The sequence below is a fragment of the Chelonia mydas genome, chromosome 6 (genome assembly GCF_015237465.2).
Source record: "Chelonia mydas isolate rCheMyd1 chromosome 6, rCheMyd1.pri.v2, whole genome shotgun sequence".
In the NCBI taxonomy this organism is placed as follows: domain Eukaryota; kingdom Metazoa; phylum Chordata; order Testudines; family Cheloniidae; genus Chelonia; species Chelonia mydas.
In genome coordinates, this window is record NC_051246.2 from 18,030,354 (window position 1) to 18,100,063 (window position 69,710).

The 69,710-nt window shown below is 49.5% G+C and overlaps 3 protein-coding genes and 1 long non-coding RNA gene across 4 annotated transcripts; all 4 read left to right on the forward strand.

Annotated features, from left to right (window-relative positions):
* Window positions 1-9,713: 9,713 nt before the first annotated feature.
* On the forward strand, window positions 9,714-15,439 carry LOC122466357. The gene is made up of 2 exons (XR_006291785.1): window positions 9,714-9,784; window positions 14,893-15,439. It is a non-coding gene; the product is annotated as an uncharacterized LOC122466357 (long non-coding RNA).
* A 4,016-nt stretch (window positions 15,440-19,455) lies between these two features.
* LOC114021918 lies at window positions 19,456-25,338 on the forward strand. The gene is made up of 2 exons (XM_027832229.3): window positions 19,456-19,584; window positions 24,605-25,338. Exons 1-2 carry the CDS (start codon window positions 19,561-19,563, stop codon window positions 24,956-24,958), a joined length of 378 nt encoding a protein of 125 aa, XP_027688030.2. The 5' UTR covers window positions 19,456-19,560; the 3' UTR covers window positions 24,959-25,338.
* Window positions 25,339-35,091: 9,753 nt separating this feature from the next.
* Window positions 35,092-43,985, forward strand: LOC102930168 (zona pellucida sperm-binding protein 1-like). The gene is made up of 12 exons (XM_043549595.1): window positions 35,092-35,344; window positions 37,245-37,366; window positions 37,652-38,267; window positions 39,050-39,193; window positions 39,847-40,031; window positions 40,117-40,214; window positions 41,120-41,247; window positions 41,338-41,527; window positions 41,616-41,763; window positions 42,595-42,679; window positions 43,192-43,315; window positions 43,808-43,985. Exons 1-11 carry the CDS (start codon window positions 35,152-35,154, stop codon window positions 43,311-43,313), a joined length of 2,031 nt encoding a protein of 676 aa, XP_043405530.1. The 5' UTR covers window positions 35,092-35,151; the 3' UTR covers window positions 43,314-43,315; window positions 43,808-43,985.
* A 6,381-nt stretch (window positions 43,986-50,366) lies between these two features.
* LOC119566327 (zona pellucida sperm-binding protein 1-like) lies at window positions 50,367-59,849 on the forward strand. Its single transcript, XM_043549592.1, has 12 exons — window positions 50,367-50,609; window positions 51,296-51,417; window positions 51,835-52,432; window positions 53,666-53,809; window positions 54,611-54,795; window positions 54,882-54,979; window positions 56,987-57,114; window positions 57,208-57,397; window positions 57,486-57,636; window positions 57,850-57,934; window positions 58,962-59,087; window positions 59,664-59,849. The coding sequence occupies exons 1-12, from the start codon at window positions 50,372-50,374 to the stop codon at window positions 59,801-59,803; spliced, it is 2,205 nt and encodes a 734-aa protein (XP_043405527.1). The 5' UTR covers window positions 50,367-50,371; the 3' UTR covers window positions 59,804-59,849.
* Window positions 59,850-69,710: the final 9,861 nt, after the last annotated feature.

The window sequence follows — 69,710 nt, forward strand, 5'->3', positions numbered from 1 at the left end:
GGCCCCAAATCCTCCGGCTCCTAGAAGCCGTACAACTCCCCTCAGAAGTGGCGGTGGTACACTGTAAAGCCCATCAAAGGAAGAATCAAAATGTGGCCAGAGGTAATGCCCGGGCAGAGAGAGAGGCTAAGCATGCTGCCACCCTGCCATCCCCTCAGACTGAGAACGCCCATATGCATGCCCTTATCCCATCAGTAGGGGAACTTCCAACCCCTCAGTACTCTGGGGAAAAAAGACAGCTAACTGACAAACTCTGTCTCTGGGAAAAGGAGGGATGGCTCCATTCCCCCGAAGGGAAGGTCCTCTTACCAAAGGGCCTAATCCGGCCAGTGCTGCAAAAACTACATCAAACCACTCATGTTGGCAGGGAAGCACTTATCCAACTAATGGGAAAATACTTTATCACTTCCGGACTCCGACCCCTGGCTGCCCAGGTACAAGCGGACTGCTTAGTCTGCCAAAAGAATAACCCCCGACCGGGACATCCTGTGCCACCAGCTGCCCTAGAACCCACTCCGGGCCCCGGACAAGTGTGGCAAATAGACTTTACTGAGTTTCCCCGGACCCAAGGTTCAAATATCTCCTTGTTATAGTGGATCGGTTCAGCGGAGGGCCAGAAGCCTTCCCATGCCGTAACTGCACTGCCAGAACAGTGGCCCTCAAGTTTGTTAAGGAAATCATTCCTCGCTTTGGACTCCCCCTGTGGATGGAATCTGACAACGGGACACACTTCACGTCAAAAATCATCCAAAGCATCTCACATGCCTTACAGATCCCCTGGAAACTCCATACGCCCTGGAGACCGCAAGCCAGTGGTGTAGTGGAGCGTACCAATCAGACCCTTAAACGGCATCTCTCAAAAGTGTGCCAAGAAGCCTCACTGCGATGGCCTGATGCTTTGCCCCTCGTCCTACTCCGTACCACGTTCTCCCAAAGGGTAGATTAGGGCTCAGTCCCTTTAAAATTTGAAAGGGCATGGCCTATGAATGGCACCCCGGTTCTGTCAGGGGAATGGGAGTTGGGTAATGGTTTTTTGTCACAGTATATGTGTTCCCTGTCTGCTGTTCTCTTGTCTCTTCACAGGTATACCAAGGATTCCCAGCCTCTCCCCTTGGACACTCCCGTCCACTCCTTACAGCCTGGTGACTCTGTGCTTGTTCGCACCTGGAAAGACGAGCCTCTCCAGGAAAAGTGGAAAGGACCCTATACCATCCTGCTGATCTCCCATACAGCGGCAAAGATCGAGGGACACAAGAACTGGATCCATCACTCTCGTCTGAAGGCAGTACCCGCCCCCTCGTCAGCAGAACAGTGGACCGTCCAACCTGCTGACTCCTCATCTAGTGACGATCTCGGGCTGAAGCTACTGTTTAAAAGACACAAATAGCGGGCACCTTAATGCTAAAATGGGCCCACCCAGGTACTGGAGACCCTGGGTTAAAAAAACTCTGATAATAATTAATTGGGTAACATTGTTATTCTCTGTATTGGTATTTCCAAACTGTGCATATCGGGAGCATAACTCCTTTGTTTTGCTTGCGCACCATGTTGCTACTTTAACAAACCAGACTGATTGCTGGGTATGTGCTCCAACTCCACGGTCCCCCAAAACGGGAATGCCCCTTGACATGCTGCCCTTGACCCTAGCAGAATTAGCCACCACCAAAGAGCAGAAAAGAACGGACTCGCCGTTCTGGAATAAGACCTCTTTACAGCAAGCCACCTATCAGGACCAGGAGTATTCAGTTGCAGTACTCACTGAGGGAGTGTTATGTTTTACCCGAAACCAATCTGATCACTATGGGCGTCCTGTGGGAAAAAGCTCCTGTGTTATTACACAGTGGGCTAATGGGTATTGAATAAAGACCACCAGGGGAGGCCAACAGTGTGGGTGTAATGGTTCCTCCCCTTTTAAAAAAACTCTTACAAATAATTTTACCACAAAAAAGGGGTTTGGAAATGTAACTTGCCGTCCAGTTAACATCTCCAATGTAGCAAGCCAATGGTGGGTTTGTAGTGGTCCCTATGGCGAGTGTAATTTAAACGGCACAATTAGAAATGCCCCCACTTGTACCCAATCAGGAAAATAAAATGCCCCCCTAGGGGCATATGAATTGTTTAAAAAAGCAGCCTTAAATATCCCAGGAATCCCCTTAAAAAACAGTCCTTACTGGGCCCTACAGGGTCACTATTTTGTATGTGGCCGAAAGGCTTACAAGGTGCTGCCAGCCAACTGCACAGGTAGCTGTTATATAGCTCATGGAGTTCCTCATCTTTCCATAACTGCCACACTGCCCAAAGGAAAGATTAGAAATGCCCGAGACACCTCTGTTGAGTCACGAGAAAAGACCCTGCGGCGACTGACTACGGCATTGGAGGGCAATATGAAGAATCCCCTCACAACCGAGAAGCTTGTAGGGTGCTCTGTACTGGGAATAGCGCCACTGGTTTCCGGGCCAGCCATGGCATGCATAGGCCGCTATACTATAAGGCTGCAGATGGTACTTGAGAAGGTGGCCTCAGAGGTAGAGGACTCGGTTAGTGATTTAGGGTCAGCAATAAAAGCATTAAATAAAGAGGTACAGCAGCTCAGGACGTTTTCCCTCCAAAACAGGCTGGCTTTGGACTATCTCTTGGCATCCCAAGGAGGGATTTGTGCCCTCGTCGGGCCCCGATGTTGTATATATGTAAATAATAGCAGTTATAAAATCTATAAAAAGGTGGTACAGGCTAAGGCCCATGCCCGAGCCGGAGAACAGGTTACCTATACTGCCCCAGAGAACGATTGGTTGCAAACCTTGTTTTCAGGCTGGGGTTTGTCGTCTTGGCTCGGTGGTTTATTTAGCCTGCTATTGAAAATTCTCTTTCCTGTATTACTTATATTACTGGTATTATGCTGTGCAGTATCATGTGTTAGGGCCCTTTTGCAAAAATTAATAAGTCATTCTCTTCAGGGCTATCACAAAGTGCTTATGCAAAGTCCTATTATAAAAAAATAAGTAGCCCAAGTAAAAAAACTCAGAGCCAAGGCTGTTGAGTGTTCTCAAAGGGGGGAGTTGTTGGGGACACTGGGGCATGGCCACTAGGTAACTCGAGGGGATGGAAGACCACGAGTGTCGATGAAGCCCCCTCGCACTAGGCCCAGGTGTCCTTGGCCCCCCCTCCCGACTGGAGGCACTCGCAGCAGCTCTGCGTACTAGGCCCAAGTGTCCTTGGCCCCCCCACCTGGAGGCACACACAGCAGTTATTCTGAGGATCTGCAACAATATGTTGCTGAGTCAGATTGCCTGAAACTAAGCAAGGCCAAACAAGGCAGATATGGAAGAACAATGCTGAATAAAGCTGCTTTATGTATAGTTTAACAAATGATACATAGAATCAGGGAACTAGCTGGGAACTGGATTGGCTGGCTGTATGGATGCTTGGGGCAGCTTGCTATTGGATAAGTATGCTGGAAAAAAGGATGTATAAAAGCCTGTGTAACTTCCTGCTCTGGGTGCAGGATTTGAGATTTTATTCTCCCTGTACCTTTTTGCAGCTGCAAATAAACTTTTCTGCTTCTCCACCCCGTTGTAATTATTGGGTGTAGCACACCGGGTAACGAACCAACTCAAGCTGTTGTTCAGCCTCTCGGCACTGGGTGCTGGCAACAAGAAGGCCCGTAAACAGACAGAATGTGATCTTGATTCTTTCTTTTGTATCTGTATAACTAGCTAAGTGATAAGAATACACCTACATTCTTAAAGTATAGGCCTTTGCAGATAGGCCTGAATATCTATATCCTAACAACCAGCAATGTGACCTGAGCGCAGCACAAGGAGTCACAACTCCTGGCGTTCTAATCTCAGGTCTGACGCTAACCATTTCTGGGTTTGTCCAGTCCTGGGCCCCACATGGTTCTGTTGACTGACCTCTACCCACCCCTGCTGCTATTACAGTCTTACGCCCCTACATAATTCTGCCATTGGACCTCAGTCCTGATCTGCCACCCCCCTCACTGTTATCACCCTGGGCCCACTGCGCCACTGAATTTCTATTTTAAATTATACATAAGCACTTATATTTAGGAAAGAAACAAAGTGGAGCAAAAGGTTGGTCTGTGATGATGCAGAATTCTCACCATTTCTTGCCAAGAATGACGCTGCTGGTGAAAGGGTCATATTTATTGTATACCGAATAGAACTGCATTAAAGGAACAGTAAGGGTGTCAGATTGGGCACTCCCAAATTGGGAAGTGCCAGAATTTAATTCTGCCCCCCTCTGCGTATGATACAGACTTTGATTACATGATCACATATTTTTTCCTATGGGACCCCTGCCTCATTCAGTGCACCAGATGGACAACACTCACTGAATGAAGCAGCTGATTGAGATTTCTGTTTATCTTGCCCCGTTTAGCATGTGGCCTCATGTCTACCAGCCAAACCCTGCGCTAAATGCAGAATTCTGAATTTCCTCCAAGGCTAACGGCTGAGTGCTCCACCAGCATTAATGGGTTTCTCTTCACAACACCTATGCAAGGCAGGGAGGTATAGTTTAGAGCCGGTCGGGAACCCACCAACAAAACATTTTTCCATGGATAAATGCTGATTGGTCGAAATGGAAACTTTGTGGGAAAACATTTTGTGCTTTTGAAAAAACATTGGACATTTTTTTTTAAAAAAAGCCCTGAAATAGTGGAAATGTCCTGTTGTGACATTTTTGCAACAAAAAGTTCCAATTCTGGGGGATTGAAATGTCTTTCATTTCAAAATTTGTCTTTTTTTTTATTTTAAATGGTTGACATGGAAAAAAATGTTGTTGAAATGATCAAAACAAAACACTTTGATTGACCCAATTTGGGATTTTCAGTTCACAAACATTTTCAAGACGTCGACTTTTCATCCCAGTTCGGGATGGGACCATTTTTTCGAAATCTTGAAAATGTTCCCAGGATGCGAAAACCATTTCCCACCCGGATGTAAAATTCCTAACCCTGCTGGCTTTCTAGGTCTTAGTGCAGAGCCTTAACCGTAAAACCATCCTTTCATTTTGTGTGCACCTCCACCTCATTCACCAGGCACCTTCCACCTTCAGCTGGAAATGAGGCAAGGGGCCTACGGAGAACGCCCTCATCCCTACACAGCCCTGCTTCTTTCACCTTCCATCCTGTGCACTGAGTGAGACAGGGGCCTGTTGAGAAAATAGCACATGATCATGTAACAAAGGACTGGATCACAACGCACATGCACAAGAGGGCAGAGTTTAGTGCTGTGGCTTATTACTCACCCCAATCTGGGTTGGTTTTTTTTCAGAGGGACAACAAAACGTACCTGCTTGACCCCAGGGCTAACCGGCTGCCAAATTTCTAGCTCCTGCTCAAAACCCCTAAGGTGCTAGAGCAGTGATTCTCAAACTTTTGTACTGGTGACCCCCTTCACACAGCAAACCTCTGAGTGTGACCCCCGCCCCCTTATAAATTAAAAACACTTTTTTATATATTTAACACTATTATAAATGCTGGAGGCAAAGCAGGGTTTGGGGTGGAGGCTGACAGCTCGTAACCCCCTCCCCCCCATGTAATTACCTCATGACCCTGTGAGAGGTCCCAACCCCCAGTTTGATTACCCCTGTGCTAGAGCTTGTAAAAAACAATTGGAAAACTGGATTACAAGCAACAAAGCCACTTATTGTCTCAGCTCATGTTCTCCAAAATGGCTGGTAAATGTTTCCAAACCAGTTTAGCCTGAGGTAGCAGAGACGACCAATGCCTGCCGATAGTGGGGGGCTGGCGGGGGGGGGGGGCAGACGGCAGCAAGCTTCAGCAGTGTTATAGAGCATGCTCACTACAAGCCAAGCAGCAAAATGGGGGGGGGGGCATGTGACCCTGCATACCCCCCTACCACCATGCAGCCCCTCTGTGAGGCCAGGAACAAGCATGGAATATTTTATCCCAAAGGGTTAAAATTGGGCAAAGTTATAAGCCACAGAAAACAAATGTGCTAGGCAACCTATAGGGCCGCACGCTAGATTAGACTTTCAGCCCATTTACGGGAAACCCGCGGCTTAGAGTAATGCTCTTGGCAATTACCTGTGATCAAAAGTGACAATTTGAATCATCTGAAATGCTCAGAGCTCCACTATCTCTTGTGACGCCTGCAGCTGGCCACAGAGCAGCTGAGAGGGAAACAATACAAGCAGTCAAGGCAGTGACAAGTTAGCTTTGGCTTTCAAATGAGAGCTCAGGTCTCTGGGGTTCTTTCGCTTGATCAGTACCATACTCTGCATGGCAGCACTTGTGTGTCAAATGCAGCCCTGGTGTAATGTCACTGATGGAGCTGGGTGGTAACAAGGCTAGATTTGGCCCTGTGTCTTCACTGCACTTTACAAACATTAGCCAATGAGCCCTGGATTGGCTGAGCACTGAGAGGTGGGTTTGTGGACAATGAAAAGCTCCAGGCCAGATATGGACCAATGCTCCGAAATGGGCTCCAAAACACTGGGCTGGACTCCCAACCAGATTTTGAACCCCCCAGGCCCAGTTCTCAGGCAGTGGGATCTGAGCAGCTTCACTTGCAGTAGCCTGAAGTAGGAGAATGCAACCTCCCTGCGGTTTGCTCCAGCTCATTATGAAGATGGGGGCCATTGATGAAATTCAGCTCCAGACCTGGGTTCAGATCTCAATCACCCTCCACATTCAGGGGTACTGAGATCTGGGTCTTTGGCTTGGGCCCACTAGCTAGGTTTTAGCTTGGCCAGGGTAGAGGGCTCAATCTACCTCACTCTGCTGCCTTTCCTGTCCCCTTCTCGCCCTAGTCTTTCAGCTGGGAATGCTGCCAGGTGTTTTTGGACATGACAGCTGTACAGTGCCGTGACCTTGTGGCCTTCAGTGTATCTTTTGCTTTCAGTTTAGAGGGAGAGTATAAAGAACCCCAGATAACAGCCTAGGGGCTTGTCAAGGTTTCTTCCCCACTCTGAACTCTAGGGTACAGATGTGGGGACCTGCATGAAAAAACCCCTAAACTTATTTTTACCAGCTTAGGTTAAAACTTCCCCAAGGTACAAACTATTTTACCTTTTGTCCCTGGACTTTATTGCTGCCACCACCAAGTGTCTAACAAATATAACAGGGAAAGAGCCCACTTGGAAACATCTTTTCCCCCCAAATCCCTCCAAGCCCTACACCCACTTTCCTGGGGAAGGCTTGATAAAAATCCTCACCAATTTGCATAGGTGAACACAGATCCAAACCCTTGGATCTTAAGAACAAGGAAAAAGCAATCAGGTTCTTAAAAGAAGAATTTTAATTAAAGAAAAAGTAAAAGAATCACCTCTGTAAAATCAGGATGGTAAATACCTTACAGGGTAATCAGATTCAAAACATAGAGAATCCCTCTAGGCTAAACCTTAAGTTACAAAAAACACAAAAACAGGAATATACATTCCATTCAGCACAACTTATTTTATCAGCCATTTAAACAAAACAGAATCTAATGCATAGAATCATAGAATATCAGGGTTGGAAGGGACCCCAGAAGGTCATCTAGTCCAACCCCCTGCTCAAAGCAGGACCAAGTCCCAGTTAAATCATCCCAGCCAGGGCTTTGTCAAGCCTGACCTTAAAAACCTCTAAGGAAGGAGATTCTACCACCTCCCTAGGTAACGCATTCCAGTGTTTCACCACCCTCTTAGTGAAAAAGTTTTTCCTAATATCCAATCTAAACCTCCCCCATTGCAACTTGAGACCATTACTCCTCGTTCTGTCATCTGCTACCATTGAGAACAGTCTAGAGCCATCCTCTTTGGAACCCCCTTTCAGGTAGTTGAAAGCAGCTATCAAATCCCCCCTCATTCTTCTCTTCTGCAGACTAAACAATCCCAGCTCCCTCAGCCTCTCCTCATAAGTCATGTGCTCTAGACCCCTAATCATTTCTGTTGCCCTTCGCTGGACTCTTTCCAATTTATCCACATCCTTCTTGTAGTGTGGGGCCCAAAACTGGACACAGTATTCCAGATGAGGCCTCACCAGTGTCGAATAGAGGGGAACGATCACGTCCCTCGATCTGCTCGCTATGCCCCTACTTATACATCCCAAAATGCCATTGGCCTTCTTGGCAACAAGGGCACACTGCTGACTCATATCCAGCTTCTCGTCCACTGTCACCCCTAGGTCCTTTTCCGCAGAACTGCTGCCTAGCCATTCGGTCCCTAGTCTGTAGCGGTGCATTGGATTCTTCCATCCTAAGTGCAGGACCCTGCACTTATCCTTATTGAACCTCATCAGATTTCTTTTGGCCCAATCCTCCAATTTGTCTAGGTCCTTCTGTATCCTATCCCTCCCCTCCAGCGTATCTACCACTCCTCCCAGTTTAGTATCATCCGCAAATTTGCTGAGAGTGCAATCCACACCATCCTCCAGATCATTTATGAAGATATTGAACAAAACGGGCCCCAGGACCGACCCCTGGGGCACTCCACTTGACACCGGCTGCCAACTAGACATGGAGCCATTGATCACTACCCGTTGAGCCCAACAATCTAGCCAGCTTTCTACCCACCTTATAGTGCATTCATCCAGCCCATACTTCCTTAACTTGCTGACAAGAATGCTGTGGGAGACCGTGTCAAAAGCTTTGCTAAAGTCAAGAAACAATACATCCACTGCTTTCCCTTCATCCACAGAACCAGTAATCTCATCATAAAAGGCGATTAGATTAGTCAGGCATGACCTTCCCTTGGTGAATCCATGCTGACTGTTCCTGATCACTTTCCTCTCCTCTAAGTGCTTCAGGATTGATTCTTTGAGGACCTGCTCCATGATTTTTCCAGGGACTGAGGTGAGGCTGACTGGCCTGTAGTTCCCAGGATCCTCCTTCTTCCCTTTTTTAAAGATGGGCACTACATTAGCCTTTTTCCAGTCATCCGGGACTTCCCCCGTTCGCCACGAGTTTTCAAAGATAATGGCCAAGGGCTCTGCAATCACAGCCGCCAATTCCTTCAGCACTCTCGGATGCAATTCGTCCGGCCCCATGGACTTGTGCACGTCCAGCTTTTCTAAATAGTCCCTAACCACCTCTATCTCTACAGAGGGCTGGCCATCTCTTCCCCATTTTGTGATGCCCAGCACAGCAGTCTGGGAGCTGACCTTGTTAGTGAAAACAGAGGCAAAAAAAAGCATTGAGTACATTAGCTTTTTCCACATCCTCTGTCACTAGGTTGCCTCCCTCATTCAGTAAGGGGCCCACACTTTCCTTGGCTTTCTTCTTGTTGCCAACATACCTGAAGAAACCCTTCTTGTTACTCTTGACATCTCTTGCTAGCTGCAGCTCCAGGTGCGATTTGGCCCTCCTGATATCTTTCCTACATGCCCGAGCAATATTTTTATACTCTTCCCTGGTCATATGTCCAACCTTCCACTCCTTGTAATCTAACTAGATTGCTTATTAACATATTATTATTGCATATCTAACTAGATTGCTTATTAACGCTTTACAGGAGTTCTGACCTGCATTCCTGCTCTGGTCCCGGCAAAAGACAACACAGACAGAGAGACCCTTTGTTCCCCCCCGCCCTCCAGCTTTGCAAGTATCTTGTCTCCTCATTGGTCATTTTGGTCAGGTGCCGGCGAGGTTGTCTTAGCTTCTTAACCCTTTACAGGTGAAAGGGTTTTTCCTCTGGCCAGGAGGGATTTAAAGGTGTTTACCCTTCCCTTTATATTTATGACAGGGCTAAGAAGAGACAGATTGGAGCCTCCCGGACAGGCTGCAAAGCTGGGATAACCAAGGAAGTGCAAAGCCTACCCTAGGTAAGCAGGTGAGGGGTGGGATCTGCCAGCTAACCAGGACAGACAGCGAAAATATGTTATTTTAATTTTCTCTCTTGCAAACCTGCCACCACCACAACCCACCTCCCACCCATCTTTCTTTCTCTTCATTGTTCCTCTCTCACTCTCCCAGCCTCTCCCCTCCACTTCTCCCATTTCTTTCTTGGCCTCCCTCTCTATTTCTCTCCCTCGCTTCATTCTCTCTCTCTGAAGATAATCTCTGGTGCCAGCATCCTGTGCAACCAAATAGTGGGGAAAGACTAACTTGTTTCCACATCAGGTCTGAAATGCTCCCCTTGACAATGCTGACAACTTCAGAAGGGACCACGGATTGGCTGATTTAGAGGTATCAAATGCCCCCTTTCCACACCAATGGACTCACATTGCCAATGTAAATGGACCCATGAATTTGCATCACTCTCCTGTGGACTAACTGTGAACTCAGACTTGGGCTTACATTAATCTTTTTTCAGAGTAACAGCCGTGTTAGTCTGTATTCGTAAAAAGAAAAGGAGTACTTGTGGCACCTTAGAGACTAACCAGTTTATCTGCGTCTAGCATCTTGGGGTCCTGATCCTGACTGTTGTTTGTAAGCACTACAACAGTGCAAATAACAAATGGTAACTAAGGGCTGCCAGCCCCTGCCCTGCTGGTCTGAAGCCAGAACTCTTTCTTTCTGTTCCGATGAGCCCACGTCCAACATTTCTCAGTGTGGCTCTGAGCAATTGTCCTGGGGTTTACAGACCCCATACTGAGCATAGACAGAGAGGAGAGTCTTTCCTATTTACAAGCAGGCACCTTGATCACACCTCCAGAACTGCCAGTCATGGAGACAAGCTCCCACCGCTGCAATTAATAGAGGAAACCAGGCCTGCTATAAAGGGGAGAGCACAGAGAAGGAAAAGGAGGCAGAAAGGCCTGGGTTAGCAAGAAAACAGCCAGGAGACTGAAAACCCTAAAAAGGAAGGGCTGATAGACTCATTTGGAGGTGAGGGTCCGAGACGCAGCTGACTGAGAACAAATGGGAAATGCAACCTAGATGGAGCTACTATGGGGTGGGTGCAAAACTGGTTGGAAAACCGTTCCCAGAGAGTAGTTATTGGTTCACAGTCATGCATAATGAGGGCATAATGAGTGGGGTCTCGCAGGGATAAGTTCTAGGTCCAGTTCTGTTCAATACATTCATCACTGATTTAGATAATGGCATAGAGAGTACACTTGTAAAGTTTGCGGATGATACCAAGCTGGGAGGGGTTGCAAGTGCTTTGGAGGATAGGATTAAAATTCAAAATGATCTGGACAAACTGGAGAAATGGTCTGAGGTAAATAGGATGAAATTCAATAAGGACAAATGCAAAGTACTCCACTTGGGAAGGAACAATCAGTTGCACACATACAAAATGGGAAATGACTGCCTAGGAAGGAGTACTGCGCAAAGGGATCTGGGGGTCATAGTAGATCGTAAGCTAAATGAGTCAACAGTTTAATGCTGTTGCAAAAAAAGCAAACATCATTCTGGGATGTATTAGCAGGAGCAAGACACGAGAAGTAATTCACGAGAAGTAACTACTAGGCGCTGATTAGGCCTCAACTGGAGTACTGTATCCAGTTCTAGGTGTCATATTTCAGGAAGGATGTGGACAATTGGAGAGAGTCCAGAGAAGATCAACAAAAATGATTAGAGGTCTAGAACAGAGGTTCTCAAACTGTGGTCTGTGGACCACCAGGGTTTGCGAGCTCCATTCAGGAGGTCCGTGGATAGGTCCCTCTAAGCCTAAGAGTACTCCCATTGAGTCTTAAGTAGCAAGCAGCATTAGGTTCAGTGCGGGTGCTGCTAGGTGTTTTGTAGGATAAATACCTTTTACTCTCCTTTCCAGTATCAGAAAATATTGTGTTAATATTTGCAATGACTCATAGATTTGTTTAGCATCTTAAAGCTGAGCTATGTGTGCAGATAATATGCACGCAAGAGGGATCGTTTATTATTAAGTTTTTTTTAATATGGTGCTTTTATCCAAAGTGTTTTACAATAGTTAGCTAATGGTACAAACAACATTTGGGAAGATCATTGCATGGTCCACCAAGACCCTCGCAATTTTCAAGTGGTCCGTGGGAAAAAAGTTTGCGTACCACTGGTCTAGAAAACATAATCTATGAGGGAAGATTGAAAAAATTGGGTTTGTTTAGTCTGGAAAAGAGAAGACTGAGGGGGGACATAACAGTTTTCAAGTATGTTACAAGGAAGAGGAAGAAAAGTTTTTCTTAACCTCTGAGGATAGGACAAGAAGCAATGGGCTTAAATTGCAGCAAGGGAGATTTAGGTTGAACATTAGGAAAAACTTCCTAACAGTCAGGGTAGTTAAGCACTGGAATAAATTGCCTAGGGAGGTTGTGGAATCTCCATCATTGGAAATTTTTAAGAGCAGGTTAGACAAACACCTGTCAGGGATGGTTTAGATGGTGCTGGTCCTGCCATGAGTGCAGGGGAGTGGACTAGATGACCTCTCAAGGTCCCTTCCAGTCCTATGATTCTGTGATACTCAGGAAGGTCAGTAAAGAGAAGGTGAGACCTCCACAGACCGTGCCAAGAAGCAGCAACCGCAGCAATAGTCTCCCTCAGGCCTGTTGCATCCAGAGGCAATGTGGAGCTTGTGAATCTGGGATGCAGAAGTAAGGCCAAACCCTCTGCTGGTGTTAAACCCCCTCATTTAAATCCCAGTTTCCAGGAGATGTCAACTCTAATGTTTTTTGCAATAGAGATTGGATGCGGGGAGATACCAAAAAGAAGCTTAAAAAGGAACAATTTCATTTGTAATGAAAAAAATCTTTTGCCAGTGTGTGACCACAGCACAGTAGCCTTAATATAAATAAGAATCAAGCTCAGATGTTTCTCTACATTCCAGTGAGTCAGCTATTGACATTATTGACACTGTGGTGGACAGGGGATAGTTGGCATTCCCTTGAGTAAGGTTTTTTAGTTGAGAAATGGGTTTTTGTAAAAATTAAATTTGTTCATTTTTCTACTACTAATTGAAATGACAAATTGGGGGGGGGGGGTTGAAGTTTCCAAATTCCCACTCTATTTTTTTTTAAATATTCTCCTCCTTTTTCACCATGGGGGGAGGGGGAATGGGTAACTATGTTAAGAGAAAATGAAAGAAAACACACTGTTTTCTCTCACTTAATAGAGAAGTGAGAGAAAGTGTGAGAAAATGTTTTTTCTCCGTCTGACCTTCCACTAGAAACTTGTGAAGAGAGAAAGCTGTTTCCCTCACTGTTTTCACACTTTTAAAAGAGTTCACACATTTCCAGTGGAAGAAAATAAGCCATAGCAGAGAAAGGCAGGAGCAAAAACCAAATATTCTACATGAAAATTTTCAAAACAAAATGAAAATTCTCAGTGTGAATTATTTTTTTGTTAGAAAAACAGGGGGAAAGTGCAAGGTTCTGAATGAACTGAAAATAGTTGAGGATGTACATTTTTTGCAAAAAATTGCCAACCAAATCTCAACCTGCTGTAATCAAATCTTGCCTCCCCATCTCCTCCCTGAGGAGGTATGGATCTTGATACAGAAATAATTGCCCTTTAGTGGACTGGGAGGAACAAGCCTTTGAGACTGTATGTACAGTGGCATCATATTGCAGGGCTGAAGCCTACACTGCAGTAAAAAACCTGCACCACCAAGTCTCAGAGCCAGGGCCAGTTGACTCAGGCTTGCAGAGCTTGGGATGTAGGGTTAAAAATTGCTGTATAGGCATTCAGGCTCAGTCTGGAGCCTGGGCTCTGAGGCCCTCCCCACTCACAGCCATCTAGGGCTCGGGTCCTATGTGCTTCCCACGTCAGATTGATTTGTATGTGGATGGAAGGGAGGCTCGGGCTCAAACTGAGTTAGTGTCCAGGGTAGACAGACCCTCAGGGGTTTAGGCCTTTCGTTCCAAGGCAGCACTGGCGAATACAATGTTGAATACAGAGTTCGGTTCTGGACCTCTTCCCTCAGGCAGGGGCTGACAACCTGAAGAGGATTCAGGGAGAACTAAACAAATGAATGGAAGGGATGGATTAGAGGGGACAGAGCAAGAGACCTCAATGGGCCTTGGGGAGGAAGCCAATTCTGCGAAGCTCCTCACACAAAGGGAGTGTCCAGGACCTGAGTGAAGGTCAGAGGCGAAGGCTGGGGGAGGTCAACAGGGCCAATTCTAACATGATGCAGTTCCTGTCCATAGGGACCAGAATCAGGCCAGGCAGATACTCGATGAGGCACAATCTTGATGGCTCTATTAAATCCCCCCCGCCTTTTTTTTCGTACCAGCTAGGCTAGAAATGGGACTTTGAGGGGGGGATTAGAACTAGCAGATGGAGGTGCCTGGGGACATGAGGCATGGGGATGCCTGTCAGAGGAGAAGAGGGACAGGGTGCTAAGGCTGATACAGCAGCAAGGGTGGGGGACATGAGAGAGGAGACCAAGTTCAAAGCATAGGCAAGAGCTGTATGAAACACGTCCTGAAAGGCAGACACCAGGAGTCTGAACTCAGTGGATGGCAGAACTGAGAGCCAGTGACATGACCCAGCTGGCACGGGGTGCGGTTTTTGAAGCAATGAACAGGAGAGCTGATCTGGCTAACGGCAGCAGCAGAGCCGGGCTGGAGTTAGGTGTGGTTTTTATGGTGAAGTCCAAAGGAAAACAGAGTAGGGAAAGACACCGAGAGTTGGAACGGGGGCAAATCCCCAGTGTGGACAAAGGAGCTCAGTGGGGCGGGATCTGTGCCTTTTCCTATTTTCAGGGAAGTCCACAGCACACTTATGGGTGCTAAATAAAATGAGACTGGCTGGTTTCGGTAGAGAGGGTGGGTACAGGAGCTGACATGTGTGGACATGAAGGTTAGGGTAGGTCGGCACAATAACCTAATAGGCCTCTTCTGTCTGTAATGTTTCTGATTGATGAAGTCAGCTGTAGGTCACGAAAGCTTATGCTCAAATAAATTTGTTAGTCTCTAAGGTACCACAAGTACTCCTTTTCTTTTTGCGGATACAGACTAACACGGCTGCTACTCTGAAATCTGATTCTTCTGTTCCTCACCTGTCATGTTAGGTCAATCAGAAGCCTGGCTGATCAGCAGTGCTGCAGGATCCTCCCACCAGTGTCTGGAAGGCTCCCAGGGAGAAGGCCACCCACCTTCAAACCCTCATCATCGGCCCAGAAACTGACACCAACGTGACCCTGAACGTCAGTGGCCAGAAATCCCTGTGCCTAGAAGTCAATCCCTGTAACACGGTCAATCAGATCAAGGAGCAGATCATGCAGGAGAGGAAGTTTGGTGGCTCAGGATCCATCAGGCTGCTGTATGGGAACCAGGAACTGCAGGGCCTAAAGACCCTGGGCCAGCATGGAGTGAAGAGCTCAGCTACCCTGTTCAACATCCACAAAATGCCCTGGGGGATAAGCCACCACAGCGTGTTAAAGGCAACATGGGAGAGAGCAGTTGATGAAATTAAAGCAAATTGCTTAAATTAATCTTAAATGCTTAAATTAATCTGTGTTCTGATCTTAGCACCAGTGATTGTGCTTAGTTTTAGAAGTTGAGCAGCTGTGTGAGCATTAAAAGACACAGACAATGAATAAAGGATTTTTAAAGGGGCTGGATTTCTTTTCTTCCATTCATGTTCTGGTTTTCAATTCCTTAATCTTTTCTGGGCTTGTCCTGTCCTGGGCCCCACATGGTTCTGTTGGGTGACCTCTACCCACCCCAGCTGCTATTACAGTCTAACGCCCTTATATATCTCAGTCCTGACCTACCACCCCCTCACTGTTATCACCTGGGCCCACTGTACCACTGCATTTCTATTTTAAATTATACACAAGAAATAATATTTAGGGAAGAAACAAAATGGAGCAAAATGTTGGTCTGTGATGATGCAGGATTTTTGCCTTGTCAAGAATTATGCTGCTGGTGAAAGGATGATATTTACTGTATACCGAATATAACTGCATTACAGGAAGACTAAGGGTGTCAGATTGGGCACTCCCAAATTGGGAAGTGCCAGAATTAATTCTGCCCCCCCTCTGCATATGATACAGTCTTCGATTACATGATCACATCTTTTTTCTTATGGGACCCCTGCCCCCTTCAGTGCACCAGATGGACAACTTTCACTAAATGAAGCAGCTGGTCAAGATTTCTGTTTATCTTTCTCTATTTAACATGTGGCCTCATGTCTACCAGCCAAACCCTGCACTAAATGCAGAATTTGAATTTTCTCCAGGGCTGCTGAGTGCTCTACCAGCATTAGCAGGTTTCTCTTCACAACATCTATGCAAGGCATGAAGGTATTGCTTCGAGCTAGTTGGGGACTCACCAACAAAACACTTTTCCACGGATAAATGCTGACTGGTCGAAATGGAAACTTTTTGTGGGAAAACGTCTTGTGCTTTTGAAAAAACATTGGTCAAAAAAAAAAATTAAAAAGCCTTGAAATAGTGGAAATGTCCCAGTGTGACATTTTTGCACCAAAAAGTTCCAATTCTGGGGGGTTGAAATGACTTTTTATTTTAAATTTAAAGTGTTGAAATGGAAAAAATGGTTTTGAAATTATCAAAACAAAATATTTTCATAGATTCATAGATATTTAGGTCAGAAGGGACCATTATGATCATCTAGTCCGACCTCCTGCACAACGCAGGCCACAGAATTTCACCCACCACTCCTACAAAAAAACCTCACACCTATATCTGTGCTATTGAAGTCCTCAAATCGTAGTTTAAAGACTTCAAGGAGCAGAGAATCCTCCAGCAAGTGACCCGTGCCCCATGCTACAGAGGAAGGCGAAAAACCTCCAGGGCCTCTTCCAATCTGCCCTGGAGGAAAATTCCTTCCTGACCCCAAATATGGCGATCAGCTAAACCCTGAGCATATGGGCAAGATTCATCAGCCAGATACGACAGAAAATTCTTTCCTGGGTAACTCGGATCTCACCCCATCTAATAGCCCATCACAGGCCATTGGGCCTATTTACCATGAATATTTAATTACCAAAACCATGTTATCCCATCATACCATCTCCTCCATAAACTTATCGAGTTTAATCTTAAAGCCAGATAGATCTTTTGCCCCCATTGCTTCCCTTGGAAGGCTATTCCAAAACTTCACTCCTCTGATGGTTAAAAACCTTCGTCTAATTTCTAGTCTAAATTTCCTAGTGGCCAGTTTATATCCATTTGTTCTTGTGTCCACATTGATACTGAGCTTAAATAATTCCTCTCCCTCTCTGGTATTTATCCCTCTGATATATTTATAGAGAGCAATCATATCTCCCCTCAACCTTCTTTTAGTTAGGCTAAACAAGCCAAGCTCCCTGAGTCTCCTTTCATAAGACAAAAAGAAAAGGAGTACTTGTGGCACCTTAGAGACTAACCAATTTATTTGAGCATAAGCTTTTGTGAGCTACAGCTCACTTCATGCATCCGATGAAGTGAGCTGTAGCTCACAAAAGCTTATGCTCAAATAAATTGGTTAGTCTCTAAGGTGCCACAAGTACTCCTTTTCTTTTTGCGAATACAGACTAACACGGCTGTTACTCTGAAACCTTTCATAAGACCAGTTTTCCATTCCTCGGATCATCCTAGTAGCCCTTCTCTGTACCTGTTCCAGTTTGAATTCATCCTTCTTAAACATGGGTTTCATTGACCCAAATTTTCATTGACCCAAACCACTTTTTTGGATTTTCAGTTCACAAACATTTTCAAGACGTCGACTTTTCGTTCCAGTTTGGGATGGGATGATTTTTTTGAAATCTTGAAAATGTTCCCAGGATGCGAAAACCATTTCGCTCCCGGATGTAAAATTCCTAACCTTGCTGGCTTTCTAGGTCTTAGTGCAGAGCCTTAACCGTAAAACCATCCTTTCATTTTGTGTGCACCTCCACCTCATTCACCAGGCACCTTCCACCTTCAGCTGGAAATGAGGCAAGGGGCCTACGGAGAACGCCCTCATTCCTACACAGCCCTGCTTCTTTCACCTTCCATCCTGTGCACTGAGTGAGACAGGGGCCTGTTGAGAAAATAGCGCATGATCATGTAACAAAGGACTGGATCACAACGCACATGCACAAGGGGGCAGAGTTTAGTGCTGTGGCTTATTACCCACCCCAATCTGGGTTGTTTTTTTTTCAGAGGGACAACAAAAGGTACCTGCTTGACCCCAGGGCTAACCGGCTACCAAATTTCTAGTTCCTGCTCCAAACCCCTAAGGTGCTAGAGAGCTTAAAAACAAAAACAATTGGAAAACTGGATTACAAGCGACAAAGCCACTTATTGTCTCAGCTCATGTTCTCCAAAATGGCTGGTAACTGTTTCCAAACCAGTGTAAACCAAGGCTGCAGAGACAACCTGTGCCTGCCGATCGGGGTGGGGGGGTGGTGTAGAGGGCCACCAAACTTCCCCTCCAGCATGATCCACTTCTTGATCTGATCGACTGTGTTGTGGAGATCGGCTTCCAGGCACAGTGATTTCTGGCTACTGAAGATGTTCAGGGTCACTTTGGTATCAGTTTCTGTGCCTGCCAATTGGGGGTGGGGAGCAGAGTGAGGGCAGGCAGCTTCAGCAGTGTTATAGATCATGCTCAGTACAAGCAAGCAATAAATTGGGGGGGGCATGTGACCCTGCATGAACCCCGTGCGCCCCCTCTGCGAGGCCGGGAACAAGCATGGAATATTTTATTGCAAAGGGTTAAAATTTGGCAGTTATAAGCCACTGAAAACAAATGAATTTCTTGGCAACCGATAGGGCCGCACACTGGATTCGACGTTCAGCCCATTTACAGGAAACCCGCGGCTTAGAGTAATGCTGTTGGCAAGTAGCTGTGATCAAAGGTGACAATTTGAGTCATCTGAAATCCCCAGAGCTCCAATGTCTCTTGTGATGCCTGCAGCTGGCCACAGAGCAGCTGAGAGGGAAACAATACAAGCAAAATCAAGGCAGTGACAAATTAGCCTTCATTTTTGAATAAGAGCTCGAGTCTCTGGGGTTCTTTCTCTTGATCAGTCCCATACTCAGCATTTCAGTACTTGTGTGACAAATGCATCCCTGGTGTAACGTCACTGATGGAGCTGGGTGGTAACAAGGCTAGATTTGGCCCTGTGTCTTCACTGCACTTTACAAACACTAGCCAATGAGCCCTGGATTGGCTGAGCGCTGAGGGGTGGGTTCGTGGACAGTGAAAAGCTCCAGGCCAGATACGGAGCAATGCTCCGAAATGGGCTCCAAAACACTGGGCTGGACTCCCAACCAGATTTTGAAACCCCCCAGGCCCGGTTCTCAAGCAGTGGGATCCGAGCAGCTTCACTTGCAGTTACTGGTATCCTGAAGTAGGAGAATGCAACCTCCCTGCGGTTTGCTCCAGCTCGTTATGAAGCTGGGGGCCATTGATGAAATTCAGCTCCAGACCTGGGTTCAGATCTCAATCACCCTCCACGTTCAGGGGTACTGAGATCTGCGTCTTTGGCTCGGCCCACTAGCTAGGTTTTAGCTTGGCCAGGGTAGAGGGCTCAATCTAACTCACCCCACTGCCCTTCCTGTCCCCTTCTCGCCCTAGTCTTTCAGGTGGGAGCGTTGCCAGGTGCTTTTGCATGTAACAGCTGTACAGTGCCGTGGCCTTCAGTGTATGTTTTACTTTCAGTTTTGAGGGAGAGTATAAGAACCCCAGATAACAGCCTAGGGGCTAAGAAGAGACAGATCGGAGCCTCCAGACCAGACAGCAGAGCCATGGATGTGCAAAGTCTATCCCAGGTAAGTGGGTGAGGGGCGGGTCATGCCAGCTAACCAGGACAGACAGGGAAAATATGTTATTTTAATTTTCACTGTTGCAAACCTGCCACCACCACAAACCCCCCCGCCCCCATCTTTCTTTCTCTCAGTTGTTCCTCTCTAGCTCTCCCAGCCTCTCCCCTCCACTCCCTGCATTTCTTTCTCGGCCTCCCTTTCTATTTCTCTCCCTTGCTTCATTCTCTCTCTCTCTGGAGACAATCTCTGTGGTGCCAGTGCCCTGTGCACCCAAATCGGGAGAAAAAACTCACTTGCTTCCACATCAGGTCTGAAACGCTCCCCTTGATAATGCTGATGGCTTCAGAAGGGACCATGGATCAGCTGATTTAGCGGCATCAAATACCCCCTTTCCATACGGATGGACTTACATTACCAATGTGAACAGACCCATGAATCTGCGTTGCTCTCCTGTGGACTAATTGTGAACTCAGACTTGGGCTTATGTTAATCTTTTTGTTCTGTGTCTAGTGTAAGGGGACTGTTGCACCCTTACTAACAGTCAGTGGGAGTGTTTTGGTTGGCTAGCTCCCAGTACTAAAAGGGGAAGGGTCTATGGGAAATCAGGACCCTAAGACTGATAGTCCCCAGGAACAATGGGGAGAGGCGAATGCTCCAGGTCAGCCCGAATGACAGGGCGGGCAGGCTAATCAGGGAATCAGGAGGCCAAGGGGGTCTCGTCCTCCGTGTGAGCTGGAATTGCCTGGGTCAGACAGAGTGGGGCTGAGCTAAGGAGAAAGCAGGGGCCCGAGCTGAGCTGGGGAGCAGAGCTGGGACAAATCCAGAGAGAGCAGACCCTGTGCTGGGAGCAGAGCTGCAGCCCCAAAGCCAGAGGCACAGCCCAGAGAGAGCAGACTTGCCCTGGGAGCAGAGCTGCAGCAACCAGAGCCAGAGGGGCCAGAAAAGCAGCCCAGGAAGCAGATCAGTGCTGGGAGCAGAATCACAGAAGCAGCCCGCAGAGCAGACCTGTCCTGGGAGCAGAGCTGCAGCAACCAGAGGCAGAGGGCCAAAGAAACAGCCCAGGGAGCTGGAGGCAGAGCAGTAGCAGTGCTGAGACAGAGTGCTGGGGCTGGGGCTGGAGCAGTCTGGAGCTGGGTGCGGTGAGCAGCTGGGGAAAGCGAGGGAGACCCTGGGCAGTGGGCCCAGCAAAGGGGGATTCCTCAGCCAAGAGGCTCTGCAGGCCAGACTTGGATCGTAACCCCGACAGGGCGGGGGCGACACTGGGCAGACGGGTCCTACTACTTAGAGCTGAGAGCGTGTGGCCACCACCAGAGCAAGTGTCCAACCCACAGCATCCCTGCAGCACAGCCAGGGCCTGAGAAGGCGGCCTGGGACTTACAAGGAACAGACTGAACTGCCCGGACATTCCAGAGACACTGTTTGTGATGTTCCCTGCCACAGAGCGGGGTGATGTGTTTCCTTTAACCTTCTCATTTTTCCTTATTCCTTTTAAAATTAATTGTTGATGAAATAACTTGCATTTGCTTTAACTTGTATGTAATGGTCAGTAGGTCAGAGAAGTGCCCAGTGCAGAGAGAGTACCCCAGAGTCGGGACACCCTAGCCCCTGTCCTAGGTGACCACAGAAGGAGCCCCCCAGGAATCCTGGGCCCAGACTTGTTGGGGTTACAAGGACTCTGCCAGACAGGAGAGTGGAAGGGGAGTCCTCAAGGGCAGGGAGGCCTCTGGGTAAAGAAAGTGGGAGCGAGGACTCAGATACTTTCGCTAGCCCACTTCACCGGGGTAGTGCAGAAGCCAGGAAAGTTCCCCACAAATAGCGGGACTATTCCCCCGCTTACACTAGCAATTCTCCTGGGGTTTACAGACCCCATCCTGAGCACAGACAGAGAGGAGTCATTCCTGTTTACAAGCAAGCACCTTGGTCACACCCCGAGAACGGCCAGTCATGGAGGCAAGCGCCCACAGCTGCAATCAGGAGAGGAAACCAGGCCTGTTATAAAGGGGAGAAGGGAAAGGAGGCAGAAAGGCTGGGGATAGTAAGATGGTGACAGCCCCGCCCCAGGCTGCCTCTAGGAAACAGCCAGGCGACTGCAAGCCCTAAAACGGAAGGGCTGATAGACTCACTTGGAGGTGAGGATCCAAGCACTGATCTGATTGAGAACAAACTCAGGAGGGTCAGTTAGGAGAAGGTGAAACACCCTCCCCTGCTAGACAGACCGTGCCAAGAAGTGGCAACAGTAATACAGTCTCCCTCAGCCCTGTCTCATCCAGAGGCAATGTGGAGTTTGTGGATCTGGGATGCAGATATAAGGCCACCAACATAAGGCTGGTGTTAAACCCACTCATTTAAAACCCAGTTTCCAGTAAATGTAAACTCTTTGATTTGTTTTGTGATGGGGGGGGGGGGAGAATACCAAAGAGAAGCTTAGAAAGCAACAATTTCATTTTTCATGAAAAATGAAACATTTTGCCAAGGCGTGACCCCAGCGCCCCTTAATGCCAATTGGCAAGGGAGTGCTAGGGGGTTATGGGAAGCTCCTGATTCTGGGATGTACATTCTGATTCACCAAAGAATGTCACATGAGGTCTTAAATGACTCCCTGGTCATCAATATCATTGTGAAATGTACCTACAGGTACTTTGCAAGGAGCTGTGTGTCTGTACCAGAAACTTACGTTCTTAGGCATGTCTGTTAAAAGTGAGTCACCAAAAGGTGACATGCCCTAGACCAGTTCCTCGAGACAGGAGTTAGGAAACATTTATCTTCAGTCGGGATGTAAATTAAGCATTGTGAGATAACACAATGGATGTCCATATATATTCAAATCAAATGTTAATGAAGAGATGTGAAATCAACAGGAAAAAACAAGCCCCGGGAGCAGGGGGAGGGTGTTATCCTGTCTATGAGTAAAGACAATGTACTTTGGGGGTATCTCTAGCGGTTAAAAAAGACACCCTGTATCTTCACAAAGGAAATAAAGAGACAGGGGTTTTGCTTCATGAGAAAGGGGTCTCAGCCAGGCTTGCTTGAAAGGGCTGCAGAGAAGGTTGGGTGAGAGAAAACTGCAGGTTTAGTCTCTAGAAAGCATGTTATGACTTTGTTTTATATGTATCCATTTGTTTCCAATATTCTTACTCCTGTTACTTGAATCTCTGATGACAAACATTCCTGCTTTCACTGTAAATATCTCTGAGTGCTGTGGAGTTCAGCAAAGGCCTGGTCCTGAGCTGAAATTTACAAGCTGGTGTGCTCTGTTCCTTTGGGAAGAGCGGGATTGGTGGTTCTGTCAGTGCTCGGGGCATAAGGGGCTGGACGCTGCTGGGAATACTTAGAGGACTCAGCGCTTGGTGTGCGCCTATTGCTACCTATATAGAGTGAGTGAGGCAGAGGCGGATTTGCAGTAAAACACAGGGTGCCCTGGCATGGGGCCCCCAATGACAGGGGGCCCCAGGGCTGGGCAGCTGTGGGGGCAGAAGCTTGATCCTGCCGGCTCCTGCTGCAGGCTCCGCCCCCACTGGCAGCTAAGCTCCCCTCTCCCCCGCCTCCTCCCCTGAGCCTGCCGCGTTCCTGCCCCTCCCCCTCCCTCCCAGCACTTCCCCTGCCGCCGAACAGCTGTTTGCCGGTGCTCCCCCTGCACATACCCGCCCCCAGCCCTCTGCCGTGAGCCGCTCAGGGCAGGGGGCTGAGAGCACCCCCAGGACCCCAGCCCACACCCTCAGCCCCCTGTCCTGACTCACGCGCCCCCCCACACATCCGCACCCCCACCCATCTGCACCAAAAGGGAGCTCCTGCACCTCCCCCACACATTCCCACCTGCACCCTTTGCACCAAATAGGAGCTGCCCCAAGGAAGTGCTCCACACTCCAACCTCCTGCCCCAACTTTGAGCCCCTCCTCCATCCTAACTCCTGGCCAGACTCTGCACCCCAACCTCCAGCCTGCTCCTGCACCCTAACTCCCTCCCAGACCCTGCACCCCAGCCCTGACTCCTGCACCCCCTCACACACAGCCAGCCCCCTGCCCTCCCTGACTCCTGCAACCCCCCACAACCCTGCCTCCCCAGACCCTCACCCACCCTGACTCCTGCACCCCCCTATATCCCCACCTGCACCCCTCGCACCAAACGGGAGCTGCCCCAGGTAAGCGCTCCACACCCCAACCCCCTGTCCCAGCCCTGAGCCCCCTCCCGCACCCTAACTCCTGGCCAGACCCCGAACCCCAACCGCTGGCCTGCTCCTGCACCTTAACTTCCTCCCAGACCCTGCACCCCCAGCCCTGAGCCCCCTCCTGCACGCTAACTCCTGGCCAGACCCCAAACCCCAACACTTTTTTACATTTTTTTTATAAAGCGCTTTTATCCCAAGCGCTTTACAATCGTTAGCTAACGGTACAAACAATATTTGGAAAGATCATTAAGTGTCCACCGAGACCCTCAGCGATTTTCAAGTGTCTGTGGAAAAATAAGTTAGACTACAAGAACAATCAAGGTACCTCCCTTTATTTTCATTTACTTCCTATTACTTATAGGAGGAGGAGGAAGAAAAAAGGAATGAAAAACGGGGGCGGGGAGGAGATAAGCGAGAATGTTCTTTTTCTTGGCGGGGTCCCAAGGAGGGCCCCCCAAAATGAAGCTGAGCACAGGGCCCCACTAACTCTAAATCCCCCACTGGAGTGAGGCCTGCCGAGGCCTGGACAGCAGCGTTTGTATTGCCAGAAGCTGTTGGTCCCAGGAAGCGGATCCACAGCAGGCAGAGACAAGCCTGCTTCATGCTAAGGGCAGGGGGTGCGGAGGTGCCTCACAGCTCGGGATACCCTCAGGGAGCATCACAGGGGGTCAAAGGTGCATTTCGTGGGAATGATGGATGTTGGTTCTGCTTTGAGCAGGGGGTTGGACTAGATGACCTCCTGAGGTCCCTTCCACCTGTGATATTCTGTGATTATGTGGCATATTACATGGGTCGGATAACACAATTGTTCCTTTCTGGTGGCCATGTCTGACTCGTTCACTTCTCTCCTTCGTGTGTTAGTTTCAGCAGAGGAATGGCTGCTCACCAGTCCAGGCAGCTCTTCCCACCAAGGGTTGCAATTGGTCCTTCCAAGAGGTCACCCACCTCCACCCCTTCCCCATCGGACCAGCAACTGACACCAGAGTGTCCCTGACCATCAGCAACGGCTCGAGAACCCTGCAGCTGGAAGCCGATCTCTGTGAGACAGTCGATCAGATCAAGGAGCGGATCATGCAGGAGAGGAAATTTGGTGGCTTGGGGTCCATCAGCCTGTTGTACGAGAGTCGGGAACTGCAGGGCTCGGAGATCCTGGGGCGGCAAAATGTGAAGAACCAGGCCACACTGCTCATTGTCTACAAATGCCATGGGGGATAAATGGGATTAAAGATTCGTGGGGAGAAGCACGCGTTAGACAGAACACGTGCTAATTGCTTGTTGCTACCGGCCAATCTATCTGCTCGCTATGCACAGGCACCAGCTGCCTTGGTAACAAATCCAAATGATCATTTTTGCTTCATAAAGTATCATTTCCATGCTGTAAAAGCCACCTCTTGAGTGGGCTAAAGGATGCTAGAGGGCTAAAGGATGAAAGGCTGGGACTGAATTTTTGTAGCCCACTGGCTGAGCCACTTTCTTTAGTTAGTTTTTCTAACTGAAATCTAAATAAATGTGGAATGCTAGGCTGCCCGGGAACTGCGGCTGTAATTGCACCATTCAGAGAAATGCAAATAAAGATCAGAAAAATTAGCTACCCAGCTGGATTTCTTTTCTCCTTGTTTTTGACTCCTGGTCTCTCTCCCTCACACACTCTCACTGAAGGAGGGGCAGGGCGATCTGATTTGAGCACTGAAGAAGGAGCCAGGACTCCTGGGTTCCAATTCCAAGTCTGACACTGACCCAGTGCTTGGCTACTCCAGTCCTGGGTTTCACATAGTTCTGCTGATTCACCTCTGCTGCTATTCTGCCAATGGGTCTCAATCCTGACCTGCCATCCCTCCCCCGCACTGTCGTAATCCTGGGCCCACTCTGCCACTGCACTCCTACTTTAATTCTGTACAACCACCCACATTTCGTGTGCTGGGCACTCACACTTGCACATGGGCGGTGCGTGAAACTTCCCCTGGGGGAGGCGAGCTCTGAGTCCCGCCCACAGCCCCACCCACACTCCACACCTGCTCCACCCCACCCCCACCGACCGACGACTCGCCATTCACCTCTTCAGCCCCCCTCAAGACCCCTCCTCCGCTCATCTCCTTGCCTGCCTGCTGCTCGCCTCCTCGACCCCCCGCCAGACCCTTTCCCCGCCCCCTACGAGACACCTGCTGTGCAGCTGGCTCGCCGCTCGCCACTCGCCTCCTCGCATAAGAACATAATATAAGAACAGCCCTACTGGGTCAGACCTAAGGTCCATCTAGCCCAGAATCCTGTCTGCTGACAGTGGCCAATGCCGGGAACGAAGAGAACAGGTAATCACCAAGTGATCCATCCCCTGTCGCCCATTCCCAGCTTCTGGCCAACAGAGGCTAGGGACACCATCCCTGCCCTTCCTGGCTAGTAGCCATTGATGGACCTGTCCTCCATGAACTTATCCGGTTATAGTCACTCACCCTGCTGCTGAGCCCCTCATGACACCCTCTCCCCTTTTCACCTTAAAGCACTAATAACATTCCCCAAGGGAACTGAACAGGGAACAGGTATAGCTCAGTGGCCAAATAGATTCTCCTCTGCGTGGCAGGGAGTTCGGTGTTTGCTGTGTAGAGAGAGACGAAAAGCCAGGATATCTGCGCCAACCTGAAGCTTAATCTCTCTTTTTGAAAAAGCACTTGTCATTGACAGCCTGCATTAAGGCAGTATTTCTTACACCAAATTCCCTGCCAGAGTCTCGTTTACTTAAATTGGGTTTGAATAAAAAGACGTATTATGCCTCTGTCATAAAATGTGATTGGTGCATTGAATGAGGGAGTGGAAAAGAGCATGTGATGATTCAATTAAAGACCAGCATAATGCAAATGCACAAGGAGACACAATCATAACTCAGCCAAAGTGGGGGCTGATCTTCACAGGGACAGCAAAATATGCCTCTGTGACCGCAGCGCTAATCCCCTACCAAATTTCAAGTACCTGTACCTTGGGCGGGGGGGGGGAGGGGGGAGAGAAGGAACTACATTTCTTAAAAGAAGACTTGGAAGTGTAGCTGGAATTGGTAGAAGTACTATTTTCCCTATCAGTGTTGTGAGTGATGGCTGAGACGTTTCTGGGGGAAGTTGGCCAAAATATTAAGCCTTAGGCAGGGAGCAACCAAGGAATATTTGATCCTAAACAGTTAAAGTTTGGCAAAGTTGTAAGCCACTGAAAGCAAGTGACGTGCTGGGCAGGTATAGGGCATCACTCCTCACTCCACTTATAATACTTTGGCCCATTTCCAGGAAACTCACATCTTTGAATAGGGATTCAGTAGAACCTCAGAGTTACGAACATCTTGGGAATGGAGGTTGTTCGTAACTCTGAACAAACTGTTATGGTGGTTCTTTCAAAAGTTTACAACTGAACATTGACCTAATACAATTTTGAAACTTTACTATGCAAAAGAAAAATGATGCTTTTTAACCATCTTAATTTAAATGAAACAAGCACAGAAACAGTTTCCTTACCTTGCCAAATTTTTGGTTTTTAAACTTTCCCTTTTTTTTTAGTAGTTTATATTTAACACCGGGCTGTATTTGCTTTTTTCCTTTGGTCTCTGCAGCCGCCTGATTGCATATTTCCGGTTCCAAATGCGGTGTGTGGTTGACTGGTAACTCTGAAGTTCTACTGTATTGACTCAAAGGTGACTGATGGCTTTAATCTTCTCTTGCAAACTCTGCAGCTCCAGTTTGGCTGGTGACAGGTGACGGTTGTCACAGGGACTGTTGCAATTGGCTATCGAGTGAGCGAGAGGGCAACAATGTGAGGAAAATCAACATGGAGGCCAATACATTGGCCTTGGCTTTTGAATGGGTGCTCTAGTGCCCTGGTTTCTTTCTCCTGAGCATTCCCATGGTCTTCATCATATTCGGTGCTTCCATGGCATTTCTGGACCGCTGCCTCCGTGGTATAACTTCTCTCCTGTCAGCAGGGCTGTCTTTAGGATTTATGGGGCCCTATGCAGTATTATTAAACTGGTGCCCCTATGCCAAACGGCAACCTGGGCTCGCATGTGTATTTTAGATAAGGGTGGTCTTTTGAAGGATTTGTTTAAAAAACTAAATGTCTGAAGATCCAAGCATTTAAGGCTAAAAATGAATACTCAGATTGTGCATCTAAAAATCTATGCTAGGATTTTTTTAGAGATGTGATTTTATAATCTTCAGCAACACACTAATGAAATATTTTTAAAGCATATTTTAAACTAAGGTCCTGTAGACTAACATGTTCTGAGTAACTATTACAGTAATGCACAATTGTTTTTGTCAGTAAATTCAGAAACTGACAGTATAGACCGGGTGGTTGGCAAATGCCTGTCAAATGGCTTCATTACCCCTTGAATGGTTTCAGAGTAGCAGCCGTGTTAGTCTGTATCTGCAAAAAGAAAAGGAGGACTTGTGGCACCTTAGAGACTAACAAATTTATTTGAGCATAAGCTTTCGTGAGCTACAGCTCACGTCATCGGATTCATCCTTCTTTTCTTTTTACCCCTTGAATGGCTCTTTAACAATTTCAGTGTTGTGCTAATAGGTCTGGCAGGCTGGAAGGGCTTTTTCACTTTTAAGTACTAGATCTCTTCCAGAGGAAGACTCACCAGGCTGCAGCAGCCAGCTGTGGTAGGAGTCTGCAGGAAGTGTCAGATTAGAACAGGGATAGAAAGAGGCAGGAGGGTGGACACAAAGGCCCAGGCATGCCCCAAATTTTCGGGTGCCCTACGCAGCCAGCAGCCAGGTAGTCTGCGTATGCCTAAAGACGGCCCTGCCTGTCAGCAGGATTACATCAGGGATAGATTTGGCTGTATGTCTCTACAGCGCTTTACATGCACTAGCTAATAAGCTGTAGCCTCATCTTCCTGGCTCTGCAGAGCATTGCAAGGGAGTGTCAGGGAGACTGAGTAGCTCCAGGCAGGATCCAGAGCGATGTTCAGAAATTGGCTCAAGCTGCAAAGTCCCAGTCCAACACCACATCCAGATTTCAGAGCTCTCCGAGGTGGGGGTGCTGCAATCCAAGGACCCAATGCTTTACAGAGGAGCAATAATGCCTTTTGACTTCATTGGGAGTTATTTGTATACTGCAGGGGGGAAACTGGGCCTCCTGGGTTGGTCCAGACTATTATGGAGCCAGGGGCCACTGGTGAAATGCAGATCCAGAGCTGAATTCAGATTTCAGACACCCTCCACGTTTGAATCTGGGTGTCTGGGGCAGGCCTGTCTCTAGTGATGTTTGATCCGGGGCAGCAGAAAGCACTCCAGTCACCTCCCCCATCTCCCCTTCCTGTCCTCCTCCCTCGGTTTTGATCTCAGGGGCTTTCCCAGGCCTGGTTGCAGAGCAAACAGTTTCCTCTTTGGTCTTGCGGGGCTTTTGACCACAGATAAAACTGCTAGGGTGAGCAGACAGGCAGGTCGGAGCAGCCCTGGGTGGGACACTGACAGCTACAGAGAGAAACTTTGTGCCAGTGGGATAGAAAAGGAGGAATATAGAGAGAGGAACTCTCACCACCCTCCTGCATTTCTCTCTCTTGATCTCCCTCTCTACTGTTCCTCTCCCACTCTTCATTCTAGCGCTTGATTTCTATGCTGGTGGCAAGGAGAACGCTTGAAGGAGGCACAAAGTCTGCCGGGGAAGGAAAGGAGGGAGCTGGGAGGTTGGCCTCACTGGCAGGGGAGCAGGGGAGATCAATGGACCCTGCTGAACACGCTAGTGGACACTCTGTGACACAGGGCTTCAAAGGCAAGGACCAGACGCTTGGACTGGCCGTGACGCATGACTAGAAGCCAGAGACTCCAGTGGGGTGTGCGTGAAATTTCTGAAGCAATGAGCCAGGTCACTGATTTTAACAGCAGCATTTTGGATGGGGCGGGAGAGTGAGGGGAAGTATCACCCTAAAAATACGTTAGTAAAACGATGTGCTAAAAACAGCACTAATGAGACAACTCAGCAGCCAAATGACCCACACGCGCACAATACAATACACAATCCAAAGACATACAGGTGTGCTCCCAGCCCCGTCCGTCCGTTACACTAGGAAGAGAGGAAACAAGAGAATCCCCCGACTTGGGGTTCAACCAATGGGATGTGTGCAGCCAGCAGAGGGCGGAGTCTGGCAAAATGCATCATGGACATATAAAGACAGGGGGTGGTCAATGGAACTGCCACCAATGGAGGGCAAAACGCAGCCCAGAGGAGAAACAGGTAAGAAAATATCCCGGCTACCCAGCCCAGCCACTGAAAGGCCTCAGGCCAGGGAATGGGAAGAAGCAACAATAGCAGCAAAGCAGCAATGGGCAGGACAGAACTCGACTCTCAGAAGCATGGCCTGGGATCAATGGGGATAGTGGAGATCTCACTGGTGGGATCCAGTGAAGCCAGGGGTCTGAGCAGACATCTCCATGCAGTATAGAAATCCCTCTAGACCTGCCTGATCTCAGGGTCTTTGTTAACTACCAGTGGTTTCCTTGAGCTCAGAGTAAGGAGGGAAGTAGCATAACAAACCCATGGCCCCTTACGACTCCTGATGCCTGATCTCCTAGGGATCTCACATTGACAGCGAGGATAGAATAGGGGGTCCTCCTGCTCCAGAAGATCAGTCCAATGGGTGGGGACAGGAAGTGAAGACGATAACTTAAGAGGTCCCATCTGGCTGTAATGTCTTGGGTTCTCTTGCTTCTCTACCTGGCACATTAGGTTAATCTGAAGGGTGGCTGCTCACCTAGGCAGCTGTCTTGTACCACCAATGCGTATGATGCTCCATAGCAAGAGGCCACCTAGCTACATCCCCTGGTCATCAGGCTGGACGCTCCGAATGGGACCAGATTGCCTGTGACCATATCCTGTAGCCAAGGAGTCCTGTGCCTGGAAGTCGGCCTCCATGACACGGTCAATCAGAGCAAGAAGCAGATCATGCAGCAGAGGAGTTTGAGGGCTCAGACTCCTGCCATATGGGAGTCAGGCACTGGATCTTTTTCCTTCCTGGCATAACCACAGTGCTTGCTTTTGCCAAACACAAGTTATTGGGCTCGATACGGGGATAACAGGGTGACATGATTCTCTGGTATACAGGAGATCAGATGCAATGAGTGAATGGTCCCTTTTCTGTCCGTAAAATCTACATACGGCAGAGCTATGGTGATTGGATACCTTCCCTTCATTAATTGGTGGGGGCAGAAGTAACTGGTGGATGAGTGGTAGGGACAGTGCTGTACGGAGTGTATGGAATTAGCTGCTCCATGTTTTGTGGGGGGAGGGAGAATATGTTGCTTTGGATGGGGAAGGCTGAGGGGTGGGGAAAGGATGGAAAGATTTAGACTGGAGAAGTGAGAAACTGCCTCTTCCATCCCCCACTCCTTTAATTTCTCCCACCTAAATTCCACTCTCCCATCAAAGCCATTCCCGAGCCAGACTCGCCCCTTTTTTTACCCAGCCTGGTTTTTCTCCTCCATTTTACAGTAGGAAGGGGGAGAAAACCAGGACAAGGGGGACTGGAGAGACAGAGCACCCCCAGCCAGGGCACTCAGCTACCCCCACCCTCCCCCAGGAGGAGCCGAGCTAGAACCAGGACAACCCTTCCATCATCCCAATGGGCAAGGAGCTACCAGGCACTCCCCACCCCTGTAACCCTGTTACTAACCCCACACAAACAGGGAGGCCTAGGTATGAACGCGCACATGCCCAGGCTGGACAAACACAGGGAGTGGCACGAGAGGGTATTGCCCAATCCCCACACACTGCACGGGAGGGGAGCTGGAAGTCCCCACGCCAGCAGCAAATGTTTTCAATTTCAAACACACACTGAGGATTTGGTTAGGACCCATCTCAGTGATGGTTTTTCTTAGCACAGTAAAGGGATCAAGTCCCCTCCCCCCGCATTCCTCTTTGTCACTTGCAGACTTTCCAAAGTTCTGGCTGCTGTACCTTAGACCCTGAGACAACATCTTTTGCTTTCCGTTTCTGCAGGCTGGGGCATTTTAGTCTGAATGCCAGGGGTTTTCCATGGTGATAACCCAAACATCCCCGAGGGAATGCCCCAGGACCAACAGAGCAGCACAGTAGCACCATATTTGAGTATTCAAAAAAGAGGACACTTCACGGGTGGGGGGGGGGGGGAGGATTTGCTCATGCCCCCCCCCCCGCCCCCGGCCCTGCCCCAACTCCACCCCTTCCCCACCCCTTCCCCAAAGTCCGTGCCCCAACTCCGCCCCAACTCCGCCCCCTCCCTGCCCCATTGGACCCCTTCCCCAAATCCCCGCCCCGGCTCTGCCTCCTCCCCTGAGCGCGCTGCATTCTCCCTCCTCCCCCCTCCCTCCCAGCTGCGCAAAACAGCTGTTTCACGGTGCAAGCGCTGGGTACTAGGGGGGAAAAAGCAGGCTCTCTCTCGAGGGATCAACATTCACTTTCCTTCTCGAATGATCAACATTCACTCTCTTTCTTGAATGATAAACTCTTCTTTGGGGAAAAATAATAATGGCAAAATCCCAGACGTTTTTAGATATTTAAAAATTCCTCCCGGATGGCGATTTAAGAACCAAAAAGCTGGACATGTCCAGGAAAATACGGACTTATGGTAACCCTACAGCACAGCAGAACTGCCAGGCTAGAGCCATCGGAATAATAAACTGTGGATATGGGTCAGCTGCTATCTAAGGTAAGTGGGTGAGGCGGTTCTGCTGACTAACAAGGACACCTTGAAAGAAAGGGGTGAAGGAGGAACAAGGACAACAGTGCAAAAGAAAGCATAAAATAAAGTTGAGTTTATTTAATTTTGCAAACTTGCCACCCCAACAATCCAGCTTTTCTCTTTATCAGTCTTTGTTTTTCTCCCCTCTTTCTCCCTTTTCACATTCTCACCATTTCCCCCCCTTTTTCTCTTATCCCTGACCCTGTTTTTTATCAGTCACTGAGATGATCTTTGTGCCTTTGAGACTGAGACCGATCTGGGTGGCCAAAAATTAGGTAAAAGGAGCCACTTGATTCTCAATCAGGTCTAAAATCCTCACCTTGTGAATGTTTAGGTTTCTTTCCCCGCTCCCCACTCCACCCCACCCCACCCCAGTAGGATTTGTTTGAATTGCTTGAATTTGTTTGAAGGCAGTTGTTTCTGTAATGTTATTTCTGGATTCAAATCCTCAGTTGCCTCAGTGATAGAACAAGTGTGGTGAGACTTTGGGTATGTCTGACTTGGGTTTGAGTCCAAGCCCCGCTCCTGTCCACACACAAATCTGTCTGACTCAGGTCAGCAAGCACTCAGGACCCGGGTCCTAGGACCCTGCTAGGGAGGTGGGTCAGAGCGCAAGTCCTACTGCGATTCAGGTCCAAGTCCTATCATTTTGCAGTGTAGACACCGCTCAAGGCACAGGCCCGAGTCAGAAGGTCTGCGTAGTGTGGTATGGATGTATTAGTGTGGCTGAGAGACCTGGGTCTAGCAATTATAAACCCAGGTTTACAGTGCAGTATGGATGCTCAAGTGCAGGCTTGGAAACACGGAGTCCATAAGCCTGGATCCCACAGACGCAGGCTTAGTGTACAGTGTAGACATACCCTACACGGATCCATGCTGAGAAATGCTTCAAGTCCATCAAAAGGAAAGCATGGTAGTGAAAGACGCCAAGGGTTGGAACCAAGAGAAATCCCTAGTGTAGACAAGGGCTAGGATCAGTAGCCTCTTGGGGCAAGGTTTGTGTCTGTATTTGTTTCGGGGAAATGCAAAACACACTTTTGGGCGCTACAAAATAATAAGTAATGATAATGGCTGGGTTGGGGGGGACACTGGGTGTAGCAGGTGGAATGTGTGGGGGTAGCAGGTGAGCATGATGGGTGCAGTAGTTGGGCATAACACCCTAATAGGCATTTTCTGGTGATAATGTCTCCAATTCTTCTGTTCCTCACCTGTCATGTTAGGTTAGTCAGAAGGACGGCTGCTCAGCAGTGCCGCAGGATTATCCCACCCATGTCTGCAAGGCTCCCTTGGAAAAGGCCGCCCACACACAACCCTTCCCCTTCGGCCCAGAACCACCGACCAACACCTGGGTGATCCTGAACATCATCTTCATAGACTAGAGAACACTGTGCATGGAAGCCAATCTCCAGTTAATCAGCTCAAGAAGCAGATCATGCAGAAGATGAAGTTTGGTGACTTGGGGTCCATTGATCTGCTGTATGAGGGCTGGGAACTGAAGGGCCCAGACAACCTGGAGCAGCACGGAGTGAAGAACCAGGCCAACCTGGTTAGCTTATTCAGATGTGCAGGAGGGGGAGAGGAAGGGGAAGAAGGAAAAGGGCGGGGAGAGGGTCCCTTATCATTAGAGCAGGAAATTGTTGGCATTTGAAGGAATCCAAACTGCTTGTATTTCTCCCAGGCACTTCTAGGGCACCAATCAGCATCACATCTAGGCACTGGTTGCTGTGTCCAGCTTTTCACACTACATAGGTTTGAAAAGTGTCATTTAAAAGACGGAATCTCAATGCTTTTTTCAAAATACAACCCTTGGATGGAAAATGGAAATAAACTAAGAAGAATATTAGCAAACCAGCTGAGTTTCTTTTCTCCTGTTTCTTCCGTTCACCTTTTTGTTTTCAATTCTGGTCATGCTCCCCTCAGAGGAAGTTTTCAGACTGTCACGTTGAAAGAGGGGAAGTGTGATCTCCTGGTCTGTGCACGGCACATGGAATCAGGACCCCTGGGGTCTAATCTCAAGCCTGACGCTAATCCCCCTCTGTGACCTTGGGCATGTTGCTGTGCCGCCCTGTGCCTCAGTTTCCCCATCTGTGTAATGGAGATAATGGTACTTATTTCTCTCACCAGAGGTGTAGTGAAACTCAATGAATGTATATCAAGAGCTCTGAGCAGCTTGGAGGGATGAGGATGTGGAGGAGGGAAAGAAAATAAATGTAGACAAGGGAGGAAAATACATGACTGGAAAGGAAATTGTGGGACATAAAGTGCAATCCCCTGCTATCGCAGGCAACCTCATCAAACATACCGCCTCCCCACTGGAGGATCAACCCCCAGTCACTTGCATGGCAGGCACAGATCTGCACCACTACATGAAAGAGGAACACAGAGAAACAGAGGGGAGAAGAATATCATGTGGAGAGGGAAGCTTCAATTCCCATCACGATATCAAAACAAGAACCGGGAGGAAGGCAGGAGGCTGGGGTTGCATTTGAAGATGGGGATAGGAGCTTTGCTGACATTTCCTTTTCCCCCTGAGCTTTGCACTTGTGACCTGGCCCTCAGCAGCAGCAGGGAGCTCCCCAGGTGCAGCCTCTCTGCTCTCATGGTTCACACCCCTCCCCTTCCCACACTGATCCTATAAAGCCCCAGTCCCACAGCTTCCTTGTATGGGAAGTGGCTGCTGGGCAGGGTTTTACTAGCAGCTCCTGACACCATGGGGCTGGGCTATAGGCATTTTGTGGGCTTAGTGCTGCTCTGGTCTCTGGGGACAGCCCTTGGGCAGGGGGACTTCCGCAGGGTCAGTTTCTCTGTCTTGCAGCATGGATATGAGTATGACTGTGGAGACTATGGAATGCAGCTGCTGGTCTTTCCCAGCCAGGGCCGCACTGTCCGCTTCAAAGTTGTGGGTAAGTGGCTGCCTGGAGGGGTCCTCCTATGCCTTTCCATCTGCTCATGGTGTTAACTAGGAGTTTCTCTGACTTAATTACTTCTGTTGGGCAGGCTGGAGAAGAGATGTGACCTCTTCCTTTTGCCATGATCTCAGCTGGTCTGCCTGTTAACCTTAGATCTTGAGCTCCTGGGCTAGTCTGATGGGGCAATTTCCTGCATATCCTTGGGAGGCTTTGTTGAATTAAATATGAGTGTCCATTGCCCTAATGACTGGTCTAGGGCTAACTTGTGCTCCCCTTTATGGGGGAGGGGCTACTGCAGCTCCTCCAGGAACTAAACAGTGGATGGCCATTATGCAATCTGGCTGATTTGCCTTCTCCTCTGGAGAGGCTCCCATACACTAGTTCAAACTGGGCCCTCTGGGGACCAACAGACCAAGAAAGGACTCCTAGATAAAGAGCCTGAGTTTAAACTGACTCAGCAAAGGGACAGACTGTCTCACCAAGGGTTGGGAGGGGTGATGCTTGGGGAAAGGTTGAAGGAGAGACACCTACCAGAGCTTGAGTTAGCAGTTGCAGTGACCTTTGGTCAGCTTCTTTGCATGCATGAAGGGTCTTATTTTTTAACATCTCCTCTGTCTCAAGAATAAATGTGCTTGCTTAGAAGATGCTGAGTGGTAACTTACAGCAGCTGGCAATACACTGGTCATAGCTAGGGCCCTACCAAATTCAGTCCATTTTGGCCACTTTCACAGTCATATTTTTTAAAATTGTAGCAATTTCATGATTTCAGCCATTTAAATCTGAATCTTTGTGGTGTTGAAACTGTAGGGGTCCTGACCCAAAAAGGGGTGCATGGGGGGGGGGGCACAAGTTGATTATGTGGGGGGGGTTGTGGTATTCCTACTCTTACTTCTGTGCTGCTGGTGTGGCGCTGCCTACAAAGCTGGGCACCCTGCCAACAGCTGCTGCTCTCCAGCCTCCCAGCTCTGAAGGCAGCTCAGAACTGAAGGTGGCAATACTGTGACACCCCTAAAATAACCTTGTGACCCCTGCAACTTCCTTTTGGGTCAGGACCCCCAATTTGAGAAATGCTGGTATCACCGTGAAATCTGTATAGTATAGGGTAAAAGCACACAAGACCAGATGTCATGGTTGGTGACTCATTTTTCATGGCCATGAATTTGGTAAGACCCTACCTATTGGAAAGTGCAGGTGCTGGCCATTTAGGCAGTCTGGCTTGCTGGGGATACTGCAGTGTAGGCAGGGAACACAATGGTCAGGAGGCACAGAGGTGCAGGCCTCTGCCCAAGAGAGGTGATGGCTGAGGGCCTAGAGTGGATGTCCTCAGGGGACCACAAGGAAGGAATACAGGTGTAGATACTCTGAACTGACACTCTCCTTTATGCCTCACAGCACTTCCTGTGAATATCCTAGGCTGTATCTGGATGGCCTAAACAGACTGGTGCCAGACCTAACTCTTCCTTCTAGCTTATGTTATTGCACATGCTCCTGCCCCAAAATAAGCCTCTCAGTTGTGAGTCCTGGACAGAAGGCAGAGGACACAAGCCTTCTTGTAACCTCCCAAAGGATTGGCTTTGAGTTCTCAGCTGCTTATGTGGCCTAGGCTTGTCTTGTGGGATAACTTTACACTGGAGTCACTGCAGTGTTCTGAAAGGGCTATGTCCCAAAACCTCACTTGAGAGTCAGCTGATCCCTTATAAATGGGGAATCTCCCCATTTTAGGATCAGGCCTCCCTGAGCTGCACTGAGACTGCACAATGTAGTGGACCACTATCCCTGCTCCAAATAGGAGTACTTATGAGACTTTGGTCTTCTGCACTACTGGGGTGGGTGGAGGGTGCCGAAGGAACTCTCATGTCAAACTTCTCCTGCCACTTCCATGCTATCTCCACAGATGAGTTTGGGACAGCCTTTGAGGTTACCAACTGCTCCATCTGCCTCCACTGGGTCACATCTAACCAGGAAGGGGTGGTGACCTTCTCAGCAGGCTACAATGGCTGTCATGTGCTGAAGAAGGTGAGTTTCTGACCTCCATGGCATCCTCTGTGATCCTGTTACGAAGACCTGTGCCTGCATCCCAGCAAAGCACAGTCCCTGGCTCTGGTCCAGAAAGTGTCACTGAGCTATTGCAGCCATGAAGTGTTCAGTTGGACAGCCCACAGTATCTTACTCTGACCTCTTCCCTAACCCCCTGCAGAGAGGTGCCGCTATTGGCTCCCTACTAGTCCCCCTGCACCTAGTTCTATTAATGCCTCAGGGTTGATTGACACACCTAATACTTCTACTTCCTTTTCTGTACAGGATGGCCGTAACCACCTGCAGGTGCGAGTGGAGGAACTGCTGAGCACCAGGGCTGTTGCTGCCACCCGTGACGTTAACTTGACCTGCCCCAAGCCCACTGAACGTGACTTAACCCCAGAGGAGACCATGCGCTACGTGCCGCAGCCGGGCCTGGTGCGCCCGGTGCCCGTGCCGCAGCCGGGCCTGGTGCGCCCGGTGCCCCAGCCGCAGCCGGGCCTGGTGCGCCCGGTGCCCCAGCCGCAGCCGGGCCTGGTGCGCCCGGTGCCCCAGCCGCAGCCGGGCCTGGTGCGCCCGGTGCCCCAGCCGCAGCCGGGCCTGGTGCGCCCGGTGCCCCAGCCGCAGCCGGGCCTGGTGCGCCCGGTGCCCCAGCCGCAGCCGGGCCTGGTGCGCCCGGTGCCCCAGCCGCAGCCGGGCCTGGTGCGCCCGGTGCCCCAGCCGCAGCCGGGCCTGGTGCGCCCGGTGCCCCAGCCGCAGCCGGGCCTGGTGCGCCCGGTGCCCCAGCCGCAGCCGGGCCTGGTGCGCCCGGTGCCCCAGCCGCAGCCGGGCCTGGTGCGCCCGGTGCCCCAGCCGCAGCCGGGCCTGGTGCGCCCCATCTATCCTCCACTGAGTAATAGAGGTACATTCTCCTGTGTCTCCACCACTGGGATTCAGGGAAGCTGTCTTGGCCCTTCACCCTTGCCCAAGATACTGCAGAACACCTTCAAATTCAGAACTTAGCCCATCCTGACTCTGAGGCCTCTACCAAGAACTATCCTGGCTTGTGTCAGGGCTGGATGATAAAACCAGAACTATGACCTTTCTTGTACTAATGTGCTTGGGGGTGGTGTGGATCTGAGCATGTGGTGTCTGGTCCATGGGTATTGTGTAACCTGTTGTGGTGATTGTGTCTGCAAATTTAATCTAATTGTGAGATTGACTGTAAAATATGTGAAAGTTCATAAAGTCATGAAGTAGTGATGGGGGAGACACAGGGAAGGGATAAAGGAGACAGACTGAATTAGTCTAAATGAAAAGGCCTATTGATACAACTCAAGGACCAAGTTGAAACCATACTCAGTAAAAACAGATGTGGAACCAGAAACAAGTGGCCACTTGTTTACCAATGAGCCCTAATAAGGGTGGGCTAGTCTAAGAACCCATAAAAAAATGGGTAAAGACAATAGTTGTGGGAGAAGACCAAACAAATGAAGCCTACTAGAGCAAGCTTCACCATTATAGCTACCACTCCACTGTCTCCTGGGGCCCTGGTCCTGAGGCATGCCCTAACCAGGCCAGAGAGGGATCCAGATGACCTCTCCACACAATCGGTGGTACCCAAAAGTATCTTGGAGTAGAAAAGTGGCCATGTACTGTGCTCCCAACAATCTTCAATACTCGGTCTCTAACCTGATCTTCCAGGTGCCCACCTAACACAGGAGCAGTGCCAAGTGGTGGCTGGGAAGATCCCCTGTGCAAATGCCCTTGACCAAGCTGCTTGCTTCCAGGCTGGGTGCTGCTATGATGGGACTGACCCAACTACTCCTTGCTACTATGGAAACACAGGTAAGGGACCAGCTGGAGGAGCTCTGGCCCACAGAGCTCAGGGCACGTTAACATGATAACACTCAGTTGGAAGAGGAGCTAGGCCACAAGTCAGTTGTCTCATTCCATTTCCACTGGGCAGGGTGAAGAAGCAGGGGATGGAAAGTGTCCCCAGGTCACTTATTCAGGGCCCAGAGTTGATGTAAACTAAGCACATCCATAGATGTTCATGCCCAGGCTTGTGGTCCTTCCCACTTAAAGCATGGGAGCTCTCCACAACAATTCCCACTACCCCAACTGTAAAGGGTGGAGAGGAAATGGCTCAAGAATACAAGCCTGAAACCTCCTTCAGTCTATGAAGGGCCTACAGTGTGAGCTCTGCTACTGCAAAATAAGTGGAAAGAATCCATCTTATCTCCAGGGGTTCCACTGGGGGAATATCCTGGGCCCAAGCCCTCTTTTCCATAGCCTTCTCTATTCTACTGAAGGAGAAATAAAACAGGGGGTGTACTAGCCTGTGTTCTGAGGCATGGTGAATATTGGCCTCTCCCTCAGCATGCCTGTGCCCAAACCTAACTCTGGCTTGTAATAAAGGGTTGGGAGTTCCTGCCCCCACATGTTCCAGCATCATTGGGTTGCAATTGCTGTGCTTAACCTACTCCTTTGTGTTGCAGTCACTGTTCAGTGCCTTATGGATGGTCACTTCATTCTGGTGGTCTCCAAGGACATGTCTGACCACCCCATCATCCTGGACAGTGTCCGGCTAGCCTATGCCCAGGCAGGGTGTGATCCCATCAGGATGACTGAAGCTTTTGTGCTCTTCCGCTTCCCTCTCACACAATGTGGTACCACAGTCCAGGTGACAATACATTCCCTGACATAGCACAGAACCCTTTCTGCTTCTCAAAGGGACTAAACACCTCCTGTTTCCCATTCCCCTCCAGATGATTGGGGACAAATTGATCTATGAGAATCAGCTGATCTCTGGCATTGACATACAGACTGGGCCAGAGGGCTCTATCACTCGGGACAGCACCTTCATGTAAGTTGGTCTACTTCTGTCCTGGAAGAGTCTTTCAGTGAGACAAATCCATTCTTTCTGAGGAATCTAATAAACCACCTGTCAACTCCCTTTAGTTTCTAGTTCTTTTAGGACCAAAGAATCTCAATGCTAAGTTGGTTGACAGCTGACTTTCCAGTACCACCAAACAACACTATCTTTCAGTTCAGGACTGCTAATGAATACTAGAGCTTGACAACTCTACATTTCAGTGGGAGGGAAAACTGACTCTGGAAACCAGAAATCAAAATTCTGGACTCTAGTCGGTTAGAATTTGTCATCAAAGATTAACTTTGATTAAAATATCCTGTAGAAAATTGACAGTTTTGACCAGCTCTTGGTGTGTGTCCAATTCCAATGAGAAGGAAGAATAAAACAACACTGAAATGTGGCTGAGATGCTAGGGTAATGGCTTCTACTGTGGCAAACCACCATGCAATTAATGGCAAGTAACTAGAGCCTCTTTCTGAATCTCCTAGTAATGACTGCCCACCTCTCCCTATACTAGGTTACTCATTTGGTGCTGACTCTCAAGAACATGTGTCAATGACTGAATTGTCAACTGTCCATTGGAGACTTCACTTGGATATCTTCCATCCAAGTGCTGACTTAAATCAGCCAACAAGGTTCAGTCTGACTAGATCACAATTTGAGGCAGTAAGGCCAAAACCTGAGTGGGCTGGGAATGAGCAATTGTGTAGGATCTTATGCACTCAGTGAGTGGCACTTGGATCTTGCCATGTTGAGCAGTGGTGGCCATTTAAACTGAATGGGTACAAATAGCCACAGGGCAGGGGGAGGGTGAAGATGCACAATGACTCCTAAAACACCTTAGCTTGGCTAACAAACCTCAGCTCCATCTCCTCCCTCTGCTCTCTCCTGTGCAGCCTCCATGCTCGCTGCATCTACAATGCCAGTGACTTTCTGCCAGTCCAGGTCGAGGTCTTCTTGCCCCCCACACCTGCTCCAGTCACCCAGGCAGGACCCCTCCGGCTTGAGTTGCGCATCGCCACAGGTAGGTGACCCCTCACTCCAGCACTGAGATCCCATCCCCTGAAGGACCACAGTGTCTCAGCTCTGCTCTCCTCCTACCCTCTCCCCACAGACCCGAGCTACAGATCCTATCTCACGGAGAGAGACTACCCTGTGGTGAAAGTGCTCAGGGACCCTGTCTACATGGAGGTTCGCATCCTGCACAGAACAGACCCGTCCCTGGTTCTGGTTCTGCACCAGTGCTGGGCCACCCCAAGCGCTAACCCCCTGCAGCAGCCGCAGTGGCCCATCTTGGTGGACGGGTGAGTGGCTGGGGGTGAAGGGAATTACTGGCTCTCAAGGAGTGGTAATCCTGGGAACCTGCTTAAATCTACCCCTCCTTGTTCCTAGGTGCCCATTCCTGGGAGACAACTACAGAACCCAGCTTGTGCCCATGGGCCCTGCATCTGAGCTGCCCTTCCCAACTCACCACCAGCGCTTTGTCCTCTCCACCTTTGCCTTTGTGGACTCTGCTGCCCAGATGGTGCTTGAGGGACTGGTAAGGGGGTGAGGGGCTGAATGCCCATCTTTGGTAGCCATTCCTACTACAGCCAGGGTAGTGACCCCAAACAGCCTCTTCCTCGAAAGAAGAACATTGCCCATCCAACTGGAAAAGCTCTGTTTTGGAGGGTGGTGCAGGCTGCAACCCCTGTAAGGAGTTGTGCTGAATCTTGGTACCTTGTTCACATTGTGGTAGGTGAGCATGTGGGGCCAGCTGGCTCACATGTTCTGCAGCCCCACTTCTCTTCTCTTCAGGAGCAGTGCTCTTCTATCCTAAGAACATTGGTCTTCATCCCTATGACCACTGAACTGCATGGTTCTAGTCACTGCTGACCTGGACAAGACTGACCTTGGGTGGAAGCAGCTCTAGCACAACCTGCATCGGCCTTCTACCAATTGGAAAATAGCATGGAGCTTTAGTTGCTGCAGTAGGGCCTCCTTGGGGTGAACAAATACCACCCCAGTTCTCAATCCAAGAATAGCCTACTCATAGGTTTTGCCTGCCCAATAAATCCACCTGAGGAACTCCTCCAGTGACTTGTACACACGGGCACCTGCTTGGCTGGTGATGTACCAGGGTGCATTGCCCTCTGCTGAATGCCATGACTAGGGACTTCCCCAGTGAAGATGCAAGCCCAGTATTACAGTAACGTGACCCCAAAGGTTAAAGGGGTGGGGGAGGGGGCTGAATGGCTATCTTTGGTAGCCATTCCTACTACAGCCAGGGCCAGTCCTTTTTAGGAGATGCATGTTTGAGGCTGTGCACTTGCTGACTAGAATGACTGGCCAGTGCATTATCTAACTTGGGTTCCTGCCATGTCTGGTTTAGGTGTACATCTTCTGTAGTGCCTCAGCCTGCTCACCATCCCAGCTGGAGCCCTGCCAGACCATATGCCCATCAGGGGTGACTGCAAGTAAGTCTGGCCTCTCTGTGCTAGGCATGGATATGGCATGCTGCTGGTGCCAGACCCACACTGGCTGAAGCTCATCCAGAGCTCTCAATTAGCATGTTCTAAGACTAGAAAGTTGGCAAGGAGCATGAACTTTCGCTCAGACCAGTGGATCAGCAGCTTCTAAGAGCATCACGTAGCTATACTGAGTTACTTCACACCAATGCATCTGACACAGACCACGAAGTCGGATTTCCCCTGGCCATCCTTTTGGCAGCCATGATAGGACAATGGCCTGACTGTCCCCTGTAGCTGTGTAGGAACCAGTAAATGCTCCTTGGACTCCACAGGCCAGATCCTAGTTCTGTCTCCAGGACAGTCCTGAGGCCTAGATGTGTGAGCAGAGATCACTCCTTGTCAGCTCAGCAGCTGGTTCTGAGTGAGCTCTGCTTCAGCTTGCTGACTGCATCCTACTGGCAGTCCTGAAGAGCCTCCAGACTCTCTAATTCTCTCTCCTTCTCCCCCTGCCCCCCCAGGAGGCCGTCGGTTCCTGACTATCCAAAATGGGATAGAGCCTCTCGATGTGGTGAGCTCTCATGGGCCTGTGATTTTTCTAGGACAGCCCAGAGGCATTCAAAGATTCAGTCTATGGGAATGAAGGTAACTCTCCTCTCAAACTCTCACCCCACTCAGTGGTGACTGGCACCATGGCCAGGCACATGGCAGTCCTGTCTTGTTAGGAGGCACTGTCTCTTGCCAACATGTGAAGGGGGGAGGTGGGGACTGAATCAATGACCTGCCTTGTAGGAGGGAGCTGGTTCCAGATGCTTGGCAGTAGCAGCTGAGGATGCATGGACTCCCATCTGGCCTGGCTCTTACTCATGCCCCCCTGTTTGGAGAGTGGGGGACACAGGACTGAGATAAGAGTAACTGAGGATGTCCTATTCAAAAGCATGTAGCTGGGATTTAAGTTGCTGGATAGCAGTGGCCCATAAGGGGCAGGGAGTAATGCAAAGAACAATCTAACTGCGTCCAGTTTAGAATTAGTGAGTAGGGATGGAGTCAAACTACCATCCCTGGTGGGGATGGAAGGATACCTAGATTCACAATCTCCTGGCCACCTATCTAAGCCATAATCTCCTTTTCCCATAGATCCTGTCTCTAGACTAGATTTGTCCCCTGTGCTCCTGGCTGGGCTCTTGCTGCTGGCTGTGATCTCCATTCTCACTGCTGTGATCATGCTCTGGAAGAGAAAAGGCTGGATGACAGGGTTCCAAAACCCTCATGAAGGAACATTGTAGCAAAAACCAATAAAACTGGTTGTATCCTACTGGTCACTTGTGGTCCCCATTCTCTTGGGGTGGGCAAGGGCATGTAGTACTCAGAAATAGCAGTTAGATGGCATCTTTCTGTAAACCAAAGGTGGTATCCTTCCCCACTGCCCCATGAGTAGACTTCTAAGGTTCTAGAGGCCCCACAAGTTCAGACTGCATGCATGCACCAGTCCCTCCAAGCAAATATTAACTGCATCAAGGCTGCCTCACCAGCACAAGTTTCCATAGCTCAACTTGCAAAGACACAAGACTTGTTTCTTGCTATCTGCAACTATGGTAAGTGTCTGTCTGTTCAGCACAGGTTTCTCCCTGTTGCAAGTGTCTCCTTCAAGCATCCATGAGAAGAGGTGCTCCCCTCTATACCACCTAAGGGCCAAAGTAGAGAAGCTCAGCTCTAAAGAGGTCCCTAGGAGAATTCCATTACCACCCTCAGAGGACCTCTACATAATATGCCAGGACTGAGGCACCATGCACTAGATCTACCCACAAGACTTGTCCTCTGAGAGTGAAGGGCAAAGGCAGCTGATGTAGCCAGCTGGCACTAGCATTCAGATCCTCCAAAGCAGAGGTCAAAAGTGCAGGGCAGTAGATTCTAGGTGTACAGCAGCCTAGAGCTGACACTCTAAATTCTTTAGAACTGAGCCCAGGTGTTTCACATTGCTGAGTTGGGAGAGCCTTTAGCAACCATGTGCTACACCACCAATGCATCTTAGTGGTTAAGTATGACTATGGGGAGATTTTGACAGCCCAGCAAAATGTCTAGGCCAGGGCTAGTACTGGAATATCTTATGTTTATTGCCAAAAGCAGCTGGCAGCCTTAGCATAACTAGTCAGTAGGGGGTTGACATGAGATGTGAGCATGGGCCTGCTGCCTTCCATGGTCAGCAATTTCAAAAGAGCTTAAGTCTACTTTTTTTTTTTTTTTTAGGCCAAGCTAATGGACTGTTATGCAGGAATAGTCCTGCACCTGTAACATTAAAAATCCTTAAGTCTTTCTCTCCTGGACATTTTGATGTGATTTCTAGCAGTTCCTAATAGAAAGGAGCTAGACAGGTATGAGGAATCTTGGATGTAACCTTCTGGACATCTCTTGGAATCCCCAGTGATAGGTGGATAGCTGGCCACTTGAGACCTTCCCTCCAGAGCATGGGTAACTCATGCTAAAGGGTTAGAGCACCCCAAACAAATCTAAGTCCTTGACCTCAGTAAAAAACACTTGTTTTGGGGTTTTTTGGGATTAAAAGCAATTTGGGTTTGTGCTAATCTTTAATTAGACAGATGTGTTGTGTCCCTTTGACTTCTTCCTTGCAAAGGGTACAATTACCCTAAGGTTTGGGTTGAGAGATTCCCCAGGTAACATGACTGGCTCAGTGATTTAAGAGATAATATGGTAGGTCTGAACAAACAACCCGCTGGCAGGTACAGCCAATTCTGCTGGTCAGTCCTCTGACCAAAAGGTTGGTGTGCAGAGACAATTTCTTGATACTTTAAATCACCGCTTCTTGGAGTGGCTGGTACAGGAAACCACAAGGGGAGAGGCAATTCCTGATTTTAGTCCTGAGTGGAGCACAGGATCTGGTCCAAGAGGTAACTATAATAGGACTGCTTGGAAATAGTGACCATAATATTTAACATTCCTGTAGTGGGAAGAACACCTCAGCAGCCCAACACTGTAAGGGGAACTATGCAAAAATGAGGAGGAAATTAAAAGGTACAGTGAAATCCCTGCCAGCTGCATGGACACTCTTTCAAAGACACCATAATAGAGGCCCAACTTCAATGTGTACCCCAAACTAAAAAACACCATAAAAGAACTAAAGGGCCACTGTGGCTCAACAACCGTGTAAAAGAAGCAGTGAGATAAAAAGGCATCTTTTAGAAAGTGGAAGTCAAATCCTGGTGAGGTGTAAAAGGGGCATAAACACTTACAAATTAAGTGTAATAAGAAAAGTCAAAAGAGTTCTGAAGAACAGATAAAATATTTAAGTACCTTTTGAGTTTTTGGTTATGACATCAGAAGCAGGAAGCCTCACAACCAGTGAGGCCACCTGGACAATCAAGATGAAAAAGGAGCACTTAAAGATGATAGTCATTGCGGAGAAACTAAATGAATTCTTTGCTTCAGTCTTCATGGCTGAGGATGTAGGAAGATTCCCAAACCTGAGCTGTCCTTTGTAGGTGACAAATCTGAGGAATTGTCACAGACTGAAGTGTCATTAGAGGTGGTTTTGGAATTAATTGATAAACTTAACAGTCACTGGGACCAGATGGCATTCACCCAAGAGTTCCGAAAGAACTCAAATGTGAAACTGCAGAACTATTAACTATGGTTTGTAACCTGTCCTTTAAATCAGCATGTCTACCCAGTGACTGGAAGATACCTAATGTAACATCAACATTTAAAAAGGGCTCTAGAGGTGATCCCAGCAATTACAGACCGGTAAGTCTAACATCAGTACCAGGCAAATTAGTTGAAACAATAGTAAAGAATAAAATTGTCAGACATGTAGAACATAAATGGGTGGGCAAAAGTCAATGTGGTTTCTGTAAAGGGAGATCATGTCTTACTAATCTATTAGTTATTTGAAGGGGTCAACAAACAAGTGGGCAGGGGGGGATCCAGTGGATATAGTGTACTTAGATTTCCAGAAAGCCTTTGACAAGGTCCCTCACCAAAGGCTCTAACATAAATTAAGTTGTCATGGGAAAAGAGGGAAGATCCTTTCATGGATTGAGAACTGGTTAAAAGACAGGGAACAAAGGGTAGGAATAAATCGTAAATTTTCAGAATGGAGCGGGGTAACTAGTGGTGTTCCCCAAGGGTCAGTCCTAAGACCAATCCTATTCAACTTATTCATAAATGATCTGGAGAAAGGGGTAAACAGTGAGGTGGCAAAGTTTGCAGACAATACTAAACTGTTCAAGATAGTTAAGACCAAAGCAGACAGTGAAGAACTTCTAAAAGAGATCTTGGAGTCATTGTGGATAGTTTTCTGAAGACGTCCACACAGTGTGCAACAGCAGTCAAAAAAGCAAATGATGTTAGGAATCATTAAAAAAGGGACAGAGAATAAGACAGAGAATATCTTATTGCCCTTATATAAATCCACGGTACGCCCACATCTTGAATACTGCATACAGATTTGGTCTCATCTCAAAAAAGATACACTGGCATTAGAAAAGGTTCAGAGAAGGGCAACTAAAATGGTTAGGGGTTTGGAACAGGTCCTATATGAGGAGAGATTAAAGAGGCAAGACTTTTCAGCTTGGAAAAGAGGAGATGAGGGGGGATATGATAGAGGTATATGAAATCATGAGTGGTTTGGAGAAAGTAAATAAGGAAAAGTTATTTACTTGTTCCCATAATATAAGAACTAGGGGCCACCAAATGAAATTAATGGGCAGCAGATTTAAAACAAATAAAAGGAAATTCTTCTTCACACAGCGCACAGTCAACCTGTGGAACTCCTTGCCTGAGGAGGTTGTGAAGGCTAGGACTATAACAGGGTTTAAAAGAGAACTAGATAAGTTCATGGAGGTTAAGTCCATTGATGGCTATTAGCCAGGATGGGGAAGGAATGGTGTCCCTAGCCTCTGTTTGTCAGAGGGTGGAGATGGATGGCAGGAGAGAGATCACTTAGACAGGACACTGGGCTGGATGGACCTTTGGTCTGACCCAGTATGGCCATTTGTATGTGCACTAGATCTCTGCTAAAGAGTGCCAATTTTTCTTTATTTTCTTCTTGCTGTTTGCTCACTACAAATTAAAAAAAAAAAAAAAAAGCCCCAAGCTTTTCTGGACACTTCCTCTTCTCCAGCCAGACTACATCTTGTGATGCTATGCCACTGCGATGCTTGCTGGGGTACCCAGGTTTGTAGGAGACCTTGCTACCATCTGCCCTTAGCATGAGCCAGCCTTGTCTGTGCCTGCAGTAGGTTAGCTCCCCAATGTCAACAGCTTCTGACATTTCCAGTCTCTGCAGGTCCCCTTCTCTCTGTACAGATTAACAGGCACACTCCAACCTCTGAGCATCCAGCCCCAACTCCATTGGACGCTCACAGAATTCAGAGCTGGTACTCCCAAAGAAGTACACCCCAGCCTACCAGTTCCACCTCAGCTCACTGCTCTGCTTAACACACAGCACTTGGATAAGTTTGCAGAAAAAAAAAGAAGAAATTTATTTAACAAAGATCAGAAATTCATGATGAAGCGAGTAGAATTAATGGAAACAAATGGTTACAAACAGTGGTGTAGTCCTAATCTGCTGTTCCCCCACCAGCCTGATCCTCTCACCCTACCCCCATGCTGCTTTCACCCTACCCCCTCACTTCCGGGGGAGGGGCCATAGTGGTTTCATGGTAGTGGAGCCTGTGTGCGCCTGACCCCCATACCTTTCGTATAAAACAAAATCATAGCATGCTGTCTAGAGCCTAAACTTAACTGACAAGACATTCCTCTGTCTCATAAAGATTAGTGCAGCCAAAGTTTGTCTCCCAGCATCAAACAGCTGTGATCTTCTGTTCATAACACAAGCCAGCTGGCAGCCTGTCCCCTTGTGAAAGATAACTGGGTGTATCGCTGCACCCCCAGTTATAGTACCAATGAGCCATTATCTTCACTTGCAGACAGGATAGTCTCCTGCTTGTTTATTTCTTCCTGTAAACTCCCTTTCTTGAAGATATCATACTCCCTTCACTAGTATTCGGCTTAGACTGTAGCTGGGCATCCGTTGTGATTTTAATGTACATGTGGTCAGACAGATAGATAAGCATCTCTTGTCTGAAAGAAACTTTTTATCACCTTCTGGTGACCCGCCCCAAGTCACAGACCTGAAGAACATAATTTTCAGTATATATTCATATCTCCTTACACATTGTCCATCCATACATTCTGCAATGATTATGAGGACCAATGGGGTACAGGCTTTCAGGAAAGACCTTCCATAACACCCTTTGATGAACTAGTATGTTGACACGAGACCCAGTGATCTCTGTAACCCTTTACACCCCTTTGCCCTCTGCCAGTTGGCTCCAATAGGTCCCCGGGTCCCAAACTCCCATGGTGCAATGTGGTACCTCAGCAGAGAGAAGACTGTGGTGTATCATGGGAAATGTAGTCCTTCTAGACTGCACAGCCCATAGAGGAGAATGGGAGCATGAGGCACCTGAACTACACCTCCCACAAGACACCATGACAGTATTTCCCTGTCAAAATGTTGTTTTCAGTTGAAAATTAGGGCCCAGAAATGTTTGTTTTTCACCAACATTTTTTCAGTTTTAGTCTGAAAATTTGGGGTTTTTCAATATTTCACCAAATAGTCAAAAGTTTCTACAGGGGAAAAAACCATTTGCAGAGCAGCTCTAACCCTTACTTACACTGAACAGTAACTTGCTCTGGGAACAGTCCCATTTAAATCAACAGGAGGATGGGATGCAGAATCTGGCCCTTTGACCATAATGTCTTTGGGGCAGGAACTGCTTCTTACTAGGCGTTATGTCCGGCACCCAGCACAATGGGGCCTTGATCTCGATTGGAGCCTCTGGGTGCTGCTGTAATACAAATAATAATAACAGTCAAGTGACTTGCCCAAGGGCATGGAGAATCTGTGGCAGAGCCACATTCAAATTCAGACCATAATGGCAAAGCCCTGGCTGGGATGATTTAGTTGGGGTTGGTCCTGCTTTGAGCAGGGGGTTGTACTAGATGACCTCCAGAGGTCTCTTCCAACCCTGATCTTCTATGATTTAGTGATTCTATGACTCACAGCCCTGGATCCACCCAGACCAACCTGCCCCCAAAAGTCACTGTACTGAGCTGGGACTAGTGTGCTGCCCCATTCCTGTATCTACTGCAGAATTGGTCACAAGCCAGGAATGGCTGTTATGGTGACACAAGGGAGGTCACAAGTCAGGATAGATGAGGACTGGAAGTGGTGGGCACTAGGCCAAGATCGGGGCAGGACTCCAATTATTCCCTCTCAATAGCAGTTTCTTCTAGCTCCTCCTCTCCCACTGGGAAGAGAGTGACTCTTGGAAGGAGTTCCCCTTCCCTCCCACTGACACCTTGCAGTGTGAGAGAGCAAAAAGGGGGAGAGTGAAGGTCACAGGGAAGGAGAGGGAGAGAAAGACAGAGCAAGAGAGGGGACATCCCAAAAGCCAGAGTAACACTAGGATTCACTGTGAGGGGTTTTTGTTTATTTGATTTTGGTTGGGGGATTCAAAGGTTATGTTTCCGTTTCATCCTGAGCTTTGCACTTTTTACCCAGCCCCTCAACAGCAGCAGACAGCTCCCCAGGTGCTGCCTCTTTACTCACCTGGTTCACATGCCGGTCCCACCCCTCCGCTCACCCTACAAAGCCCATCACCCACAGCTTCCCTAGCTATGAGAAGTAGCTGTGGGGTTGCTTCTTCCTTAGCACCTTCAGCTATGGGGCTGGGCTGTAGGTATTTTGTGGGCTTAGTATTGCTCTGGTCCCTGGGGACAGCCCTTGGGCAGGGGGACTTCCGCAGAATCAGTTTCTCTGTCTTGCAGCATGGATATGAGTATGACTGTGGAGACTATGGGATGCAGCTGCTGGTCTTTCCCAGCCAGGGCCACACCGTCCGCTTCAAAGTTGTGGGTAAGTCGCTGTGGGGCTTACTTAATAAGTAGCCAAGGACACCCCCATCTATGCTCAGGGTCCTTTTTTTTTGCTGGAGGGTTTCTTAGAGGCTATTGAATGTTCCCCTGTCTCCAGTGGGTAACTCTAGCCTTGAAGGAGGACATCCTTCCTCTATTAATTGTGGATCTAATTATTTTCAGCGTCTACTATAACTCTTTCTCGCTTAGTTGCTGTCCTTAACCCTAGGAGGTGCTTCTGACTGAGGAAGCCAGCAGGTATTATCTGGCTGACTTCAGTGGTGCCTCATCTTACTGTAAGACAAGAGAGCCTGATGAGGGTAATACTCTGAAGGGAGGCCTTCACTCTGGCTTGGCCCCCTGAAATGTCTCCACTCTAGGACTCCCACCTGAATGTGTGATAGAGGCTAGTATTGCTGTTGCCATGCATTGCTGCAAGACAGCCCTTGTACTGCCAGGGTTTGGGGCCCTTCCACTCTCCTTGGTGGATTTAGGAGAAACTTGGCAAATAAAGACTAATTTGGGGGTGGCTGGTAACCCAATTCCAGCTACCCAAAGATACCACTGATGGAGCAAGACATAGTCCCCGCTTCATACGTTACAGCCTTCCTATGTCTCTGAACTAGAGTGCCTTAACTTGCCCTTGCCCCTGGGTGAAGGTTTGTTTGAGTGTGACTCTCTCCACAGATGAGTTTGGGACTCGCTTTGAAGTTACAAACTGCTCCATCTGCCTCCACTGGATCACATCTGGCGAGAAAGGGGAGGTGACCTTCTCAGCTGGCTATAACGGCTGCCATGTGCTCAGGCAGGTGCGTGAGTTGGCACAAGGGGCTTCAGTGTCTCCATCATCCCTGCTGCTACATTGAACACTTGCCTCTAAATCACAATGTATCAATGTGGAGAGGTTCTTGGCCTCATATGTAGGACACTTGACAGCCACGTTCTTGATGAGCTCCAGCTGCTGTACCCAGGCTGCTGCAGTTGTGTAGACTGTTCCCTACCTACTCTCACACAGCCTGTGCTAAGCTTGCCAACCCTCCTGGATTCTCCTAGATCTCCAGGAATTAACACTTAATCTTTAATTAAAGACTGTCATGTGACACAACCTCCAGGGACATGTCCAACCAAAATTGGCAACCCTAACCTGTGCAGAGGGGGCCTGGGCTGAGCAACCAGGGACACTCCATTTCACCACAACCTTACTAATCCTTCTGCTTTCATTGCAGGATGGCCGTAACCACCTGAGGGTCCGAGTGGAGGAACTACTGAGCACCGGGGCCATCGCTGCCACCCGTGACGTTAACATGACCTGCCCCAAGCCCACTGAACGTGACTTAACCCCAGAGGAGACCATGCGCCCGGTGCCCCAGCCGCAGCCGGGCCTGGTGCGCCCGGTGCCCCAGCCGCAGCCGGGCCTGGTGCGCCCGGTGCCCCAGCCGCAGCCGGGCCTGGTGCGCCCGGTGCCCCAGCCGCAGCCGGGCCTGGTGCGCCCGGTGCCCCAGCCGCAGCCGGGCCTGGTGCGCCCGGTGCCCCAGCCGCAGCCGGGCCTGGTGCGCCCGGTGCCCCAGCCGCAGCCGGGCCTGGTGCGCCCGGTGCCCCAGCCGCAGCCGGGCCTGGTGCGCCCGGTGCCCCAGCCGCAGCCGGGCCTGGTGCGCCCGGTGCCCCAGCCGCAGCCGGGCCTGGTGCGCCCGGTGCCCCAGCCGCAGCCGGGCCTGGTGCGCCCGGTGCCCCAGCCGCAGCCGGGCCTGGTGCGCCCGGTGCCCCAGCCGCAGCCGGGCCTGGTGCGCCCGGTGCCCCAAATATATCCTCCACCAAGCAACATAGGTATGTAGGGGTGTCTGTGACGTCTAACTGGTTTGAGTGCATGTGGGTCCCCTCTAATGGAAGGTTTCATGGTCCACTTCTGACTCCTGTGGTGGTCTTCAGAGGAGCTGAACCTTGTCTCTTGCATGTTGCTGCCATGTTAGAGCTGGTGTTGACAGTGTTGTAAGCCATGATCAAAAATGAGATTCGTTTAGAAATCATGCTGTTCCCCCCCCCCCCCCCCCCCCCCCCGCCAGTTTATTTGAAGGGGAAGGGGTGGCTATTTGCCTTCTGGTTTTTTCAAAGCTTTAGGGGAAGGCACTTGCTTCCAAAGTCTGAGCTTCTTTGGTGCAAAATCCAGTCACACGTGCACCAATGTGTCCTTCCCATTGGCTGCTCAGAGGGGTTTCCCCTGTTCCTCCAGTATCCCAGGGTTTGGGATCTGATGTTGTATCCCTTCATATCTCATCCCCACATCTGCTTGCAATCTGTCTCCTTCCCCCCATGTCTCTCGCACAGGCTCTCCACAGCTCTTAGTCCCTCAGCACTCTTAGTGTCCTGTCTAGCCCTCCCCCTAAACCAGAGTGGCAGCCACTTTGCCTCTAGGTACAGCTTCAGTCTCATGAAAGAAATTTGCAGCCATGTTTATGAGGGGCACTTTCCTCTGGTCGGCTATGGGGAAATGGTGGCCATCCTGCTAGCGTCTGCCCCATCATCAGTAAAGGGAGATGGTGACTTTAATAAAGGAAAAATTCATAGAGTAGGCGTCTGCTCACCATTTCATGAGATGGCTAGAAAAACCCACCCTGGAACTGCTAACTGATAAATTGGAGTTGACCACGCTGCTGGCTGTGTTGAGGGGGCTGTAGGGTGTGGGTGGGGGCTCTCCTCTGACACAGCAGCAGATCAGGAGCCTGAATTTCCAAAGTGAAATGTTAAGCCTGGTATCTGGCTTAATGCAAAGAAGGGCAACATGCTACACCTGGAGGACAGGGGTGGGGATCTGAGCACAATGCTGTCTGAGGTGGTATGTGGTTTGAGGTTATGGCTGTGGGGGGCAGGGTGAGCTGGGATGGAGGACCACTGTGGGAGCTCTTGCAGCCCTTTGGGGAAGGGGAGGAGGGTTGGACTGGTGTTGAGGTCAGCCACTTGTCCAGAGGTCACTACGGATCTTAAAAAGTCTCTGGGGAAGGGTCTCTTGTGATCCCTTCAGAGGATCTCTAGCTCTCCTTAATCCACACCCTGCTGTTCTAGGGGCCCATCTCACAGAGGAGCAGTGCCGTGTGGTGGCTGGGAAGATGCCCTGTGCGGATGCCCCAGGCCAAGCTGCTTGCTTCCAGGCTGGCTGCTGTTATGATGAGACTGACCTCACTACTCCCTGCTACTATGGCAACACAGGTAGGAGACCTGCCCTCATGTCAGCTTATGGAGCCTTTTGCCATCTCCGTCCTGGGAAGCTTGGTGACACACCGTACTTCTCAGATGAGTTTGGTCACCACCTACTAGCATGGTGAACTAGACTTGGATGCAATGTCTTTGTAACTCTCACCCTAGGCTGCAGCTGGCATCAGTTGTGTGCAAAGGGATTCCTTCCTACATCACGGTCTCTCCTCAGTTGCCCAGTGCCTGGCAGATCTTGAGAGCCAACACCAAATGTGTGGTGGCAGAGGAAGAACCATCAGACCGTACAGGCTGGTGCTCCATCATCAGATCGAAGGATAACTCTGCCGGCTTGTGTCTCGTTCCTGCACAACCTGAGCTGCAATCATGCTGTGTCAGACAAACCCACTTACCCCCATGGGGCTTCACTTGATAGATTCCAAAGCCAGAAGGGACCAATGTGATCATTAGTCTGATTTCCTGTATCACACAAGCTATAGACTTTCCCTGAAATAATTCCTCAAGCAGATCTCTTAGTAGACATCCAGTCTTGCCTTATCAGTGACCCTGGGCAAACCATTCCAAGGGTTAACTACCCTCGCTCTCAGATCTACACCTTATTTAAATACTTAGATTGGAGAAGAGCCATGAGAAATATTAGAAAACAGGCCTTGTAGTGACCAAGTTCTGCCTCTTTAGACAGAGAGAAGGTTAAGGGGTGACTTGATTCCAGTCTATCATCCAGAGTGTGGCATGGAACTCTTGCCCAATTCCTCTACCAGGAACATCTATACTGAATCCTGCTCCTTTGTGTTGCAGTCACTGTTCAGTGCCTCCTGGATGGTCACTTTGTTCTGGTGGTCTCCAGGGACATGTCTGATCACCCCATCATCCTGGAGAGTGTCCGGCTAGCCTATGCCCAGGCAGGGTGTGACCCCATCAGGATGACTGAGGCTTTTGTGATCTTCCGCTTCCCCCTCATGCAGTGCGGCACCACAGTCCAGGTGAGGGGACACCCACGGGAAGCCAGGGTGAGTGCTCTGCTCAGGGGCTTGGGGGACTAACCTGCCCCATGTCTCCACTCTTCCAGGTGATCCATGACAAACTGATCTATGAGAACCAGCTGATCTCTGGCATCGACATCCGGACTGGGCCAGACGGCTCCATCACCCGGGACAGCACCTTCATGTAAGTTGGCCTGCTCTATTGACTAGCAAGGAAGTGATGGTGAGCAGGCTTCAGCCCTTCCACAGTGGAAGCGTGAGGCCAGATACTTTCCCCTGGCAAAGATCTGATCCATCAATTTTTCAGCAGCCTCTCCTGACCACCGAAGGACTTGGGGGATGTTCTACAGGTATGGATTCCCTGCAGTCACAGACATCCCCTTTTTTGAGTGTGGGGCAATGCACCTGATCCCTAATGGGGCATGGGGCAAAATCTTGCTTTGTGAAGGGAAGGACACGCTGTGCAGCTGACTGTCCAAGAGTCAGGGTTTTACATTGTCTGATCAAATGCCAACATTGGTCAGCCTCACCTCAGTCCCTGGAAAAATCCTGCAGCAGGTCAAATCCGTTCTGAAGCACTTGGCTGGTCCTGATCACCTTCCTCTCCTCCAAGTTGCATTCACCAAGGGCAAGTCATGCCTGACCAACCTGATTGCTTTCTATGACGAGAACTGGCTCTGCGCATATGGGGAAAGTGGTGGACATGATATACCTTGACTCTAACAAAGTTTGACACAGTATCCCACCGTATTCTTGACAGCAAGTTAAAAAAGTATGGACTATAAGGTGGGTCGAAAGCTGGCTAGGTCATCAAGCTCAACCGGTAGTGATCAATAGCTCTGTCTAGTTGGCAGCTGGTATCAAGCAGCGTGCCCCAGGGGTCAGTCCTGGGGCTGGTTTTGTTCATCATCATTAATGATCTGGATGATGGGATGGCTTACACCCTCAGCAAGTTAATGGATGACACTAAATTGGGGGGAGAGGTAGGTAGGGTCCAGAGTGACCTAGAAAAATTGAAAATTGGGCTAAAAGAAATCTGAGGTTCAATAAGGACAAGTGCAGAGTCTGCACTTAGGAGGGAAGAATCCCATTTACTGGTACAGGCTGGGGACCGACTGGCTAAGCAGCAGTTCTACAGACAAGGTCCTGGGGATTAGAGTGAACGAGAAGCTGGCTATGAATCAATAGTGGGCCCTTGTTGCCAAGAAAGCTACTGGTATGTTGGGCTGCATTAGTAGGAGCATTGCCAGCAGATGGAGGGAAGTGATTCCCCTCTATCCAGCACTGGTGAGGCCCATCTGGAATACTGTGTCCAGTTTTGGGCCCCCACCAACAGAAAGGATGTGGAAAAATTGGAGAGCCCAGCAGAGGGCAACAAAAATGAAGAGATGAGTGAGGGGGGATTTGATAGCAGCCTTCAACTACCTGAAGGGGTTCCAAGGAGAATGGAGCTCAGCTGTTCTCAGTGGTGGCAGATGACCGAACAAGGAGCAATGGTCTCAAGCTGCAGTGGGGGAGGTCTAGGTTGGCTATTGGGGATGGGACTATCCCACAGGGAGGGTGGTGAAGCACTGGAATGGGTTACCTAGGGAGGTGGCAGAACCTCTAAGGATGGAGATTCTGCCACCTGGCTTGACCAAGCCCTGGCTGGGATGATTTAGTTGGGGTTGGTCCTGCTTTGAGCAGGGGGTTGGACTAGCTGACCACCTGAGGTCACTTCCAATCCTAATCTTATGATTGTAAATGCCACTTGCTATGTGATCTCCAATGATGACAAGTAGGCACAGCCAGCCTGACCTGAGAAGGCCTCCGTGGGGCCACCCGGAGGGACTGATAACTCACTACAGGGTTGGTAGAAAGAAAGCTTGGATAATAGTTGGTGGCAAACTTGAGAATGCTGCCAAGAGAGATGTGACTACAAGTAAGCAGGTGCTTCTAGCCTGTCTGAGAAGGCCCCCATGTGGCCGTGGTCGGACACTCCTGCTGAGTCCCTGAGTTAGAGGGAAGAACATCTGAGTTGCTAAAAGGGTTGATACACTAGCATCCTTGGATGTCTGCCATCCAAGTACTGATAGGGCCTGACCCTGCTTGTCTCAAGCACTAATAAGGTCACTGCCAGAAACCACATGGCCTCAATCTGAATTCACAGAGCATCAGCCCCTGTCTCCTCCCTCTGCTCTCTCCTGTGCAGCCTCCATGCTCGCTGCATCTACAATGCCAGTGACTTTCTGCCAGTCCAGGTCGAGGTCTTCTTGCCCCCCACACCTGCTCCAGTCACCCAGGCAGGACCCCTCCGGCTTGAGTTGCGCATCGCCACAGGTAGGTGACCCCTCACTCCAGCACGGAGATCCCATCCCCCTGAAGGACCACAGGTGTCTCAGCTCTGCTCTCCTCCTGCCCTCTCCCCCACAGACCTGAGCTACAGATCCTATCTCACAGACAGAGACTACCCTGTGGTGAAGGTGCTCAGGGACCCTCTCTACATGGAGGTTCGCATCCTGCACAGAACAGACCCGTCCCTGGTTCTGGTTCTACACCAGTGCTGGGCCACCCCAAGTGCTAACCCCCTGCAGCAGCCGCAGTGGCCCATCCTGGTGGACGGGTGAGTGGCTGGGATGGAGGGGGAGCATGGCTTGGGGAGGAGGAAGGCGGTTTCCTTGGTCCACCCTTCTCTCATGTCTTGCTCCCAGGTGCCCGTTCCTGGGAGACAACTACAGAACCCAGCTTGTGCCCGTGGGCCCTGCCTCACCTGAGCTGCCCTTCCCGACTCACCACCAGCGCTTCATCCTCTCCACCTTTGCCTTTGTGGACTCCGCCTCCCAGGTGGCGCTTGAGGGAGAGGTGAGAAGGGGCCCACATATAAAGCGGGTGAGGAGGGGGAAGTCGGAGTGCAGGGGCAGGAGCTCCTATTTCAGTCAGGTCCTGACCTTCACATTGTCTCTGCTGAGGCACTGCACATGCAGAACCAAACTGATAGCTGTGGATCTACTTCCTGGCTCCTACCAGCACTGGCCAGTCACTCACTAACTCCATTCTCACTTGTGTGGATTTTAGGTGTACATTTACTGTAGCGCCTCAGCTTGCTACCCCTCCCGGCTGGAGCCCTGCAGGACCATGTGCCCATCAGGAGCTGCTACGAGTAAGTCGGAGTGGCTCCATCTGGGCCCCAGTGGTCTGAAACCCATGTGGGTTTCTACAAGCTGCCATCCCAAATACCAGAGGACTCATAGTGAACAGAGATCTGCCTGTCCTGCTATATTGGAGGAGGGCAAACTACCGCCCACAGGACCATCCTGCCCGGCCCCTGAGTTCCCGGCCGGGGAGGCTAGCCCCCAGCCCCTCCTGTGCCGTCCAGCACTCTACTCCGGCAGGGCTGTGAGCTCCTGCTGCTCTGAGCAGCATCATAAGGGGGTTGGCCTTGGATAAGGGGCAGAGGGTCCCAGGGGGCAGTCGGGACAGGGGCTGGTTGGATTGGGCAGAGGTTCAGGGGGGCAGTCAGGGGGCATTGGATAGTCGTTGGAGTCCAGCGGGGGCTGTCAGGGAGCGGGGGGTTGGATAGGGGTGTGGTCCCAGGGCGCAGTTAGGGGCAGGGGTCCTGGGAGGGGGCAGTCAGGAGACAAGGAGTTGGGGGGGCAGAGGGGGTTTCTGAGGTGGGCAGTCAGGGGGCAGGAAGTGGGAGGGAGCCAGGCTCTTTGGGGAGGCACAGCCTTTCCTACCTGGCCCTCCATATAGTTTTACAGTGCTAATGTGGCCCTCAGGCCAAAAAGTTTGCCCAGCCCTGTGCTATACACTGACTGCAAGGCATTCAGCCCAGCTCGTTATGTACCTGTACCATGTACTGTAGCGCTAGCTGGGGTATGATGGGCTAACACGAAGAGGTAAATGGCCTAATCTCCTACAATTGCCCTATGTAGGAGACAATACTAGAAATTGCCTCTGGAGTGTGGAGTGTCTGCTGCTCCTGATGAAATGGCCTTTCTTCCCAACTTCTCCCACACTTCAAATAAGCAATTCAGGAAGATTTAATACCTGGTACCACAACCTGTCAGGAGGCCTGTAAGGGCTCATGGTTGAGTCCATGGTGATGCTGCATTTCATCATGATGGGCCCTCTGGTTGTGAGTGCGCTGGACAGACAGCTCCCTAACTCTCCATTCCATCTCCCAGGAGGCCGCCGGTTCCTGGATATCAACAATGGGACAGGAGAGCCCCAGGACCTGGTGAGCTCTCCTGGCCCTGTGATCTTCCAGCAGAGCCCTGAGCCGTGGAGAGAGCACATCTATGAGAACAAGGGTGAGTTTTCTGTTAAACCTGAGTAGGACAACTGGCATCTTGCACAGTAACCTGGAATACAGCAAGTCAATGCTGTCCAGGGGATTCTAATATAAATGTTCATGGCGGGGCCGGGGAGGGGGGGCTACATGCAGAAGTCACTCCTTGATGATCCATATGTAAGCTAATGCTGGCTGACACCACACCTGTGAGTGCTTCCTATGAGTGGGCCAATGTTGGGTTATTTCCTTATCCTTTGGACATTCATAGGATGTCTCAAAACCCAGCAAACTTGGGAGGGGGAGGGGGGGGACACTATGGCACCTCAATGGTGACTTGTATGCCCTGAGCCTCTGTGGCACTCAATGCACTGGGGCTAGCATTGCCTCAGCCATTCAATAGAAGGCAATCAATGGGATGGTGGTGCTGGCTCACAGTCTAAAAAGTGAGTTGACAATTCAAGTATCTTTCTGATGAAGGCTGGCCTAAGCGGTAGGGGGAGCACCACTGGGGCAGGGAAGTCTAGGTGTCATCTCCACACTTTAGACCCTACAGAAATCAGGATTGTCTTAACCTCTCCTCCTCTTCCTCCTCCAGACCCTGTCTCCAGACTGGACCTGACCCTGGTGCTTCTGGCCATGCTTTCATTGGTGGCTGTGGTTTCTCTTGTTACTGTGACACTACTCCATAGGAGAAGCAGCTGGATGACAAGGTCCCCAATCTTCCATGGCAGATGACTGTAAAATAAGGGAGGGGGAGCAGAAATAAAATGTCTGGACTGCACTAATGTCTTGTGGTAGCATGTGTCCCTCTGGGGGAGGGAACAGCAGTTGTTGAGGCCAGGCGTCTACTACTGGCCTTGTAGCTCTTCCCCAGTCAGCAGCAGAACAGACCTCTCTGCAGGGATAGACACCAGAATAGGATGTGGCATAGAGGACAGGAAGAAGACTGCAAGCTAGCACTAGACAAGGTAAATCAAATGGCTTTCTCTCATCTCCTGGGGTCCTATCTGGGGGGAGGGGAAGCCACTCAGCCGAACTAGAGACTTTTTGATTAACTTTACTGTGAATAGCTGGATTCTAACTCCACTGGGCACGCAATAAGAACGACTGGCGCTTGCCAGTCTAACATGAAGTCCATGTGAGCAAGCTGGGGGACAAGCCTAAGTCTGGTAATTAGAAACCCTTGTGTCTTCTGTGGGGGCTGTGGCCAGCCCCTAGCTTACAGGAGGTGGTGAAGATTTCCCCATTGTGTTAGTGACTGGGAAACCTGATGCTTCAAGACCTTAAGCATCCTGCCTTACAGCTGGGATCTCCCCCATAACTGCTATCTCCTGCTTCTTGACCCTTAAGCTATATCTATGGGGCACTCCAAAGTGTGGCTGTAGTGCGCACACACAGACCTCAATGAGCTAGCTTTCATCAAGCTAGTTGAAATAACAGTAGTGGAAGCATGGACTATACAAGACTAGCTGGGACTCTGGGTCAGGCTCCAGTGGGTAGCCTGTGCTGCTGTTGCTCTACTGCTTGATCTGGCTAGGCTAAAGCTACCTTGGCTACATCTACACACTCACCTCTGTCTACACAGCAATCTACCCTTCTCCATTTGCATTAGTTTCCTTCTATCTCACCTGGGAAACTACAGCCCTCCAGCTCCTCTCCAAATCCCCTTCCAACAGCTAAAATCTTCTCTCCCACTGCTCCTACCATGTCAACATCCTCCACCTACTGTAGAACCCACAGGGACTGTCACACTAACGTGGTGTGACTGTTCTAGCCCCTCTATGAGCATCTTCTAGGGTAGCCTACTGTGGGACTGGATCCTGAAGACACTTAATGTGCATGTGGTAATGACTTCATGGGGACTTCACGCATGCATGGAGTTAAGCACATGCTGAGGGCTGGCCAAGCAACACAAACTGTTCATTAAATGTCAACGTTCAGTCTGCAGTAGGCAAAACCAATGCCTCAAAACTCTTCATGGAAAAAGCAGAAAGACATGTGTATCCTAGAAATGCATGGGCACTCGCCTGAGATCTAGGAGACATGGGTTTGAGTCCCTGCTCTGCCTGACTGGGTGCACCTGTGTACTCCTGCATCCCAAAATGGAGTGTTGCAAGGTCAGAGTCTTGGACTGTAAGAGGATGGCAGCAGGGATCATGCTTCTGTTACTCTCTGCAAAAAGCATTCTGTGATGGCTTGGCACAATAATGAATGGAAGCCTGGTGGCTTCAAGGCACAAGGCCATGAATTTGTCATTTGCTAAAATTCAAAGTAGTATAAAAATCATGCTGTAGTTGTAAAAGCCTTTGCTTCTGTGCTTAAGTCATGTACTTGAGGACTAACAATGAGAATTATTGCTGAAAGCTGGGCACTTATCTGCTAGAGGCAACAGAGAAGGAGAAAGACTTGGGTGTATTGCTTGATCATAGGATGACTCTGATGCAGCTGGGAACAAGGCTAACCCAGTCATGGGATACTCAGGTGAGGTATTTCCAGTAGAGCCCGGGAAGTGCTAGTACCATTATACAAGGCACTGGTGAGACCTCATCTGGAATACTGTATGCAATTCTGGTCTCCCATGTGTAAGATGAATCCAAACTGGACCAGATATGGAGAAGGGCTACTAGGATGTCCAGAGAAATGGATAACCTCACTTATGAGAGGAGACAGAAATACTTTTATTTAGCCTAACCAAAAGAAGGCTGAGGGGAGAGAGAGAGTTGATTGTTCTCTCTAAATGCATCAGAGGGATAACTATCACAGAGGAATTAACATAAGCACCAACGTGCACACAAGAACAAATGGATATAAACTGGCCATAAACAAGTTTAGGCTTTAGATTAGACAAAAGTTTCTCTCCATCAGAGGAGTGAGGTTCTGGAGCAACCTTTCAAAGGGAGCAGGGTGTTGGGGGGGCAAAAAGCAAAACTGGCTTCAAGACTGAGCTTCATAAGTTTATGGAGGGGATGGTAGGATGAGACTGCCTACAATGGCACACGGCTGATCTGTGACCGCTAGCTGCAAATATCTCCAATGGCTGGTTACAGGACACTAGATGGGGAGGGCTCTGAGTTACCTTGGGGAAAGAATTCTTTCCCCAAGGTATCTAGCTGGTGGGTCTTGCCCACATGTTCAGGGTCTCACTGATCACCATTTTGGGGAATGGGAAGGAATTTCCCCCATGTCAGAGACCCTGTGGCTGGGGGTTTGCCGTCCTCTCCAGCACAGGGCACGGGTCACTTGCAGGTTTAAACTAATGTAAATGTGGGGATTCTGTTTAGTTTTGTCTTTATATCATTATTTGAGGATATCACTAACTCAGACAGAGGTCATGGGTGTATTGCAGGAGTGGGTGGGTGAGGTTCTGTAGCCTGTAATGCGCAGGAGGTCAGACTAGATGACCGTGATGGTCCCTTCCGACCTTAAAGTCTGTGACAGAAGAGAGACGGGGTTCCCTGAAAGCTCAACAATGGCAGCGGACAGCCAACTATAAGCAATAACGCAACACTGGAGATACAAGTTGCATGCAGCTGGATGGGTGCCTGTGACTTTCTTTCTACCAGCTAAATGACTGTCTTTGCTGATTGCATTGTCACATCTTGCACATGAAAGACTTGGTATCATCTTGGCACAGAAGTAAGACATATAATTGCCTTAGGGTACCAGAAACAATCCACAGGGAGTGGTGCAAGCTACAATGTTTGAATCAGGATTGCCAGCACTGATCTGTGCCAGGATAGAACAATAGCAATAAGCTGTTTCCTCCAAGAACCCAATGGTGTATTTAAATGATGCAAAACTGGGGGTCAATAGTGGCTGATGGGCAGTGGTGGGGGTGGGCAGTGTGCTTTCCAGGACTGCAGTGATGGAGAGGGAAGCCTTAGCTAACCGAACTACCCTGGAGCCAAAACAATAGGGTGGCAGCAGAAGAACAAGTTTCAGACACAAGGGAAAGGGAGTAAGTTCTGTATTTCTGCTACTGCTGCCTATTAAAATCTTTAAACGGAAAACCCTGGCCATCCCGAATTCTAAAGGCAGGGTGAAGAAGAAGGGAGGCCTCAGTAGCCTACTGAAAGGCCAATTCTGAATGTGTATAAAATGTCATTGCGTGGGGTTTCTTCCAGACACTGAAGGTGAGGGATGATTTTCCCCTGACAGAAAAGGCCTGCTTCAAAGTCCATGGGAATCCTTCCATTGACTTCAGGGGCAGAGACACTAGACAGGAGAGGATGAAACTTCTCCACTTAGGGGAAAAGTGCTGAGTGAGATAGAAAAGTGGCCAAATGTTTCTCCTGCTGAAGTAGGGAGACTTGGGCCTGGTCTACAGTAAGCGGTTATTTCCGAATTAGGCGAGTTACCTCAAAACAAACCTGGTTCCATCCACACGACCGAACCAGTCTTTTCGATTTAAAGGGCTCTTTACTCCGATTTCTGTACTCCACCTTGGCAAGTGGAGTAGCCACACTAAAACTGAGATCGCAGTTCCGGGTTAGAGGTACTGTGGACGCAATTTGACAATATTAGCCTCTGGGAGCTATCCCAGAATGCTCCCTTGTGACCGCTCCGGACAACTCTCTGAACTCCGATGCACTAGCCAGGTAGGCAGGAAAAGCCCCGGGAACTTTTGAATTTCCTGTTTGGTCACCATCAGCACAGTCCACCATCACAGGAGACCATGCAGAGTCCACCATCTCAAGAGACCACGCAGTCCCGGATTCACAGACGAGCTCCAGCTTGGTCCGAACGGGAGGTACTGGATCTCATTGCATGTTGGGGAGACGAATCTCTTCTGGCTCAACTATGTTCCAAAAAAAGGAACGCAAATACATACATTAAATTCTCCACGGCCATGACGGAAAGAGGCTACTCCAGGGACACAGAACAGTGTCGTACATATAATCAAGGAGCTGCAAGCTGAATTCTGTTGCCCGGCCGCATGTGATGGCTTACTCACACCAAAGTGGCAGGCACTTCAGTATGAGAGGCAAAATGAGACCTTGTACAGAAAGAACACGTGCTGTGTATTATGAATTGCCTGTTTCACTGAGAAACAGCATCCCCTTTGTTCTCTAAACTGTATCTCTTAAAATACTACTCTCCCTTTTTCTTCTCCTGCAGCAGGCGCAAATGTTTCAATGCGGCCCCTATCTACTCTGTCCCAGAGGCTGGTCCAGATTAGAAGGTGGAAAAAATGAACTCGGGACAATAACTGCTGAGCTCTTGCAGTCCTCCTGCATTGATAGGGCCCAGTTGAATGCATGGAGGCAAACAATTGCAGAGTCGCGTAAAGCGTTACATGAATATGAAGAGAGGAAGGACGTGGGCGATGAGAGCAGGCAGGATGCTATGGTCAAGCTCACGGGGGAGCAAACTGATATGCTCCGCTGTATGGTGGATCTAATGTGGGAAAGGCAGCAAGACCACAGACTGCTGCTGCAGCCCCTGGATAACCGCCCTCCCTCCTCCCCAAGTTCGATAGCCTCCTCACCCAGACGCCCAAGAACATGCCGGGGGGGGGGGGAGGCTGCGGGGACCAACACAATCAACCCCAGAGGATTGCACAAGCAGCAGAAAACTGGCATATCCTAAATTTTGATTTGGTTTCTGGACTAGTCCTTCCCTCCTCCTCGTCCACCCCCGTAACCCAATACCCCCTCTAGCTTCTGATTTCTCTCAATGTTTTGTGCAACAACTAATACAGAACGGTTTTTAAACAATTGTGACTTTATTTCCTTTCATATATATAAATATGGGGGGGGGGCAGGTAACTTTAAGAGAAACAACAACAACTCTCACAGCGTACCATGGCCAGTCATGAAACTGGCTTTCAAAGCTTCTCTGATGTGCAGCGCGCCCTGCTGCGCTCTTCTAATCGCCCTGTTGTCTGGCTGTGTGAAACTTGTCACCAGGCAAGTTGCCTCAACCTCCCACCCCGCCATAAATGTCTCCCCCTTACTCTCACAGATATTGTGGAGCACACAACAAGCAGCAATTACAATTGGAATATTGGTTGTGCTGAGATCTAACCAAGTCAGGAAACTGCACCAGCGTGCTTTCAAACGTCCAAATGCACATTCTACCACCTTTCTGCACTTGCTCAGCCTAGAGTTGAACTGCTCCTTACTACTGTCCAGGGTGCCTATGTACGGCTTCATGAGCCATGGCATTTAGGGGTAGTCTGGGTCCCCAAGATAACTATAGGCATTTCAACATCCCCAACAGTAATTTTCTGGTCTGGGAAGTAAGTTCCTTCCTGCAGCTGTTCAAACAGACCAGAGTTCCTGAAGATGCGAGCGTCATGCACCTTTCCAGGTCATCCCACGCTGATGTCGGTGAAACGTCCCTTGTGATCCACCAGTGCTTGCAGCACCATGGAAAAGTACCCCTTGCGGTTTATGTACTGGCTGCCCTGGTGTTCCGGGGCGAAGATGGGGATATGTGTTCCGTCTGTTGCCTGCCGCACTTAGGGAATCCCAGCGCATTAAAGCCATCCACAATGGTCTGCACGTTTCCCAAAGTCACTCCCCTTGATAGCAACTGGTCATTGATTGCATTGGCTACTTGCAGCACAGCAGCCCCCACAGTAGATTTCCCCACTCCAAACTGATTCCCGACTGACCGGTAGCTGTCGGGCATTGCAAGCTTCCACAGGGCTATGGCCACTTGCTTCTCAACTGTGAGGGCTGCTCTCATTTTGGTGTCTTTGCGCTTCAGGGCAGGGGACAGCAAGTCACAAAGTGCCATGAAAGTGGCCTTACGCGTACGAAAGTTTCGCAGCCACTGGGAATCATCCCATACCTGCAACACTATGCGGTCCCACCAGTCTGTGCTTGTTTCCCGAGCCCAGAATCGGCGTTCCACAGCATGAACCTGGCCCAACAGCACCATGATCTCCCAATCGCCACATGCCGTGCTGTCTGTGTCCATGGAGAAGCTCGCAAGCGTGGCAATAGCGGGAGAGCAGAGTTGGTGGCAGAAGCTGTGTTGCTCGGTTCACGATGGCCGAGCAGAGTTGAGTTGGAGAGGTGGTTTCATCGTAGCAGGAGAGCAGTAGTGCACCATCTGCTGAAAGCAGTATGGCGTCTGCATGCCAAAAAGGGGCGAAACGATTGTCTGTCGTAGCTTTCTGATGACACACATCCAGAAACACCCGCCAGAATGTTTTTGCCCCATCATGCTTAACTGGGAGCTTAACAGAGAATTCCAATGGGCGGCAGGGACTGTGGGAACTGTGGGATAGCTACCCACAGTAGGGGCACGGCTCTGACATTTGATGCTAGCCTTGGTACTGTGGACGCAATCTGCCAAATTCACCCGCTTTAGTGGGGACACAGAAGACCGAACGTATAAAATAGCTTCCGAAAATTCGAATAGAATAATTTTGAAATAATTTTGTACTATAAACTTACTGAGGGTTAGCAGTGCCATGAGAAAAAGACAGACAGAGCCTAGGAAAACCACCAGCCAAGAGAAGCTCAAGAGGCCTAAGCCCACTGAGGTGTCCTTACATCCCATCCTCAGGTTTCACATAGCTCAGGCTGAGGCCTGCCTCGTTCTGTGGAGCTCCATACTTGGCCAGGTTAGGCTTCTTCAAGGCCTGGTATGAGGCCTCCCTGCTTTTTCACTAGTTTCACCCCTAACTTGGACTCTACACAGGCCACCAGGGCTAACCCCCTTAATCTTATTTTAAAAGAGCTATAAAATCATTAACAATCATGGGCCTCAGTTCCACACCTCATCAGAACAATGGCACCTCCATCAGCCCCTGGCACCACGCCAGAGCCCTGTTCCAACACTGACTCAGACAGAACGCAGTGACTCCTAGTGAATTAACACCACTGTTTTCTGGACCTCCTGGGTTTTGCCCACAGATCCCCCTACTCAGCACTGAGCGGGCCTGATCCTTCCAAAGGTATGACATGTAATGATAGGTCTCAGCTGGTGTCCCTTATGGGGTTGGTGATGGGATAAAGCACCAGGGTGACTAGGGGCCAGGACTACACCTGTACAGAGATGACGATGTCACCCGCATGAGGGGAGCTTGGGGATCTGTTGCTCTCTAGTGGCTGGTTCACATGGATGTTAATGAGTGTGCTACAGCCACTCCCTAGAGATGGTTCGTCCTTTTAGTTCAGAATCGCCTGGTTTTTGCTCTGAAGATCATGGGGTTTAAATCTCAGTGTGGGCCCAAGCAGGAGCAGTTAAAATTGCAAGCCAGAGATTGACATACAGGGCAAGGGGGTGCAGAGCAGTGGGACAGAAGACCAGACTAGCAGCATGTGTGTAGGTCAGAGTTAAGAGTACTAGCAGAGCTGTGGAGGAGGCGTATTTGGCAGCTGTTAGCATCAGGCTCAGGGGCCCGTTCTCCATTCCCCAGTCACAGGAGCAGTTTCTCTACACACCTTGCTTGCCCTGCCGCAAAGATAAAGCATCTTTGAATGAGTTTTACATTCCTCCCCCGATGCCCCCCCGCCCCAGTGTTCACAACACAACAGGGAAGTAGGGAAGAAGCAGAGACAGAGTTACCAACTCTCATCATGTTATTGTGAGTGATGCAATAATTGTGCTTTTCTTAAAGCTCCAGCTCCTGGAGTCAGGTGAACATACCAGAACGTCAGCTTTCCTTTTAAAAACAGGGTTTCGAGCCTCATCTTTTTGTTTTATGTTTGTATGGTGCCTGGCCCAATGGGGTCCTGCTCCATGACCGGAGCTCTTAAGCACTGCAGGAATACAAATACATAATAACTGTAGAGACAGAGAAGCTTCAAAGCATGACCTCCGCAGATTCAAAAGCCAGAAAAGCATTTTAAAATAGCCACAAATTTGTTATTTTTAAAATCTCATGATTTTTAAGGGAAGCTCATGAGTTTGGGGGGCCTCAGGATTTTTGAGCGCTCAGGGTTGGCGATATTCTCGGCAGTGAGAAGGGCAGAAAGAGCGAGAGAGATGAGACGGGGAGCCCCAACCCCAAAGAGCCAAAAATCAAGAGATTGCTGCAAAAATCATGAGCTTTTTCACACAAAAAATACACTTGAGGGGTTTTTTCATAGGTTCATGGATTATCAGGCCAGAAGGGACCCTTAGATCAACCAATCTGACCTCCAGCAGAGCACAGACCAGAGAATGTCACCCTGTTACCTCTGCATGGAGCCCGATAACTTGTGTCTGAGTAAAGCGTCTTCCAGACAGGCCGCCTGTGGGCTGGTCTACACTAGAAAGTTAGGTTGACCCAGGTGTGTCCCTCAGGGCTGTGAAAAATTCACCCTCCTGAGAGAAGTAGTTAATCCAACCTCTCTCCCAGGGTAGATGCCATGAGCTCACTGGAAGAACTCTGCCATCGTCCTACCTCTCGGAGCGGTGGATTTACGACAGCGTTGCTGCAGTAAGTGTCAGCACTACAGGGCAGCACTGCAGCTGTGTAGACATAGCCTGATCGAGAATCCACCACTTCCAGTGGCCATCTGCTCCAAGGGTTAGTCACCCTTCAAAATGTGTGCCTTACGTCTACCTTAGATTTGGCCATGGACGGTGGGTGAACCACAGGCTTGGGGAGGCTAGCCCCTGGCCCGGCCCACCCCTTGAGCCTGAGGCCCCACCCCAAAGCCCAGAATCCCTCCCTCCCGCGGCTACCTGCCCCCCCTCCCAATCCCGGGTTGCCCAAGCACCACCAGCCCCAAAGCGCCAGGGCACACACACACACTCAGAGCACCAGACAGGCTGCCCCATCAGCCCCGCAGCACTGGATGGGTGGGCTGCCCCCCAGCACCAGACCACTGGGTGGCGTCGGGCAGCCCTCCCTTTCCCCCCAGCCCTGGAGAACTGGGTGGTGCGGCCCCAGCCACCCCAAGTCCTAGCCGCCCTAGCCCCAGCCCCAGCCCAGCAGGCTTCCCGAAAGAGGAGCAGCCCGCTTGCCTGGACTGGGGCCAACTACCAGCAGCAGAAGGAGGGGGCCTTGGGCGGTGCATGGACAGGGCCACGCGGGGCTCTTTCCGGAGGTACAGCCTCCCCAGGCTATTGTACGCATCGTCCATGGATTGGTCTGGCTCCAACTTCCAACCGCTGGATCTTGTTCTACCCTTCTCCACTCGATTAGAGAGCCCTTTAATAGCCAGTCTTTTCTCCCTATGAATGTGCTTGGGCACTGTACTTGAGCTACTTCTTGATCTCCTTTTCGATAAGCTAAACTGACTGAGCTCTGTAAGTCTCTTGCTAGCCGGCACTTCTTCCAGCCGGCAAATTGCATTTGTGACTCTTCTCTGTATCCACTCCAGTTTTTCAATAACCTAATCACATAGAACAAGAAAGAAAAAGGCCTCATTCAATACCATGGCCACCTACACACTGACTCGACCTTGTGCCTGCCCGCCCACTTCGAATCATAGAATATCAGGCTTGGAAGGGACCTCAAGAGGTCATCTAGTCCAACCCCCTGCTCAGAGCAGGACCAATCCCCAACTAAATCATCCGATCCCAGAAGGATACACTGACTAGACCCCTCGATTCCAGGCAACTTGGCCTTCTAATTTTGGGGGCACTTGGGGTGTGCTTGAGCCCTGTTTTTAAGCTTTTCTCTGCAACTGTGAGGGCAAGAAACTTACTTTTCTTTTGAATGCACACTGAGGTTCTCAGCTAGTTCCTTGTT

What these genes read in the sequence shown, in the direction of transcription:
- LOC114021918 (XM_027832229.3), top strand. Translation starts at nt 19,561, where the DNA reads ATGGATGTGCAAAGTCTATCCCAG. An exon ending in ATGTGCAAAGTCTATCCCAG is followed by an intron (nt 19,585 to 24,604) that starts GTAAGTGGGTGA and finishes TTCGTGTGTTAG; the next exon opens with TTTCAGCAGAGGAATGGCTG.
- LOC119566327 (XM_043549592.1), top strand. Translation starts at nt 50,372, where the DNA reads ATGAGAAGTAGCTGTGGGGTTGCTTCTTCCTTAGCACCTTCAGCTATG. An exon ending in AGTGCGGCACCACAGTCCAG is followed by an intron (nt 54,796 to 54,881) that starts GTGAGGGGACAC and finishes CCACTCTTCCAG; the next exon opens with GTGATCCATGACAAACTGAT. An exon ending in CCCATCAGGAGCTGCTACGA is followed by an intron (nt 57,935 to 58,961) that starts GTAAGTCGGAGT and finishes TCCATCTCCCAG; the next exon opens with GAGGCCGCCGGTTCCTGGAT.
- LOC102930168 (XM_043549595.1), top strand. Translation starts at nt 35,152, where the DNA reads ATGGGGCTGGGCTATAGGCATTTTGTGGGCTTAGTGCTGCTCTGGTCT. An exon ending in TCCTCCACTGAGTAATAGAG is followed by an intron (nt 38,268 to 39,049) that starts GTACATTCTCCT and finishes CTGATCTTCCAG; the next exon opens with GTGCCCACCTAACACAGGAG. An exon ending in TTGCTACTATGGAAACACAG is followed by an intron (nt 39,194 to 39,846) that starts GTAAGGGACCAG and finishes TTTGTGTTGCAG; the next exon opens with TCACTGTTCAGTGCCTTATG.